Source organism: Centroberyx affinis, unplaced genomic scaffold (assembly GCF_046629955.1).
Source record: "Centroberyx affinis isolate AG114_WGS23_722 - 3 ecotype Tasmania unplaced genomic scaffold, CSIRO-AGI_Caff_v1 ptg000579l_1, whole genome shotgun sequence".
NCBI classification, from domain to species: Eukaryota; Metazoa; Chordata; class Actinopteri; order Beryciformes; family Berycidae; genus Centroberyx; species Centroberyx affinis.
The window spans coordinates 264,979-337,067 of NW_027279219.1; the positions used below are offsets into that span (position 1 = coordinate 264,979).

Here is a 72,089-nt window from a genome sequence, read left to right on the forward strand (position 1 = left end):
CCTACAAAATTGGTAATAGATGTGACTTAAAATGTAGCAAAGTACAATATACTGAAGTCAAACATACCGAGGTCAAATTAAGTTCACAAAAGGCTACTCAATTACAGTAATGACAGTAAATGTTGTTACTTCCACCTTTGGAACTGTAAGTATGGCTATACTGTATCAAAAACGATAACGCATGATGGATGGGTTTATTTTTACTGTAGCATGACTGCATACATTTTTGGCATGGGAGGCCCCACTGGGAAACAAACTGCTAACCCTGGGCTGATAATGCTAAGAACACACAATTATGAACCAACTGTGAATTGACTGGACATACAAAAGAACTAGTCTTTACACAAGCTGAGATCTTTCAACTGTACATTTATTTCCAAAAGGCTGCATATACATTTGCAAATTCTACTGTACAGAAAACATCCAAAATGTCCATAATTATAGATACAATATACCACAAAGCTGCCCTGGCATTACCAAACATAGATGTTCAGCACTAGAAAAGCTCTGCAGCCTATTCAATATTATAATCTTTAATACTTTTTCAACTAATACCTTTAAATGTATGTCAATATGATTAAGTTTTTCTTTTTTTTCTTTTTTTCAGCCCCATCTGTACTTTACAACATTCACCATTTACAGTAGTTAAACAAGGCACAAGAATAGTGATATGAAGCCAAAGGCCATGCGTGAAGCAAAGAAGAGCATGGGACCAACTCAGGTGACAAGAAGATCGATGGATGCAACAGGGGAACTTCTTAGCTCATGAGACAGGGTTAGTCTTACACCAAAGCATTATACATAGTGTGTATATGTTCGTGTGTGTGTGCGCGCGCGTGTGTGTGTGTGAGTTCACATTTAGAAACAAAAACTTCAACACGTTTTTTTGACTATGGCAAACCGACATCGCTGAAATATATCCAAAAAAACAAAAAAGGTGACTCTTGAGTGTGAGAAGAGTGCATTGCACAGACAGGATGCTCCCGATGCAACATAAGCCACCGCTAAGCGTTACAAAAGCACACATTTTTCCATTTTTGACACTCTTTGCTTGCAGGGATGAAAACGAGAATCCAATTAGTTCACAATTAAGGAAACAATCATATTGGGAAAAAAAAAAAAAAAATTACCTTTTTCGCATTCTTCACTTACCAGCTGAAATTACACAGGAGATGAGGATGATTCGATTAGAAAGTGCATAGAGATGATGCACAGAAATCAAAAGGGCTCTTCATCATTGGCAGGATGGAAACGTTCCCCCGGCGTATCGGGTGTTAAATGCCACCGCGTCGTTCGTGATAAACCTTTGAGGGGGGTGTTCGGGAAAACCGTTTTAAATCTCTTATCCTAAAATTAGCCTAGAGAATTGAAATCAATATAGGGACTGAACCGATCCGGAACATTTTTCATTTGTAGGTGAGGAATGAGAATCATGGGGGAAAAACTAGGAAGTACGTAGTGGAGGGTAAACCCACTTACCTCTGTTTACCTGTGGTTTTATTTGCAGGATACCTTTCTTTCAGATTAGACACTTAATGGTGTAAATCCATAGTATCAGTCATGGTAAGTAGTGCCAAAAGTTATATTAGGATTCCATCTTTTAAGGTAAAAAAAAAAAAAAGCATAAATGAACACTTTTCTGAAACTATAATTCGTTTTTGCGGTTGTTTGCCTTATGATGATCACAGACTGGAGGTCATAGGTTACCCACCTTATTATTTACCACTATATCCCAGGCTGACATATATATATCTTGATATGTTTTCAAGCCAGAACATCATCCCCTTATTATTATTTTTTCAATACAGTGTGAGTTCAGTGTCTCGTTTCGACCCGAAATGTCACTGCTTATTTTATTTATAACACAGCTAAACCTCGATATCCATCCGCAAACTTCCATTCCATGTACAGACGTCCTAAAATGCTGTGCCTCCGTGTGTGTGTGTGTGTGTGTGTGCGGACGAGGGGGGGGGGGGGTGGGGGTCGGGTGTGTGTCGGGGCCAGATATGAAGCTGTGTGACGGGGCGTTGACGGTGGGCATTGGGCGATAAGACTGCTCTCCCCGCGGTGCCAGGAAATGATGTTTTACAGCTTCCTCTCCCTAGAAATCTCACCCCGCCACATTACACCCAAGCCACAGCTTTCCCTACAGCATGCAAGTGAGTCAGGGTCGGACTGATATACGGGGCAGATATTGGGCCTTTTATTAAATCTTCCACCTTTGATATGATGTTTTTTTTTTCCTATTTATTGTATAACTGATCAGTACTGGTTTCCACACAAGTATGCATCGACATGTTTTTCCACACTGTCAAGAATAGAAATCAGGGGGGAAACACTGAATTCTTCTAATTTTTTTGATTTTTTAAAGGATGAAAATGGTCCAAAAAAAAATAAAAAATAAGCTCAAAATTTCAGCTTCAATCCAAAAATATCATCGGTGTCAATCTTCACAAAACTAGGTTAAAGCACGCCGTCTTCGCTCGCCTATGCCTGCTCTCCAGATACCTATCGCGGAAAAACAAGGGTGTCATTTAGAAACAAGCCAAAAAAAAAAAAAAGGAGATGAAATATTTGTCTCATTTGTACTTTCCGAAACGGTGCCGCCGCCGTATCGCTCGATTTGCATATCGGAACGAATATGCAAACGTGTCCAGATGCCACGCGGGCCGCCGGGGGGGGAGAGAGAGAGGGACGACCCCATGGGGGGGGGGGGGGGGCCGGGAGAGGGCTTCCCGTCTCTTGAAACAGCACATTGTTTCAGAAACGAACGGACGACAACGAAGAAGACGACCCCCCCCCCCGCCTCGCCCATGGAGCCGGAGGGGGGGGGAGGAGCGAATACACAGTGCACCACTCGGATGAAGGGCAGCCTGACTTTAAAAGAAAAGAAAACCAAAAAGAAAACCCCCGAAAAAGGACGGACGAAGGAACAGAGCGGAAAAAGGCAGAAAAGAGAGATTTACAGTCCAATCCTCAGATTCCGATTCTTGAAAGACGGGGGAGGGGAGGGGGTCGATCCGTACGAGGCGGCAGGCTCATCTCTTTTTTTTTTTTGTTAACGGTTGCGATCGGGCCCCCCGGTGGGCCCCCCCCCCCTCCGTCGACCGCGCTCCCGTCCTCTTCGACCTCGCGACCTTTCAATGTTTTTTGTCCGTCGCCCCGGGGGGGCCGTGTGTGTGTGTGTGTGTGCCCGGGGGGGGGGGGCCCCACGCCTCGCGCTTTAGTCCGTCCACCGAGCGGCGTCCCCCCCTTTCAGGTTTCAGCCCGTGTACTCGGGGGGGGCGGCCGGGTCCTCCGCGAGCTCGCCCGTCCCGCACAGGCCGCCCGCTTGTATGTGGCGGAAGTCGGACTCGTCGGCCCCGTCCTGGCCCTTGGGGGAGCTTCTGGAGTGGATCTTGCCGATCTCCTCCAGGGCGCTGGCCAGAGAGTCCAGGTCGCCGCTGTCCTGGTGGCGAGCCTCCCACAGGCTCAGGATGACCGCTGATGGACTCCGCTGCTTGGCGAAATAGCACAGGTTTCTGTGGGGGGGGAGGGGGGGGGGGAGACGAAAGCCGCGTTAATGCACGATGCGGCAAGAAGAGCTCACACACACAGCCATGGAAAAACAATTTAATGTGGGTTTTAGAGATAATGAAATCATCTAAGAGTATCTGGTACTACTTTTACACAGCAAAAAAACATCCATCTTAACAAGTCATTTAGTCTCATATTCAGCCTTCAAATCTTATTTTTCTTAAAACAAGAGAACAATGCTGCCAGTGAGGTGAGATAACTCTAGAAATGAGTGTCAGTATCTTGAAACAAGTCAGAATAAGGCAGATCACTGCACTACTATCAAGAAAATGTCCCTTGGTTCTACAAACTCTTGAAACAAGTTGATTTGTATTGGTAACAAGTGAAATTATCTAACCCCATTGGCAGATTTTTTCACTTATTTTATGAAAATTAGGATTTTAGGGCTCAATAATAGACTAAACGACTTGTTAATGTAGATTTTTTGCAGTGTAAGCATTGGTTTTAACCTGTTTTGAGTGCGTTTAGTAGTGTTTGCACATGCGAAACAGGATACAATTAGACTAGCGGTTGTCAAAAGTGGAGTCCGGGGACCTCCAGCGGTACTCGACTGGTTTCCAGGTGGTCCCCGGCAAAATAAGGAATCGTTTCATTTCGCTATAATTGAATTTACTCGAGATTACACCAATTACAGAATGTATAAGAATGGCTCTTCTAGTCGTAAGTCTCACTGGCACCACTGTTATCTCCTCATGTACAGTGTAGACAGTTCAATACTAAATCAACAACTAAAATATTCCCATATGGGACAGATTCTTATCAAATGGGACTCGTGGTCTAATGTGTGTCTATTTTGGGGAGTGGCTGAAATTGACTATTTGGAAGTCTACAGTTGTACAGTTCAATTCTAAATCAACAACTAACCCTAATCCTGACAGAAAATTAATTTGACACTAACTGAATTGTAGTTAAAACAACAATTATGACCTTTTAAGACTATAGACAACAGAATTAAGAATAAATTCTCATCACAAATTCTCAATCATTCGGGTTGGATTTAATTCTCAGGTGCTGCCAATGTCCAGGAGAGCTGGCTGCCATGCCAATACACAGTGTACCATGGGGTGCTGGATCCAGTGGGGGGCAGTATTCCACTGCCACTCTATGGCGCTTTATCTGCTCCAAGAGAAATAACCCACCCAACATAAAAGGCTGCAGCCATTGGTCACATCAGGCTCAGTTCAAAGCAACCCAACGCAGAGAGGAAAGCTTATCTGGGTAATTTGGAACCCCGAAGGACTCTTAGATACCAACTTCTCATGAATCATGCACTTAACGGGAGATTATAGTCGCCACGAGCCAATACCAAAGCAAAGAAAACGGCCGCATCGGGCAAACATCAGTATGGCGTCTCATCATAAATGCACGTCCCTTGTTTGTGAGGATAAAAGGATAAACGTTAGCCGCCCCCACACCTCGCATGAATAAGTGATCACATTTACATTAGATTGACTGGAACCCGCTGAAGAATCTGACACAGACGGCCGATGTTAGAGGAGAATACGATATGAGACCGTTTGTTGTCCTGGGGGAGGGGGGGGGAATCGAGTTTTTCTTTGGAGACCAGACATCATACGGAACGGTGGTCAGCAGACAACGCGCCCGCTTGTATACGGTTAAATTATCAATCCTGTCAGTCTCCAGAAAAAACAAGTAGAAAAAAGGTACTCAGCAGTGAGCGGCATATAAAGCGAGGTATAACAACACTCGCGGTTTGTTGTTTATCATTCCGGTCAGCCCCCCCCCCCCCCCCGTGCGCTCACGGGGAGGCCGGGGCGCAGAGAATCCGGTGCACATCACGCACACTTAGCCAGGACGCACATCCACACGAGAGAGAGAGAGAGAGAGAGAGAGAGAGAGAGAGAGGGGAGAGAGAGGCTCACCGATCTAAGTGGAGTTTCTGGGCTAAGAGCTGCCAGTCCTTGCCCTTGGCGTTGGCAGTGTCGAAGGTGGCACAGATCCTCTGGCGGATGGACAGGGGGATTTTGAAGGCCTTGGGCCCCGTCTGGGACGTGACGGTGCAGTCTGTCTGCATAAAAAACGGGACGGACTCCTTCTCGGTCTGGAGGAGCAAAAGCAGAGGGACAGGCTGCGTTAGGACATGGGTCAAAACGCTGTTTGCGAGTGATTCTTAATGCTTGTTTTAGCACCAGATGGTTTACTGCCTCCGAATAATTCAGACAGTGAGGCAGCGCCGGGTTAACTGTGAAACTTCAGTTGATTGGCTTCAGAATTATGAAGGTGCTGCGTTTAACAGTTTAAAACATCAGTATATCATAGTCAAATTAATCATGACACCTTGGTATAATTAACTTGAACCAGTGAGACCATGGCTGGTAGCCTCTATTTCACGCCAATTATGTTGTCGCTGCTAGTGTTTCTCAAAATTAAGACCGCATTTCCCATAATCCCTGTTGCCTCCTGTCCTCCCTCCCTCCCCCCTCCCTGGCGTCTTTGACTTTACTGAAGAGGGTCGACATGTTGGAAGTGATTTTTTTTTTCACTCTTTCCACTGTCTAGCATTAAACTCTGCAAGCGTTAGCTCAGTTCGCACCGGAAGAACAGCGCCCTCTTCCCTCCAAACCCGACCCGATGGCTCACAATGTAAAATGCAGTGTGGAGGCCCTTCGAGGCTGCCAGTCTCCTCAGCAACGGTCTCATTTGTTATGCACATTAATTATACTAATGTCTCAAAATGAATGTGGTCATGATTTATTGATGTTGAAATGCTACACATGGCACCTTTAAATACTTTCATCGCCTTGTCCCATCTGACAAACCCCGACCATGCAACATCTAAACAGGATAAAAACCTAATTCTAAATCCAAATCCTCAAGGTTAGAGAAGCGGGATTGTGACCAGCTGTGGAAAAAGTGAAAATTGAATGAAGTGAACTGCACTAGCGGCCAACAGTAGAAGACTGCGGCTGCACTGGGCAGCTCCCTGGTGTGAATGTGTGTGAAGCTGCTGCTGGAGAAGAGCATATGTTATCCCTGGATAAATAAAAGGTTCAAAAAAAATATATGCACATCCACATATAATACAGCCGGATCTCTATTGTGATCTCTCTCCGGCACAGTTTTTTTTTTTTCCAGAGTGCGTGTCCTCTCCTCTCTATTAATACACAATGCAAGCTCAGGAGACTCGGCCCCTGCTGTCAGTGGACACGCTCCGGGAAGGTTAGCTAAAGGTCGCGCGAAGAAAGCACAACCAGTCCGCCCCCCCCCCCCGCCTGCCAAAAAGCCTCACCTCGGCCACGGCCGTGTAGACCTGCAGAATCTGCTCGTGGCCTTTGACCTGCCGCACGCTGATTTTGCAGGAGAGCTGGGTGGTGGCAGGGCTGTATCTCTCCAGGGAGAAGGCACAGTGCAGGGGCTGCTGGTTGCTGCACCACACTTGGGGGAAGGAGAATTCCTGCGGAGAGAGAGAGAGAGAGAGAGAGAGGGGAGGAAGATGAGTTACACGGGGCGGTACGACTGAGCGAGATAAAAAAGGTACGAGGCGGCTTTTTTGAAGTCCCCGGGCCGATGCCGCGGCGCGATAGCTTTATGCATGGAAATCGCTATTTGTCGAAGAGAGGGAGAAAGAGGGAGAAAGAGAGAGAAAGGGAGCCTTGAAATCATTTACAAATATAGCCCCGAATCCCGCTTAATTCTGATAATAGAAGGCGCTCGCGGGCTAAAGTATTGTAAGCAATATATCCGGGGGAATGCGGGCGAACAGGGGGGGGGGGGGGGAGAGATGATCGCCTTTGATGTATAATTAATTTCCGGAGAAAGCGGGCACATCTGCGGGGAGGCGTCCTTGACCTCCGGTAGACTCCCTCTCTGCCGTATCTGCATATTCAAAAGTGACCTGTAAACGATTCTTAGGAAAGACACCGCGGCATTAAAAAAAAAAAAAAAAAAAAGAAGCGGCGGCTGGTGCGCCTACCGACGACTTAACCCATTTGTGGCTTTGATCTTCCCTCTGCCCGATGCGGCAACACGGCAGATAATGGAGTTGGGGGGGGGGATGGGTGGTGGTGGTGGTGGGGGTGGGGGTGGGGGGGGGTTGATGGACACGGGAGAGCCTGGATGCTCTTTAGCACTAAAAGCTGACTTGATGTATGGCGAGGCACGCGGCCATTATTCTACACCTGCTCCACCAAAGAAGGAGGTTCACAGTGCCTGTCTCCTTCCTAAGACCCTCATAAATAAGGCCTGGGAAGAGAGGGGGGGGGGGGGGACGGGTGGAGGGGCGGGGCAGGGTGTCTCCGAAGCGTGGAGCCTTCACCCGGCGTTCAGATGTTTAAGCAGTAATATCCTACAGTGGGGGGGGGGGGGGACACACAGCAAATGGCAGCGAGTACAAAAACAACATTCATTTGAGTGTCGGGGTGTATTGGATTTATTGCTGCTTGCGTCCATATGCTCCCGCAAACAAAAAAAAAAAACACCAAACAAACTATTAATCTCAAGTCAAGTCCATCTTTATTAGTCCCTCTTATGCTCGGAAAAACTGTTTTACAACACAAAGCGTTGCACATGAAGAGAAAAAAAGGATAAGATACTAAAAACCCTACAAATGCCATGAACCAAAGAGAAATGATTTTCCTTATTTCCCTCATATGGATCATAAAGATGGATTTGACATGTCTTGAAATGTGTTTTTTTGCAGGGGCATATGGGTGCAAACAGCAATAAATAGAACACACCACCAACACTTTTCTGTTTTCTATGCACTAATCTACAACTGGAGTGCATATCTGCATGATTGGTAGGTTGATGCTGTGAGCAATCCACTGGCAAATAAGGCGGTGCTGCTCTTGGGCCGGGCTGCCAATTTTGCTCTTGAGGTTTGATATCAAAACAAATTCAAATATTTCTGTGGTGGACAAGAAGGTTAAAGTAGAAATCTGTGTCATTTTCATAATAAATGTCCCTTTTGCTGCTCTCCATCGCCGACTGATATAACGGTGATTCAACCGGTTCGTGAAAGCTTTTATGTTTGCTGTTCTAAACACCTGGTGTCTGGTGGATCTTTCCTGGGAAAAATCTGGTACACGGGACGTGATGCGTTTTATGTTTCTGGTTTGTTTGGAATAAATAGAAGAAGAACTGGGTAGTTAGCATGAGCAGTGATAGCCACCGTGGCTGAACAGACAGAGAAAAGAGCAGAAACTACAGAAACTCAAACTGCATCGACAGAAAATCCAAGGAAAAGTACTTAGCACAAAATAAAAGAAAACACAGATCTTGCAGGTAACCACTTTAAGGTCTGATCTGCATCATGGAACAGTATGAATCATGGGCATCATTACCTGACATGTGGTAAAGGGTTTGATGCTCCACAGGAACTGGGGAACATCCTGGATGGACACCTGGAGGCTGAAGGTGTTCGCTCGGAAAGGCAACATCTTTGGCTCCTCGAGGAGCTGACCCCCTCTGCTCTTCTCCGCGGCCACCACTCCCTGGAGAGAGGAGAGGGAAAGGGAAAGGAAAAGGGGGGGGGGGATAGAGGAGACGAGAGGAAAGGGAAAAGCAAAGGAAATCAAAGGAAAGGAAAGGGGGAGAAGAGGGAAGCAAAAAGTAGGGAGAGGACGGGTGAGAGGAGATCAGACGGGATGAGGAGATGAGAGAGAGGGGATGATGTGGAGGAGAGCGGCCGAGGAGAAAAGAGACGAACGCGAGGGGGAGAAACAAGCGTCCCGTCCTTTGAACGCACGCTACCTCCGCATATCAACGGGAACACCTGTCTTCCCTCTGTCACATCCGCTAATTGACTCATCACAAATATTAACACGGAAACAGGTCGTCCGCCGAGTCGGCCGCCGAACAAAACATACGATTCCGGCTCTCCATTAGCATCGCATTTGCAGCCCCTCGACGTGACAGATTGAAGTTTCAATTTAATGCGTTGGGAAAGCATGCATCGGGGGCTAACGTCCATCTCCCAAATTGAATTTGTGATGATGAAAGAGCCCTTTGATTGTCGCTCGCAGGTATTCATCTGTCATCATTGTTCTCTGTCCCAGTGGGATGGTTCAGTGTCTGGGCTGTCTATCCTTAGCCATCTCAATCACAAAGGGGAAAGACAGGGAACAGAGCTGTGACTAATGCCAGGCCACGCTGATTGATTCTGACTAAGTGTCTCTGTGCGTGTGCGTGTGCCTGCGTGTGTGTGTGTGTGTGTGTGTGTGGAAACGCGTGCGCGTGTGTGTGTGTGTTGCATTATCTGTCATCGCTGTAGGTGTGGAAACAATCAACTGTTGGCAAAATGCAGATGAGAGACGCTGGTAGAAAAAACAAATATGACAGCAGGGAACCTGTTGGATGAAATATGACGTGTCTCCTTTGCCATCTGCCTTTGTCTTTCAAAACAGTTAGCCACTGAATAGCTGGACAACACTGGAGCTGGGCAGCTTTCCTTGGTTTTCCCCATGAATCAGCTAGCTTGGGTCTATGATAGGTCTATGGACAATTTAGAGTCTCCAATCACCATGTCTTTGGAAAGTCAATCCCAAACCAAAAATCCAGAGTTCCCAAGTAGTATTTACCATCTGAAAGCTGAGTGAACAGTATTTTCTAGTAGTATTTAAAACGCTGAGTGAACAGTATTTTCTAGTAGTATTTACCATCTGAAAGCTGAGTGAACAGTATTTTCTAGTAGTATTCAAAAAGCTGAGTGAACAGTATTTTCTAGTAGTATTCAAAAAGCTGAGTGAACAGTATTTTCTAGTAGTATTTACATCTGAAAGCTGAGTGAACAGTATTTTCTAGTAGTATTTACGATCTGAAAGCTGAGTGAACAGTATTTTCTAGTAGTATTTACATCTGAAAACTGAATGAACAGTATTTTCTAGCAGTATTTACGATCTGAAAGCTGAGTGACAGTATTTTCTAGCAGTATTTACCATCTGAAAGCTGAGTGAACAGTATTTTCTAGTAGTATTTAAAAAGCTGAGTGAACAGTATTTTCTAGTAGTATTTACATCTGAAAGCTGAGTGAACAGTATTTTCTAGTAGTATTTACATCTGAAAGCTGAGTGAACAGTATTTTCTAGTAGTATTTAACATCTAAAAGCTGAGTGAACAGTATTTTCTAGTAGTATTTATCAGTTAAAAGCTGAGTGAACAGTATTTTCTAGTAGTATTTATCAGTTAAAAGCTGAGTGAACAGTATTTTCTAGTAGTATCTACTAGCTGAAGTGAACAGTATTTTCTAGTAGTATTTACCGTCTGAAAGCTGAGTGAACAGTATTTTCTAGTAGTATTTACCATCTGAAAGCTGAGTGAACAGTATTTTCTAGTAGTATTTACCATCTGAAAGCTGAGTGAACAGTATTTTCTAGTAGTATTTACCATCTGAAAGCTGAGTGAACAGTATTTTCTAGTAGTATTTACCATCTGAAAGCTGAGTGAACAGTATTTTCTAGTAGTATTTACCATCTGAAAGCTGAGTGAACAGTATTTTCTAGTAGTATTTACCATCTGAAAGCTGAGTGAACAGTATTTTCTAGTAGTATTTACCATCTGAAAGCTGAGTGAACAGTATTTTCTAGTAGCATTTACCATCTGAAAGCTGAGTGAACAGTATTTTCTAGTAGTATTTACCATCTGAAAGCTGAGTGAACAGTATTTTCTAGTAGTATTTACCATCTGAAAGCTGAGTGAACAGTATTTTCTAGTAGTATTTACCATCTGAAAGCTGAGTGAACAGTATTTTCTAGTAGTATTTACCATCTGAAAGCTGAGTGAACAGTATTTTCTAGTAGTATTTACCATCTGAAAGCTGAGTGAACAGTATTTTCTAGTAGCATTTAACAGCTTACAACTGAGGTGAATGGTATTTTCTACTCATGTTTACCACCAGAAAACGGACATGGACGATATTTTCAAGTAGGAAGCTCATATCTCTTGTGTTTCCCATATGACCTGAATGCAGCACACGGCCTGTGACCTTGGAAAAGCACTTGCTGCAGAAGCAACATTTCCCATCCAATCCGATCTGAGAGCAGAGAGCTTTCCCCTGTATTTCTTATCACGGCTGCCACGGACAATCCTCTTAACTCCAATTTTGGCCGATTTTAATCTCTTCGCTTAAACCGAACATGGTCCGTTAATGCTGGGGAAAGTTTCGGAAACATGGGACCGGCGAAACCTATTCGAAGCCCACGATCGCATTTCAAAAACACGTGCTCATCAATCTGGAAATAATGTTCTCTTTTCTCTAAAAGCCAGGAAAGTGGATGTTTTGAGGACACCAGGTTTTGATCGGACAACAGTGCCATCGAGAAATGCCAATCCAAACACTGTGTCACAGTAATGAATGGCCGCATTTGGAGGAAACGTCTCCCTCATACGAGTGTTTGCGTTTGCTACGGGCCTCCTGTTGATCCCGAATTTGGCCTGTGATTGACTTCGTGCCGGAGCTCGGGAAAAACACACAGCAGAGATGCGGCGCTAGCAGACCGGAGCCCAGGGGACGCGCAAAAGTCTGGCATCTGCTTGGCAGGCTGGGAATTCATAAAGCAAATCCAGAATGCATTTTAAAGCCAGCTGCCGCTGACGGCTGCTACATGACAGAAAGGCGGTCGGGAGGCTGAGTCAGTCCCGGGGCTCGCTGTGCTCTGTTCAGCTCGGCTCGGCTCTGTTCTGTTCTGTTAGTCTTGTCTCTCCGGGGAAGACAGGAAGCTTGATTTCCCTGATGTTCGCTGATGAGATCTCAATGCCTAAATACCCTATAGGTCATTGAAGGATAATCAAGTCAAGCGCAATAAAAAAGAATGATTGGTTAACATTTGAATGGCAGTGATTACAGTACGATGGGCTTTGTCTCCGTCTATAAAAACCAGCCGGATGGGAATCTGTCAGGATGTTACAGAGTCCCCACTATCAACACCGCAGTATTGTTTCACAAGGGCAATGAATCTGCAATCGCTCACGTGGTTTAGCTGGTGGGGAGCACGTGTCGGGGAACGGCCCCAGGCAAATGCCGTACACACACAAGGTGCTGCGGGTTTAAATCTGGGCCATGACCTATGTTGCCTGTCCACTGTGTACTATCTAATGAAGTAGAGATGGCTAAAAACAATCTAAAAAAAACCCTCTAAACTATCCATTCTTGTATGATTTTCTGAAGGTAAAACATAACAGGGATCGTAATGGGCAGTGGCAGAGAAGTGGGCTAGTGGCTTAGGAAGGTGAATGAAAATGCATTTGCTCCATTGGAGCTGCTCAGTGGCCAACAGAAGAAGAAGACAAGCTCATGTCACCCCCGTTTTAGCATCTTTACAATGGTTATCTGTTAGTTTAACTGTTGATTTTATAAGATTTTACTGATCACTTTTCAGGCACCAAGCTGTATCACAGACCTTTTAACCTTTAAAACAAGAGGTTCCTATTGGCTGATCCACAATCCAGATTAAAAACAAGAGGTTCCTATTGGCTGTTCCACAATCCAGATTAAAAACAAGAGGTTCCTATTGGCTGTTCCACAGTCCAGATTAAAAATACAAGGTTCTTATTGGTTGTTCCACAGTCCAGATTAAAACACAAGGTTCCTATTGGCTGTTCCACAATCCAGATTAAAAACAAGAGGTTCCTATTGGCTGTTCCACAATCCAGATTAAAAACAAGAGGTTCCTATTGGCTGTTCCACAATCCAGATTAAAAACACAAGGTTCTTATTGGCTGTTCCACAATCCAGATTAAAAACACAAGGTTCTTATTGGCTGTTCCACAATCCAGATTAAAAACACAAGGTTCTTATTGGCTGTTCCACAGTCCAGATTAAAAACAAGAGGTTCTTATTGGCTGTTCCAAAGTCTAGATTAAAAACACAAGGTTCTTATTGGCTGTTTCACGGTCCAGATTAATAACAAGAGGTTCCTATTGGCTGTTCCACAATCCAGATTAAAAACAAGAGGTTCCTATTGGCTGTTCCACAGCCCAGGTAAAAAACAAGAGGTTCCTATTGGCTGTTCCACAGTCCAGATTAAAAACACAAGGTTCTTATTGGCTGTTCCACAGTCCAGATTAAAAACAAGAAGTTCTTATTGGCTGGTCCAAAATCCAGATTAAAAACAAGAGGTTCCTTTTGGCTGTTCCAAAATCTGTATTAAAAACACAAGGTTCTTATTGGCTGTTCCACAGCCCAGGTAAAAAACAAGAGGTTCCTATTGGCTGTTCCACAGTCCAGATTAAAAACAAGAAGTTCTTATTGGCTGTTCCAAAGTCTAGAATAAAAACACAGGGTTCTTATTTGCTGTTTCACAGTCCAGATTAATAACAAGAGGTTCCTTTTGGCTGTTTCACAGTCCTGATTAAAAACAAGAGGTTCCTATTGGCTGTTCCAAAATCTATAATAAACACAAGAGGTTCTTATTGGCTGTTTCACAGTCCAGATTAAAAACAAGAGGTTCCTTTTGGCTGTTCCAAAATCTATATTAAAAAAAGAGGTTCCTTTTAGCTGTTCCAAAATCTAGATTAAAAACAAGAGGTTCCTTTTGGCTGTTCCAAAATCTATATTAAAAACCCAAGGTTCTTATTGGTTGTTTCACAGTCCAGATTAAAAACAAGAGGTTCCTATTGCCTGTTCCACAGCCCAGGTCAAAAACAAGAGGTTCCTATTGGCTGTTCCACAGTCCAGATTAAAAACACAAGGTTCGTATTGGCTGGTTCACAGTCCAGATTAAAAACAAGAGGTTCCTATTGGCTGTTCCAAAATCTATATTAAAAACAAGAGGTTCCTTTTGGCTGTTCCAAAATCTAGATTAAAAACACAAGGGTCTTATTGGCTGTTCCACAGTCCAGATTAAAAACAAGAAGTTCTTCTTGGCTGTTCCAAAGTCTAGATTAAAAACACAAGGTTCTAATTGGCTGTTCCACAGTCCAGATTAAAAACAAGAGGTTCCTATTGGCTGTTCCAAACTGCATTCAAAACAAGAGGTCCCTATTGCATTATAAACAAGAGGCGATTGGATCTTTAGCATCAGCAGTCCCTGCCTGAGGAGCTTAGGCTGCTAAATCTCTATCATCTTTTAAATCACCTCTTAAAACTCATTTTTACTGACTTGCCTCTATGTAATAATCTTTTAATTGTTTTGACCTCCCTTTTATGCTTTACGTCTGTCTTTCTGGCCTTGCTTTTATATTCCTTATCTTGCTTTCATTACTGTTGATTGTTTTTATTGTTCCATTTTTTCTTGTTTTTTTAATACTCCTTGTAAATCCCCTTTCTTACTGTGTTTTGAGAAGTTCTCTATGGATAAAGATTATATTACTATTACCGGGCGCTTCCAGATCACGCATGCTCAGGCAACCTTATCCTGGATAAAGGGGGAAAAAATACAACCACAGCTCCTTCCCTGTACCTGAAAGGCGTGCGGCGTGTCGTCCACACAGTAGACCCGCAGGCTGTAGTCCATGGAACTGGCCTCCATGCTCCCGAACACGGCCAGCTTCAGCCTCTTGACGGCAGCCTGAGTCAGGGGCTCGCCCACCAGAGCGTACGAGCCCGGCTGGTCCAGCAGCAAGTGGCAGCTGGTCGAGTCCATTAGGCAGTAACAGGAGCTGGACTCCTCTTCCACTGACATCACCTCCTGCAATGAAGAGTAGAGACGGTCCCCATGAAGACGCGTTAGGTGTCCTTCTTACATAAAGCGGCCATTTCATAATGCCATCTTTTTTTCATAGTTGTCCATAGTCAGCTAGGCAGATTTTAATTCACAACAACAAATATCACAATGTGAGTTATTTATTGTATATTTGATAAATACGACTGAGAGTTTTAAGTGTCCCATGGTGTAAAATGCTGTTTCAGTGGCTTTTCCACCCTGGGGGAAAAACTGAATACCAGAAACTTTTTGGGAATTTTTCAGGCGTGAAAATTGTCAAATTTCAAGATATTGAATACTGGCACAAAATGCTGGCTTCAATCCAAAAATATCGCATACAAAAAAGTTATCTGTTTTTCTATTCTCACTTAGTTGATTACTCTCAAGATGTCTACCGAACAAAAATGTATGGTCTAAAAAGAACCACAAGTAGAAGAAATATTTGTATAATAATCTAAGACATTTGTGGCACGAAAATAGGAAAATTTAAAGATATTGTATATCTTGAAACAAAATATCATCTATCAACTGCAACAGTTACATAAAAGGTGTAGGCATATGTGAATATGTGAATCATTTTTCCAAACTTTCCCATGCTTAACGGTGTGATTCCCAAATATATAAGTCCTGGAAATCAACACATTTATTTTCCATACTTTTCCAGACTTCCCAGACTTGCATAAAACCACTTTCAGCTGCTCTTGTATCTGTGATGCTGAAATAATATTTAGCTTGTTTTGTGTTCATTACATTACGCTTCGCTTTAAATACTCCTGCCTAATTACTTTGCGATTTATTAGTAAAACAGGTGAGAGGTTGCAGGAATAGTAATCACATCTCCCGTTCTGGTTCAAGCTGTGTAAATAAATATTCATGCCTACAACTGCCTGGAAATCATTCCTGGAAACAAATTCTGCAAATGAACCCCTGTATAGAATGTATTATGTATCGAGTGTGTAAGTTGTGTGCTGCTGTTGAATAATGATGTAGCCAACATTACAGAAGTTTAAATCACAAAGTAAAAACTACACAGTTTGTGACGAGTCTCCCGAGAACGTGAAAAACCATTTCCTACATGAGTTATGGTGTTAGTACATAGCAGAACACAAAATAGTCATTACGAACAATACACAGTGTTTTATTTATGAAACGGCATCCGCAGCTGGAAAGCACTTCATTATTTCCAACTGAAATGAAGGAATGTATCTTTTATATCTTCCCTTCCCTTCCCTTCCCTTCCCTTCCCTTCCCTTTCCTCTCATCTCCTTTCCTTTCTTTTCCTTTCCTTTCCTTGCCTTTTATTCAACAGAAAGGAAAAAGCAAACATTACAAGAAAGCCAACTGGAAATGGGAGCTTTATCATACAAATGGGAGGTAATGACATGCCAAGTGAAACGTCTGAAAGTGCTAACTTCAATATGGGTTTGAATTGAATGAGTCAACTGAATAAGTCAGTCCTTGCACGGTGCTAATGCTGCTTTCAAGTCCTCTAGGTGAGCTCCTTGTTCCGACTTCGGAAGTCGTAAATACAACGTGTTGCGCATTCAAGTGCTTTTGGAAGGATGGTGTCACATTTGGCAACATTAGCAAAGTGCAGACTGGGAGTCTCTTGTGAACGCTAAGCGAAACACGCTCGTACAACAACTGCTAAACAACTGAGGGCTGAGAAAAGATCAAACATAGGCCTATTAACAAGCTACAAATAATTGTAAGCGTTTGTTGGAACCTGCTGGAAGGTTGGGGTGGGGTTTACCGCATGAGGACAGTTCAGAGAGTGTAGCAGTCAAACACAGAGAAATACACTAAGAGAAATACACTAAGATGACTTTCAAATACCTGGCTGTGATTATCTAAACCTTCTGGCACTCACTGTACTGTCATATGCTATAAACCCCACCGTAGTAAGCTAAAAAAAAATCCATGAAATGTATATGAAAATACTATTTGATGAAGGTCTGCAGGTAACAATATTCAAATATTCACTCAGAAACAGCAAAAAAAGGACTACGACACGATTTGGTACAGATTACCGTGTCCATCCTGATACACTTTTATTTCTCTCTAGTGGTTAGACAGACTGTCCAATACCCCAGAGGATGCAGGTTTAATTCCCACAACTGCCAATATGTCCATTAACAGCCATCTGACCTGTTCAAGTGTCAACAAGACAACAAGACAACAAGACAGCAAGCCCCTACCTGCTCACTCATTGCTAAGTCGCTCTGGATAAGAACATCAGCTAAATACCTCATTTGTAATCAATGGCCTTATTTTGCTACATTAACCTGGGTTTTAACCTATGAGGGAGTATTATAACATATAAATGGATATAACAACACAATGCAAGTCCAAAGCGCACAAACACAATGTACTACAATAAATACTTTCAGAAAGATGTTCCAGCATTCTTGGATAATGAATTATCTTGGCCAGCTTGTAGGCTACTGCCCAAAATTGTATCACAGCTTGTCAGGATAAAAAAAAAAAAATGCATATACAATATTATGGAACAAAAAGGTACGGGTACATTTGGCCCAATTTATTTTCTGCTGGCAAATAGTATAATTTATCAGCTCATATATTAACATCTAGCATCTTATTGCTCAATGAGATGCAACATATTTTCACTTAAGAAAAAAGTGGGAAACATTGCCACATATTTACTTATGTTGTGCATAAGGTTGTGTTTGTTCTTATATTTCCTGCATGTACAGGATATGGTATTATTGCATACTAACAATTCTTTTCCATAGGTTAATACACAGGTAAATACACTGGAATAAGGCCCGGAATAAGATTGCAATGTTAAGGACTAAGAGTGCTTAAGAGTCTTTTATGGGTAGAGTGTATCTTAACGACACCTTGAAATAGGGGCATTTTAATGAAAGCATACACTTGCAGGTATTACGCAACTTCAAAATCCTCTGCTCGGTCCTTTGGTTAGACCTCAGTGATAACTCATTATTTCCAACCAGGAACCTCCGAGGATCTCCGAGCCTTTTTAATATTACAGTGAAATCTCAAAGACATGAATCTTATATTCATTCGTATCCCCTCCGGTCTCCTTCCCCCCCCGTCTCTTTTCGCGCCACTCGCACACGTCTCGAGAAATTGCCTAGTAACGGCGGACAGGAATCTTTGTGACGCACGACAGCAAAAAACCTAGGGCCCTTCAGCGAGTCAAGGTTAGGTAAGCACGTAGTCGAACTCAAACAAAGGAGGAGAAACACGGAGCGATGGGAGGCCGGTGACACACTCTCCATCTGATGTTGTCTGAGCAAACAAGGTGTCGGTGGGAGAGCTCTTCAAAGCGGCACTAATCTCTGGCTGAATGACCTCAAGAGAGTCTACAAGGTTTCTAATCTGTGGCAGCGCCCCGTAGCATCTCGCAGAGAGATTATCAAGACCGGTATATGGGAGAAGAGGGCGCAAAGGGGTCAAGAGAGGGAGAATGCTTGAAGCGGCAATCTGCAAGATCCGTGTTGCCTTTCTTTTGTCTCCGTCTCTGGTGCTCAGCGCTCATTGCTGCGGTGTTTTCTGCACTGCGCTTCCCAGAGATCACCTGTCAATCAAACGGTGTGTCTGGTACTGTGACATCTTTGTCTGTTCAGGCATGGTAGCTGTCACTGCTCATTCTAACTACCCAGTTCTTCTTCTAAACATGAGACAAAGGATTTCCCCCCAAAGTAAGAGCTCCTAGACACTCGGAGTTGTTGAACAGCAAATGTAAAAGCATTTATGAATCCGTTAGCGCTTTTAAAAAACTGCTTTTGGCAATGTACCTTGGATTTCTGGGTTCATTTTGTAGTTTGGTGGTGTATTTTTCTCAATCCCCTGGATAACTGTCCAAACGGTTAACGTCAGTCCCTCAGAATCAAAGAGCAAGAGCTTCTTTCTAGACTCAACATTTTGCACCGACGTTCCAACAATCATACAGGGAGAAATACATCGTAGAAGAGGCAGAGAGACCAATTTCTCCTCAATAGACCAGAATGCAATACAACCACAGGACATGGCGTGTTTTGATGACATGGTGCGTGGCCGCGATCATCGACACAACCCAATGTTCACAGGCTAGTAGGCTAGCCCACCTCTGATTGAAAGCAACAAGTTCACGCCCCTTCTTTGGGGGTTGTCAAACGGCATTCTGGGAAACGTAGGAAACCAACAACTGAAGCAGAAATACATGCGGCAGGTTAGCAGGTACATCAATAAAGTGTACATCGTACAGAGTCTCCAAGGGTGGATTCTTCATGTAATTGAAGATGAAGGTCCATGATGTTGCATCTCATCGGGCCCCTTGCTTGGGGGCAAGACAGTAATGCATGCTGGGACAGCTACACGACTTATATAATCACCGCACCAGAGGCCCACCTCCCAGCCATCTCCATCGCTTAGAACAACATTATTTAGGACAAAGACGGGATTCTAGGGCGCCGGCAAATCCGACCGGTCTTCCTCCTGCATAACAAGCTCTTTTAAGCACTGACAAGCGCCACAACAGCCAGGGGCAAACCGGCGGTATTCATTATTCTGACCCGTGCTCGGCTTGCCAAAACTTTACATCAGATTTACATTTACATTACCGCCTGCCTGGAAATCCTCTTCATTATTCGCCCCCTTCTCTTATTATGATCTCCGCTCCTGCTACTATTCAAAAACAGAAGCAAATAATGCAAAGTGACGACAGCGATGGGGCTTTGTTATGCCTTTGGGTTCAGGATTAAGCTCTCGGGACCACGTCCAGGCCGGTGGAAAAAAAAAACAAAACAACAAACGTGGAAAAAAACAAACAAATAAACACATACACTACAATACAATGCGTCCGTTTCATTCCGCTGCGGCTCTTAACGCCCCGGCCCTTCAGAAGCTACCGGAGCGAAGCTAACAAGGAACGCAAAAGGCATCGGGGGTTGAGAGTTGCGCCGCTCGCTCGTGCCGCTGACGTTGAATGTTCGACGGAGTGTTGGGTGGTGAGGGGGGTGGATGGGTGGTTGGGAACGGAGGGGTGGGGGGTAGGGGGGATGGGGGGTAAATGGAGAGTCGCGGTCAGCAGAGAAAGCATTTCCATGACTCCCTTCCTGATTGCCTCATGTCCACATTCACTGTGCCGTGTCCGTCCTGATCCGCTAATCGATACTTCCCTTGTCTAATGGGCCCTTATACCCCCTGTCGTTACCCCCCCCCCCCCAACCCCCCAACCCTTCCACCACCACCACCACTCCCCACCTCTCCCACTGACTGACAGCAGCCATGCCTCTTCCTCGCTATTACACGGCGTAATTGTTTTTTTATTTTCCTCCCCGGTGGACCCGCGGTGTTACCTTTAGCTGGCCTTATGTCATCTCCTGGACCCACGGAGGCCATCAGGCTGGATCAATCAGCTCCCCCCGACCCCCCACCCCCCCACGCCGCCTCCAATACTCCCTTTACCGCTCGCACACAATTCAAGCGGTCACGTCTCGCGGTGACTAACTGGACCTCTTACCACATAAAGCAAATATATAGAGGTCAGCGAGCGAGGGGGGGGGGGGGGAGAAAAAAAACAGAGTCAACAACCCATGGCGGCTCATGTCGAGGAACATGGCTTTTCCCTCCATTTACAAAACCCGCCGTCCCGTAGTGAGCGTGACGTTCGGTGATGTAGCGGTAAATAAAAAGGTGGGTAAACTATGACCTCCAGTCGGGGGATCATCATGTGGTAAACAACCAAGTAAACAACCACCCATCTTGTACTGGCGTCTCTCTTAAAGAATGAATCCAATGCTGCTGATCTTGATCGTTGGAGGAACCTGAGAATTCCAAGTTCTTCTTCTTACTCAAATGTAGACATACAATACTTATATACCATGTGTGCATATATATATACAGTATATATATGCTCTTTCTATATGTACTGGGTGATGGATGTGCTGGTGATACTAAACTATACACTTATTTGCTTCCTATGCCTTTGTGAAAATGATTCTTTCCTGGTGTTCAGCAGTGTGCAGATTCTTCAGAACCGACTCATTTCACTTCATTGCCTTTGAAATCAACGCACCCGCAGTTTAATATTATTTACGGACTCATCTTTAGGCGCGACGCCCTCCGTTCTGCAAACAGAAAAGGTGTCTAAACCGAGGTTAGGTGGGTTTACCCTCCACTACATCCCCGCTGACATTTACCCACTAAAAAAAAAATTAAAAAAAATAGAGCCGTTGAAGAAAAAGACAAGCGAGCAGAAGCAAACGCCATGTCCCGTCCCGGGGGCCGAGACGCTGATGGGCTGCGCTGCACTTGACAGGTGCCCGGGGTGTGGAGGGGGGGGTGGGGGGTGGGGGGGGTGGCTGCGGCTCTCACCTCCCATTTGCTGTCCTGGGTTTTCCTCTTGAGCTGGATGTTCCAGTTCTCGGCGTCCATCTCGGCGCAGTGCGCTATGGTCATGGCCACTGGGCTGAAGAGGTCCAGGCCCGGAGGACCGTACGTCACCTCGGGGCCCAGCAGGATTTCACAGCCTTCCTCTGTTTGAACGCTGAACACACACACACACACACACACAGGCACACAGGCACACACACACAGAGAGAGAGAGAGAGAGAGAGAAATGGGTACATTGTAAACGATAGGATCAAAGACATTTTTAGCCCGGCAGTGAAAAGATACAGCCCGCGCTTTCATGTTTGTGAGGCATGTCAGCAGAACCACGTCTTTCTCACGTCTCTTTTGATGCATGCTTCTAATTCAAAGCGTCGCGAATGCATTCATTTTTACATTTTCAGTATGTGTGGCAGGGATTGTGTTTGCGCCGTGTCCTCGGTACAAATCTCTTCATTGTATTTAAATCTGTGTATATTAAATCAGAATACTGTGCAAGACTGAAAAACAACACTTCATTGTTTGTTTTGAGGTGGGCTGCTTTAATAAGTCCTGTATTATTATTTTTTTTATCTCGCCGGCACGATCTATAACCCGCCAAACAACACAAACTCTAAACTCTAACTCAGAAACAAGTGAAAACATATCAAATCAGGACACGTTGTATATGGCAGCCTCCTACTCGCTTTCAAGAGAAGATTGCGGGTAGTGATCTCTCCATGACTTTGCATATTTATCATTTTCCCAGTTTACTGTCTCGGAGCCATTATATGTACTTAACATCTCTCTTTGTGCGTGGAATTAATGAGAAGGGAAGAAATGCGCGAGCGGAGGTGGACCGGCCGCGCAAACAAAGCAGACGCCCCGCAGGAGTCCGACTCCCTGGGAGCTCTGCCGTGGCGATGCGGATCCTCTCAAGGGGCCTCGAGAGTTCAAGTTACTGCCGCAGCCTGACCGGTGGAATCTGAGCGCAGGTGAACAAACCGGTGTGATTTTCCCTTTGAATTTGGAGTGTGCTCATTAAAAAGGGCTTAGAACAAACGGCTCTTGCCAGTGGATGGCGGCGGCGGTTGCGGTTTTAGAAAAAGGGCAGGCGGGATCAAGGCGGTGCGGTAGCGACGCCTCGGCAAAGCTCTCTAAGCTCATATCAGTCATCGCAGATCAGAGATCTGAGAACGCTGATTTGTCAAGATTTCCTCCCCGGAACGAGGAGTGATTTATCGTCCTCGCGGGAGCCGGGGGCGTTAAGTTCACAGCTTTGGCGCGGCGTACAGTACACAGTGACTTTAAACAAACAGGTAGAGATAGTCAAGAGCACTCCCTAATGATACCCCTGCCGTATTAGCGCGGCAGCTGTTTTTCACCGGCTTCATCCTGTTAATGTATGATTCAACACAAGCTGCTGTTAAACAGAGCCCCCCGCATGTTAATGTACATTTCATATTTGGCGATTACCGGTCTCTAGGGCTCATGCAAGCTTCTCCTTCTCTCCAGAGTTTGGGAGTTTGCTTTTGGAGTTTTCTGGGAAGTACAGTGCTAAAAAAATAAAAAAAATAAAATAAAAATTGACTTTTTTTTTTTTTTTTTTTACCCACTCAGCGGACTCAGCATGGCACCGACACTGTCAGGGGCTCAGGGGGTTTGTTTCCCACTGGGGCCACCCATGCTACAAATGTACGCTCTCACGGCGCCACATTTGGATAAAAGCATCCGCCAAATGGCATATGATTTGCCGCATACGGATCGATTGTTTACTCGGGAGAGTAAAGTGCAATGATTCATGCCGCTCTTAATTGTCTATGCGAGCGGCCTTGCAAATGACACTCCTACTTTGTTGGCTTTTCTTTCTTTCTTTCTTTTTTTTTCCCACTTCCGCCCCCAAACTCTTAGAAAGTTCTCCGTCTGTCTTTCTCTTGAGAGGCGCGTTATGTAAGTGTCGGAGCCATTAGAGTTGCTTATCTGTTAATACAGATGAGGGTGCTTCTGTCTCTTGGAAGACCTTAATGGTTAATGCGCTCTCCAGGTGCTGACACGCGCTTCAGACTCGTCCAATTACTGTCTCCACACCTGACCTGGGGGGACGATACACTCATTTACTCTGACTGCCGGGCCTTGCAGGTACCGTCTCATCGCACAGTGGCCTTGCCCTCTTCCCTATTTAGATGAAGCCTCCTGGCTCGCAGTCGCTTTTTCTCCGTTATGTCAACAGCGGCCCCGCACTGGAGCGGTCCAGAGAGAGAGAGAGAGAGAGAGAGAGAGAGAGAGAGAGAGAGAGAGAGAGAGAAAGAGAGAGAGAGCGCTCTCGATCCCTCAGCCAACAACGCTGAGCCTGATCACACATTTAATGCGAAGTGTAGGCCGGGAGCAGATTACCTGGGCCTTAAGTAGCCGGCGCCTCGGCTCGAGAGTCCGGCGGCGACCCGAGAAGAAGTGCCCGAGGCTCCCGCTCTCTTTTCTCAATTCCACTTGTCATCAGGATGAAGGGCTCTATACGGCGGCTTCCCGGGCCCCTAGATGAGGCGCATTATTTAAAGTGAGCGATGACTCACTCCCTCGGGGACCCGGGAGCCGTGCAAAAGTGGCAGATCGGGCCGGGGGAAGGAGACGGCAGGGCTTAATAAATGCACACATTAACACGCTCCATTAGCCTCACCTTTATTTGCTTGTAGTCTCCCACCTGTTTGTCCCACCGCGTTTTTTGTCCATTTTTTAAGGCGCCGCAGACGCCCCGCGCCCCGCATGGGTGCATTAATCAGACAGGCAGATAGAGCTGAAGCTTCATGCGTCGCTCCGGTATCCAGCAGAACGCGTCCGCAATTTTTCCTGCTCCTCTTTTGATCGTGCTTTTGTAACATCTCTCTCCTCTCTCTCTCTCTCTCTCTCTCGACATGAGGAAATGTAAATAGGTGAATAAATCCTGTCTCTATCTCCCTCTCTTCTTCTTCTCTCTCTCTCTCTCTCTCTCTCTCTCTCTCTCTCTCTAACTGCAATCTCCAAAGCATTCATCAAAAGAGCTGATCAAGGACTGTCAAATGAAACTGCTTGATTAGCTCAAAGAACAGCTCGGTTAAGCGTTGGCAATAAACTAAAACAAGTCACTGATCAGTTTGAAAACATTTCAAATGCGATTAAGTGCCTTGATTTATAATGCCTGCATAACGACAACTAACTTCCACACCACTTCATCTCTAAGCCCGGGCGTTGCAATCTACTTGACTTGGAAATGAGTGTAAGCAACAAAGCTAATCACTTGAAACAACTCAAAAGGTTATTTGTTCACTTAACGTTGAGAGTCCCACGCAAAGAACTAAACGCAACGTCTACTCCACTCTTGAAATCACTGACCAAGTCAATAAATAAATTGCTAGGAGTACTTGATTTGGCATAAATAAATACAGTGGTATCCATTGTCAAGTCCCCCTTTCATGCCTTTATCTTGCGTTATTAGTGCAGACATATATTTCTTAAATGATATACAGAACTTGATATACAAACATCAAAAAATTAGATAGTAACTATCACGTTGAGTCATATCTGATGTCAGTTTACCAATATATCAAGCTATTATTGGGCATTTAATAAACACTGGGTATCAGCCAGTCAATGTTGTCATCTCCCATATGATGCATATGATGCATGATGTTTGTTTTCAGAACAGCAAATGTGAAAGCTTTCATGAATGGCAAAAGATTGAATCACGGTTGTATGGTATCCATCAGCGATAGAGAGTAGCAGAATGGAGATTTATTTATATGAATAAATTGCAGATTATTACTTTAACTCAATGTATATAGATGTATTTGTCAGTTTCAAGTCACAAGATAGACTTCTGTATGTATGTGAGGTGAATCACAAATGATGACAACCACAGTGAAAATGACTATCCAGTTCAATGCCTACCACCAATACTGTAGTTTGATTTTGTAGTTTAGGATGATTTTGCCTTCAAAATAAAAGCATAAAAACTTTAAAACATGTCATTAATAAGGGTTTTAATTGTTTTTTGTATTTGACTATCTGATGAGGTAAGGACATGAATGTGATAGCAATGTAGTCTGTGTTTTCTCTTTCTTCAATACATAAGTATAGTCACTGGTCAAAAGCAGCTGTGTGGTTAAATTTGCAAGGCAGTGATATATAACATATTTCTACTCCCTTTGTTGTCTCAATACATGTATTATTATTATAATACTTGCCAAGACACTCACAGCTGACATATGTAACTATATCATTAAGCTAGTTTTCAGTTAAGTTGAACTGCTTCATATTTTGTACATCTTTGATAATATCACTGAAGTCAGGCTAGTGCATTACAACTCTGAAATTACCTTGATATTAAGTAGCCTGTGTATTTTATTTGCATCTGATTGAGTGGTTTCTCAAAAGCCTGTTTTATTGAACTGATGGAAAAACTCAGTGCTAATGGGCGAGTGTGAAAATAGCAAGCATTAATTTATAGCCGCTGCAGTAAAATCATTAATGTGATTGCTCTTGAGCTAGTTTGACTGAGGCGCCACTCGTCCGCTATGTTTTATTCATTCACCTGAAACGACAAGTCTGAAATATAATGCTGATATAATGAGAGGGTGATCCGGAACAATGCTACATCCCATCACATAACGTACATGCCAGGTGTAAGCAGGGGGAATGTCACTTTCATGTAGATGGATACATCCACTATAGAGCAACAGAGCAATCGAACACCTTAGATCAAGATGAAGCCGAGTTTGACAGCTTTTATTTCAGGAGTGTAATGTCACCTTCCCAGGGAGTTGCGCGCTCTGGACCGAAACCGTGAACAATGTGTCCGGCCAGAGAGAGAGAGAGAGAGAGAGAGAGAGAGAGAGAGAGGGGGGCGTTCTGCTGTGAGATCTACGAACCATGAGAGCCGGGGGGCTTAAGAGTGGGGAGCTGCCATCGCTCTCCGTGCAGAAAAACAGAGCGGGACCTAGGCCAGGCACTGTGGGCAGCTTTGACTCTGACCAGAGGGCGAGGCTTCGTGTCACACCTACGCACCGTTTCACCTCTGCCGACAAACCGCGCATACGAGATTATCACATTAGCCCTCAAACTCCAAAACTGATTCCTCGATTTGCTTTGCGAGAAGCGTGAAGCGTCGGCTTTGTGCCGACTTTTGAAATAAAACCAGGGCCGGGAGGCATCAAGACAACAACAAATAACCTATTATGTCTGAAATGTTCGTCCGCGCCTCTTTCATAAAGTACACATATTGAAACTCCGGTTTCATCCTTAAAAGCTCATTCCCTTACTAGGACAGAGCTGTTTCTGCCTCAATAGGTTGAGGGATTTATCTTACAACACAAAGCGCTCATAAAACCTTGGAGGCAAAGTAAAATATGTCTGACCTAAGCAAAATCGAGCCTTCAGAAGATTTAGATGAGCCTTTGAAAAAAAAAAACTTCAAGAACACATCTTAAAAATAAGCTTTAATGGGATTCTATCAGGGTGTGGAGAAGTGGGTTGGATAGGGATTGGCTGGATGCAGTGGAAGAAAGGATACAATTCTCTGCAGGTCCTCTGGCCTGCCAGGATAGAGACAGTGATTGACAGCCCGCGAGATGACAAGCACAACAGACCACAGGGAGAAATGGGTGTCTACAGCAAACATATTTTCGCTCACACAGAGCCGCGGCAAAAAAAAAAAAAAAAAAAATATAAGCACTTGAAAAAGCACTGCTGTGGCCAAAACCAAACACTGTCAGGTTTAGGCCTGAAATATTTTTGAAGTATTTCAAAGGTGAGTATGGTAGATAAACCAGAGGGAGAAACCAGACCCCCATATGCTGGCAGGTAAGAATCTATAAAAGGAGATGAAGGAAGCTGGCGTGATACATATAAACTCTAGGCCTGCTTGTGAAAGATTTACAAAGGTAAATCGCGGCTTACACATGCACAACACATTTCAACAACACTGCCTAAAGACGATTTCGCTGCCCACAAATGCAAAGTGTGTGAGTCATGGATCCCCCACTGTACTGTATGTAGATGTACATCGTAAATCCGGTGAGTTTAAAGTAGAGCTGATCTGCGTGAACACTTCTTTCAGGTCAGAGAGTCGTAATCCAATTAAAAGACAAACAGAATAGCCGTTTTTTGAAATCCCCCCCCCCCCCCCCCCCCCTGTTTCCGGGGGTAAAATAGTTCGGCGGCGTGTCACAGACTCTCCGCAGCCCTGTCATTTTCCACCGCTAATGGGTGCATTTTCGGTGGGGGGGGGGGGGGGGGGTCTCTTTCTTCTGTGACTTTGTTCACGCCGAGCGGCCGTGAATAAACAGTGACACTTCAGAAGAAACCGGGAAAAACCCTCGTGGCTCTCCACAGGGAAGGGCGTGCAAACTCAACCCCCCCCCCCCCCACACACACCCCACCCCCAAGAGAGGAGCTCGGTCCATGGAAGGGTCATTACCTAGCTGTGATCGGAATGCGTAATGCGCGTACTGCCGAGATGAAAGGCCTCGGGAGACGTTCTGCCGCCTTCCACTCCGTAGCCGTGTCCATCAGTGCACCATGCTCCATTCATCACCGCATTCATCACCGCTTAAACAAGCACCCCGGGTCGTGACTCTCTCCCCCGAGCGGCTCGCTGTTGACAACACGCGGAGTATATAACTACATATTGACTCTCGGCAGAGTTGCGAGGACGAGCGAGAGATTGGAGGTTTGACTTTGCCTCCTCCGACTCTGTTGGCTAAATGAAGGGCTATATTGCAGCGCCCCCCCCCCCCCGGGGTCGCTCTGCATGAACTTGACTTTCTCCGCAGCGGCTGGGAGATCAAAGCCCGGACTACCACCCGCGAGGGGCTTCTGGAAATGAACACCCATATCGTGACACCTAGAGGACTCCCATAGAGAGCGGGAGATAGGCCGCGGCGCTCGCTGGGCCCCATCTGTCACACAGCCCAGAGGTAAACAGACAGAGGTGGAGGATTGGCCATGGGGAGGGTCACAGATATCTGCCCTCTCTATGTTTGTTTCTACAGCTCTTTGCTTGTATACATACTAGGCTTTTTTTTTAAAGGCGTTTTGCATTGAAGCAGCTGATAGCCAATGTTCTCTGCTGATATTCAGTATTTTTAAATTTGACCATTTTTATGCCATTTCTAAAAACATTAGCATTCAGTGTTTCCCCCAGATTTTTCTTTTTGGAGCGAATTTAACCCTACTACTACTGCTACTGCTACTACTTTCACTACTACTACTACTGCTACTACTACTGCTACTGCTACTACTTTCACTACTACTACTCTCACTACTACTACTACTGCTACTGCTACTACTTTCACTACTACTACTACTGCTACTACTACTGCTGCTACTACTTTCACTACTACTACTATCACTACCACTACTACTGGTACTACTACTATTATTACTACTACTACAATCACTACTACTGCTGCTACTACTTTCACTACTACTCCTATCACTACTACTACTACTGCTGCTACTGCTACTACTTTCACTACTACTACTATCACTACTACTACTACTACTGCTACTACTATCACTACTACTCCTATCACTACCACTGGTACTGCTACTACTATCACTACTACTACTACCACTACTACTGGTACTGCTACTACTATCACTACTACTACTACTACTGCTACTACTTTCACTACTACTACTACTGCTACTGCTTTCACTACTACTACTACTACTACTACTGCTACTGCTACTACTTTCACTACTACTACTATCAATACTACTACTACTGGTACTACTACTACTATCACTACTACTACTATCACTACCACTACTACTGGTACTGCTACTACTATCACTACTACTACTACTACTGCTACTGCTACTACTTTCACTACTACTACTATCACTACCACTACTACTGGTACTGCTACTACTTTCACTACTACTACTACTGCTACTGCTTTCACTACTACTACTATCACTACTACTACTACTGCTACTGCTACTACTTTCACTACTACTACTATCACTACTACTACTACTACTGGTACTACTACTACTATCACTACTACTACAATCACTACTACTGCTGCTACTACTACTGCTTTCACTACTACTACTACTACTACTACTACTACTACTACTACTACTGCTACTACTACTGCTACTACTACTGCTTTCACTACTACTACTACTACTACTACTACTACTACTACTACTGCTACTACTACTGCTACTAATACTACTGCTACCACCACTACTACCACGCTACTACTACACTACTAATAATAATACATACTCATACACACACAGGCCATCCAGTAGTCTCCTCTAAAGTTAAACTTTGTTGAGTTCATCTATATTTTTCAAGTGTAGCTTTATGGGTTCTGTGACAACTGGATAGATACACATGAGCCATGCATACCTGCTGCAGTATAGCTAATAGTAGTGCTACCAGCTTTTCTTTACGTCTGTTGGCATTACAATCACATAGCATTTTGCAGCCGACAGCAGAGACAGCCAAATGTGCATGTGTATAGGCCATATGGATAATGTCAGGATGGGGCAAAATCCTTAAGGATCTAAAAACACATGGTTTGGATGGGAATCTATGAGTGAGGGATGACTGTACAACAACAACATGTTTTCCTGCTCAGCTTGCCTCCCAATGCCTTTCTATACCAGTTTTAAAGACAACAACGCTTAAAGAGTACTCTAACATATATCGTTTATGCTTTATTATTATGTCATAACACATTCATCTTAACACTTGGAAAAAAAAGAGAACTATGTATGTATAATAAAACAAGCATGGGCTCATTAAAGCTGACCTCAGACCATAAACAGGCAAAACCATATTTCTTTGACATCAATTTGCTTGAATCTAATTCTGTGGTAATGAAGATGTCAAAAATAGAGCGTTAAACTTGTAACTTTCTAATCTGCTTCAGTCGTGCTAACAAGAAAATTGAAAGTGAAAGTGAAAGTGAAAGTCCTATTGAGTTCGTGGAGAACCTATACTGGGCTTGCACGACTAAATACTGCCGCTCTAATGAAATGTAATGGAGGATAATGAATAATTAAGGGAGAAAACAACAGGAAGCGGGACAGTAAGGACAATGGATAGAAAGTCAGAGGAGATAGATGATAAGATAGGGGAAGACTGACAGACAGATAGATGGTTCAGATGATATTTGGGTAAACTCTGGCCTCACCTTGCCTCTCCCTGATTGATCACCATGTACATCTCCCAGGACATATCTTCAGCCACCGCACCATGAGGCACCAGCAGGCTGACCCCTAGAAAACACACACAAATATGTCAACAGCAACAACTCACAACAACAGCCTGACAGCATAGGGCAAAAACCAAGGTCTTATTTATTATACAGTATATAGAAGTCCTATTTATAATAATTTACCTTTCCTTGTTTCCATTGTGTGATCATATCAAAGAATACCATAAAAATAATGATAGAAATTAGTTTTAGTCTTTGATGAACAAAATTGGATAAAATCTATCTAATCCACTGATTTTGACATTGAGATATATATTTAATAAGTCACATATTCGGTTTGGATTTAGCTGTAAACACAGTTTTCTGTCTTTAATCCATTAGAATTGAAACAATCTTTTTCATTTTGATCTCCCAAAAGGCAACGTTCACTAAACTTTTGCTTATGTAACATCTCGCAAGAAGCGAGCGGAGATTTCTGCAGTGTGTCACCAGAACAATGCTGCCCCAACACTGCTGCCTGACACTATTTATCTGCTACTATGTGAATGGGAAGGCATTCACACTGAAGAGCAGAGAGCATATAAAAGCGCTGCTTTAGAAAAAAAAAGAAAGGTGTACAAGAGCAGAGTGGGAGATGACAGATAAACAAGGTTTTTGGCAGGTCTATGGAAAGTGAATATTTTGTAATACCTCTGCCACCTCCAAACTGCGTATTCCAACCGGTTAGCTTTCATTAAATAAACATGACATCCCGCCTCGCATGTTAGCGATGACTGCTCTTGTTGGTACCATGTCGGGAAAAAAAAAAGATGCAATGTGATAGTGTGGAAACGCCGCAAAATACAAAGCCCCTAAAATTTGAAAGAACAAATCTAAAAGCGGGTCTGAACTGTAAAATTGCGCGAGGTCTTTTTCCCAGAGAATTTCTACTTCGCTACTTTGGTTAAATATCACTCAGGTGAAAAGAGAGCCTCAGTCATCGGCGGTGAAGTGCTACGTATGGCCGGCCATTCACGGCTAATGAATAGCGGCCGCCGCAGACAGCGCCGCGGTGAGTGCTGCACTTGACAGCGGGTGACTCTCCCACTCAGACCCCTCCACCTGAAAGGAGGGCTGGAGGAGGCTGATTTCAGCTCGGGCCTCTCCACGCAGGGCCCGAGGACCGCGGGAGTGGAGCGCGAGTGCGGCCCCCCCCCGTTGACCCCGCGGCAACGGCGGCGGTCGTCCACGTGAAAAAAAAAACTCCTCCAATTGCTCCGTTTTGTGTCGGCGGAGGAATAACAAACAGCCACCGACGGATCCTAGCAACAGCATTCCACGATGTCGCACGGATTACGAAGACTGGCTCGACTTAATGAAGTTTAAGAGGCGGGCGATATCGTAAGAACGTGACTTTCTGCCGAATCCAAAGCACATGCCGCTACTTTAGTCGAGTTCTATTCTAATGAGGTGGCCTTTAAGCTAAGCACCATACATTTGTTCTAAACCTACCTTTCCATACCACTTCTATCTCCTTCCACTTTTTTCACACTGAAGGCAAGGCAGCGTGGAAAGCAATTGATTTGGATCTCTTCTGTTTTTGGAGCGGCGACAACGAGCGGAATGAACACGGAGGAATTACCGGGAGAAAAATTGGTGGTAATTGTTACACGCTGGCTGTGTTGCGGGGAGTTTTCTGCTTAAGTGTCAGTGAGTTGTACCGAACACTTAGTGCAGCCTGCAGATAGTGGCAGCTACTGCAGCCTCTTGTTACGGGAGCTCAGTGCGACGCAAAGCGAGAGCCGAGGCGGTGGCTTTTCCACCAAAAAAAAAACAAAAAAACACCCACCCGTGTTCGGCACCACCAGGCGCCCGCCGGGGTGTCCGAACGCGCCCGCGGTCCTCGGCTGCTCCCTCGCGGGGGCGAAGGGCCCGTTGGAGGGGGGCTGCGGCGGCGGGGGCGGCGGCGGCGGGCCCTTCTTGCGCCTCTCGCCGGTGCCGCAGCAGTCGCGGCCCAGGCCCCGGGGGAAGGTCTCCGGCGGGGCTTTGGCGTGGAACTCGGCCCGCTCGGCCACGCCCAGCGAGACCATGAAGGAGCTCTGGACCTTGACCTTGATGTCGGGCAGCGGGTCGAAGAGCTCTTTGTCGGCGGCGTCCTGGAAGCAGAGGGGCGTGCTGTACGTCCGGCCCACCGTCAAGTCCGGCTGCATCGAGGAGTTGAGGAGCAGCGGGTTGCCTAGGGAGACACAACCGCACAGTCATCTAAAAGCCCTGTTCACACGGGACTAGTATAGCATGGGGACTTCATGTGATTAATGAATTACTCCCTAACCTCGACATTTTATGAACCACAATCGCACATTCACACATCGTTTAATAAAATGCGCTGAAATCACTGGTGTATAAGGTCAAGATTTTACAATTTATCACCCACTGATTTAGCAAAGCAAGAGATAAAAACGCATTCAGAACCTTCCTCTATAGATTCCGCTACTGCATTTTTCATGACAGGGAGGGAGATAGAAACTGCATGAAAAAAAGAAAATAATTAGAGCTGAAATTATCCCTCTGTCTTCACCAAAATACAGTAGGAATTTTGACTTTACAAATTACATGCATGGCAGGTTCGGGATTAAAATCACCAACCAATCTCCCGAATTATTACAAATTCCTGGACGCCCCCAGGTAATATTAGTCCCCGTGCTTGAGAACCCCCATCACTGGGTCCCCCCCTCACACTGAAAGTCCAGCACCAATTAAAGCGGCAGCATGTCCGGGCAGGCGACCAGTGCATAAGAGGTAAGGGAGCGCAACCTGGACAGAAGGTTCCGGGGCTCAGAGCCATGGTCAGAGTGTTGGATTTAATTACCAAGCACACACAGCTTGATCTCCATAATCCATCTGCTGGAGTCAGCTCCTCTGGACGCGGAGTTTGTGTCCTCCTGAAGGACGGTGGGGGGGGGAGAGGGAGGGAGGGAGGGAGAGGGAGGGCCGGACGGGGTCTAGGTGACTGCTCCGTAAGCGAGGGGGGGAGTCCTTCGGCTCCCGGTGGCGGACCCGGCAGACCGTGGAGGGTGGAGAGAGGGTGGAGAGGGTGGACTTCATCTGTGGCCCGAACGGACCGAGAGAGGGGGGGGGGGGGGGGGAGCGCCGCATCGATCTGGCAGCCTCCCGGACTTGGCCGCTGCCAAGATAACGGCGAAGTCACGGTGTCCTTGCTGCCCCAGCTGTTGCCTGGCGAGGGGGCGCAAGGCGGGAGGCTAATGTTGTTTTATTTTTAGGGGAGTCGTTAATTACCGGGGGCCGCGATCTGCGATGAGCGGGGTTTTTTTCGGGGGGGCGTGCGTGTGTGTGTGTGTGTGTGTGTGTGTGTGTGTGTGTGTGTTCCTTTTTTCCGACTTGTTCTTCAAAACTCAACTTTTTTTCTCGTCCTGTCTCGCCGGCGGAATTCATATCACATTAAAAGAATAGCAGCAATTTATTTCGATTTTAGCCATTGATTTTGGTTTGTTTGGTGTGTGTTTTGATTATTCCTCGTTCCCATACTGTGTTGGGTTTCTCTGCCTCTGCGATGTATGTAACATTTGTGTCTGATAGTCTTATCTGGATTGTTCTTTGTTTAGTTTCTTTTGCGTGTTTTTTTAATTTATTTTTTATTATTTTTTTTATTTTTTTCCCTTTTCCCTTTACCCCTCGAGAGGTCCTTTTGTCCTCTCGCTAGGCCGTCTTTGTAAATAAGAATTTGTTCTTAATTGACCTGCCTGGTTAAATAAAGGTTAAATAAAAAAAAAAATAAAAAAAAATGCAGCTGCTACTCTTATCCAGACTTGGCATACAGTGGAGTGAGCAGGTAGGGGTTCAGGGTCTTGCTCAAGGACACTTCAACAGGACACACGGTCGTGGGGTCGCGGGGATCAAACCTGTGACTCCATAACGGGACGGGTCCTCTAACCTGCTAGGCCACCATGTTGCCTAATCGCTCCTGCTTTCTAAATAACAGAAAGAGAGTAGAGTAGATATAATAGGGAGTAACATTTTCAGATAATTGCTACCAAGCTAATGTGCCATAGAAAAATGGATTCTATCAACATGCATTTTTCATTCATAAGCAATTTGATACTGACAGCAAAAAAAAAAACCACGGGGGACTCTTACGGATATTCCACCTCGCGCGCTTCTGGCCGAAACTGCAACCCCGGCGGACACCGGGCCCCCCCCTCACCCCCACCCCCTCCGAGCCGACATTCGATCACCGCTGAAATTCCCCCCCCCCCCCCCCCCTCCAGTCAGTCGAGTGGAGAATAATCTGATTATCGCTTGAGTGTGCATCTTTTAAGAATGGGGGCGCCCGCGAAAATGGAGCGGCAGCGGGCGAGATGAGAGAAGTTAATGAAACGGACCTCGGGTTGAATACCTTGAGGGACGGGTTTGGAATTGGGCCTCTGATTAAAAATCACTCAGGAGCAGCAGTAATGCGGAGAGACAGGGTCAGGTCCAAAGGCTCGCTCGCTCGCTCGCCCGCCTTCCACCTGGCTCCTGCAGGCGGGGGGGGGGGGGGAGCTATCCGAAAGCATTTAGGGAACTTCTTTAAGTATCTAAGGGCTTTTTTTTCTGGCAATTATTAGGCGTGGAAAGCTACTGATTTGCAATTAAAGACACCCCCCCATCCTCCCTCAAGAAAATGTGTCACCCCCCTTTGCTATGTGTTTATGAAAAAGACGGTAACAATCAGCTGATATAAAAACGCTCCGACGGACTCTAAAGCAAACTGGGGGCTGGCGCGCGAAAAGAGAGAGAGAGAGAGAGAGAGAGAGAGAGAGAGAGAGAGGGGAGTGCTCTATATTTTGCAGGCGCCTTTTGGCCCCCGCTGATAGAGAGGGAAAATGGGAAAGGGAGTGATTGTGGCCGGCGGAGGGCACAGCAGGCGGGCTGCGGGGAGAGAGCTGGCCTATTTAAATAGGATTGATGACCTGCCGGATGTAGACCCAGGCTCATCTCAACCCCCCAATCCCACCCCTTCCAGATGCATGACGTGGGGCTGGGGGAGGGGGGGGGACTTTTTTTTTTTTTTTTCCCCCGCTGTCACCGCGGCGTTCCACGAGGATGGATCGCCCCCGTTCGCTCCGCGATGGCTATCACTTGCGCTAACCCAGAAGTGTCAGTGACAGCAATATGAATGCCTGTAGCGAAGGCTGGGCCCCGGGACAGCCGCGGCCCTCTCGCACGCCTCAGCCAACAGAAGTTATTGCTGTGCACAACAAAAAAAAAAAAAAAAAAAAATGGAATTGATGTTCACTGTTCCATACACCCCCCCCCCCCACACACACACACACACGCTCACATTTATCCATCAGTGGCTTTAGCCGGCGCAATCTGATGGAGGAGATTGGGTCGCCTGACAGTCAAAATGTGTGGTCCACAGGGGGGGGGGGGGGGGCTGGGGGGGGGGCATAGCCAGTGTCTATCAGAGATTGATTATCTCCAGCTTCACAATAACAGAGGAGCGGGTCTGTCAAAATAGAAGGACAGGTCCTTTCACTGATTATGGGGGTATAAATCCTAAGCAGATAGGGAGGCTACGCTCAATGCAAACAAATGCCATCAATCACGGGGGGGGGGGGGGTGGCCCTGTCTGCGGGGTCCTTGACGCCGCCGCCTTCTGGCCTCGTGGGCATTGGCCCGCGTCCCCATGAAGCTGCCGCCGCCCTCCCTCTCTCTCCCTCTCTCTCTCTCTCTCTCTCTCTCTCTCTCTCTCACTCTCTCGCTCACCTTGTCTGGTGGTCTTGAAGTTGAACGACTGGAAACCCCCGGTGAGCGCCGAGGAGTCGATGACGTCCACGCCGTACTCGCTCTGGTTCTTCCGGTACAGCATGACGGCCACCACCAGGATGGCCACGGCGATGATGCCGGCCCCCAGGCCCGAGTACAGGGCCACGTCGTTGGAGCCGTCCATACCTGAGGCACACGGGGACACACAGGGAGAAAAAAAAAAAAAAGCGAGGGGGTGGGTTTGAAAGTGTTCTCCAGGGTTTTTGGGGTTTTTTTTCCACTTTTAGTGTGATGAAGGCGGCTTTAGCGAAAATGCGGGGCGAGCAAAGGCTTTTTAAGCTCTGCACATAAAAGAGACTTGTCTTCTTTTTTATTAAAAAACACCCAGAGACACTGAGTAGGGATATGGAAGTAAAAGAACCGGAGATGATGCCGTTATTATGGAGACATTCAAGGGCAAACACAGGCAAGAGTTACAATGTGTTACCCTGGCTACTGGCATGAGAATGTTCCAAAAATGAAATAAGAATGATGGAATGGAGGTGGGATGGAGCAGACCAGCTGTCTTATCTCTCTATGCTACATTATGCTCCGTAGATAGGAATGAATGAGCGTGTCCATGTCGTTACTCTAAACTGTTACACATCACACTCAAGCTGCTAACATGGGGGGTTGACTAGCCTAACTGCCTTTAGACCCACCGCTCTATATCCAATAGCCGTGACGGATGTCTCGCGGAGGAAGGCAATCGGGGGCCCATGCTGTGTCGCCAGTGGTCACCGGCCGTCTCAAGGAACGATCAGAGGCAAATTAATTTAGAGTGATCCCGCCAGTGTGATCACTCGGCAGATACCGGTTCCCTTTTAACATGCCCCCCCCCCCCCCCGCTGAATCGTTCACGCTTGCCACGGGTTCCAAAGATACCAGGCACACCTCGCGCCAAAGTGGCTAAATGAAAGCACGCGAGCTTAGCACCTGACAATCACTTAGCCGCGACCGACGCCAGGGAGCGATTGAAAGCCGCCACGGGAACGCGAGGACAGCAGCGCCGCAAATTGGTCCAATTAGCTCGTTTGGCGGCGATTACGACACGTTAATATCCCCCCCTCGCGATATATAGAGCACATGTTCACTTGTCACAACCGATATATATCTCTCCCGGCGCAGAGCGGGAACGCAGCTGTGATGTCACGGCTGTCGCGAACGGGCGGGGGGGGGGGGGGGGGGGCACTGAGTAATGACACGAATGCGTAATGATCCCTCGCTGGGGTTAAGGCGGACTAATCGGTGATAATTCACGGGTGTTCGCTGTTTACAGAAAACTCTAGCTGACTTTTAAAAACCTAGAATGCAGTTGTCATTTCAAATCCGGGGGCGCTAGTTTTAGTGACGGGGGTGGTGGTGGTGGTGGTGGTGGTGGGGGGGAGAGGTGGGGGATGGGGGGTGGGGGAGTTGAAGATGAAAGAAATCCACAGAGGAAGACTCACTTTGAGGTTTTACATCGTGTAGCAGCTTTCGATCTGCAAAGACAGAGAGATAGAATGAGACAAAGAGGAGAGAAAGTGGTGATTAAAGTCCACGGGCCTGTGTGAAGTGACTAAACAAGTCCGGCCTCAGATCCGGGCACCCTGTGGAGAGAGACGCTCCTCTGCTGACTCTCGTCAATAGACGAGACGCCCGGTAATAACACCAGGCAGGCGTCCACACTGTCCCCACATCACCATAAATAAAAGGCGGGCGAGGTGCACACTGCTCAATGAGTCGCAAATGCTTCTGAGTGGGCTTATCTTCTCTTTCGGCCAGATGGAAAGGCAATGGGAAAATGACTTTTTCTACCACGCTGCCTTCAAAAGATTCCATTCTATCTACATGGATAGCTTACCTATAGAACTTCAGGCATCATTCAGGAGGGAATGTCCTACAAAGGTGTTCTTACTCTGTGATAGATTTAATGTGACATCCAATATGTCGTGTGGACAGCAAGAGAGATAAGCATCGGCATGATCATGCACTGGGCACCCGTGTCCATCCGGAGTTTGTCCCAATACCTGCTGTTCAAGCATGCTTGCGATGGCTTGCCGTGTTATCGTGAGCTCCTGAATATGATTGTGATAGGGAAATGATTATGATGACCGATGACGATGATGATGGCGATGACGCCAAGCAGAGGGGGGTGGGGGGGGGGAGGAAGGCCTTACTCTGAGTGCACAGTCCGTCGGTGCAGTTCTCGGTGGCCTCGCCGCTGCCTTCGCACATCTTGCCCCGGTGCCTGGGCGCCGGGGAGTTGCACCCCCGACTCCGCTGCCGCTCGCACTGGCTGCTGCACACCGTCCAGTCGCTCCACTCGTCCCAGCCGCCGTCGACTGTGGACGGACACACGGAGGTATATATATACACACGTGTGGACAGAAAGATTGTGTATGCAGGAAGTGGACAGATGGAGACGTGCAGCAGGTAGCCAAGTTCAACAGCGACCCAAATAAAACACATTATTATATTTTAGCTCAGGAAAAATTCATATTAAAACAGTTGCACACTTGTACTTTAACTGTCTCATCACTGATCATATAATGAAAATGTACTTAACATTGCACATTGCTCATTGCACATATCTGTGCATAACAATATATATATATATTTTTTACTTTTATTTGTTTTACTTGTTTTATATACTTTTTACATTTTACATTATTTTGTACATTTTTCAGTTTTTTACATTTCTCTATTTTTTAAAATTTTCGGTAACACTTTACAATAAGAGTCACTAAGTTAAGGGTTAGTTAATGCTTAATAAGGGTTAGTTAATGCTTAATAAGCATTAACTAACCCTTAATTAACAGTTAACTAATGTGTAATTTACTAATGGTGTTCATGTTAACTAAGGTATTAATTTATACATTATTTAATAGTTTATAAAGATGACTATTAAATAATGTATAAATTAATACCTTAGTTAACTTGAACACCATTAGTAAATGATTACCAGACACATTAGTTAACTCTTAATTAAGGGTTAGTTAATGCTTATTGAGCATTAACTAACCCTTAACTTAGTGACCCTTATTGTAAAGTGTTACCATATACAAAAATACGCCTGAATGCATAAAATGTTCCTGTTTCATTTTGTAAATCCACCAACTATAATGTAAACTGTAATAAAATAAAATAACGCTTTTAAATGCATCAAAATAACCAAAAGAACCCATTTAATGTGAGCTAGCATGCACATTACAAGGCTCAGAAGATTAGCATTCTCCCTTCATGTACAAAACTCGACGCAAACCAAACAAAAACACTCAACATCTACTCTGTTATGATCTCAACATGTTCACAAGAAGTCTACTATTCCGTTTTGACTGTACTAAAAATAAAATCATACCTGAAAAGGGGAGAGGCACCGCGTGACGAGACGCAGTGTCTCCTCACCAATGTCTCTATCATGAAAGAAAGTTCCAGTAGCTCCCCCTACAGCACAGATGCAGGCATGAGCAATCGATAACAGAACAGTGGAAAAGGCTTTTTAGCAGTTTACTGTTTTGTTGTTCTAATTCTCGTTTTTAAAGATATCTTTTTACCACGTAATAAAGGTAGTCTTTTAACTTGTACTCTTATGAACTGGCAGTTTTCTTACTTTTACCATCACTTAATAAGTTTAAATTCTTTGTGCTCTTGACCTATGTAACATTCCTAGCAAAAAACATGTTGCAATGTTGTTTATATGAATGTCTGCATCCCTTCAGGTCATATGTTTCAGTCCTTAAGGGTTCAGGTCTTGAATTGTTTGGTGACCTTTTGATACAGACAGCCTATTGGCAGTAGCACAGTAGCATCATTTTGAGACATTAGTATAATTAACTTATAATATAGCTGTAAACACATGAGGCCTACCTCTACCTCTCCACTGTATTTTACATTGTGCGTCACCAGGGCGGATTCAGTTTAGGGTTTTGGAACCCAAGTTGACTGGCAAACTGGAATGGCAAAGAAGGAACTCAAAATATACAATAAATATAAATGGCTTTTTTTTTTGTTTATTCATAACCATGGCATTCATGATGTTGGAAGGTCAGCAGCTAGCTAACTAGCTAATCTAGATAGCTTTAGGCTAGTATGGCTAGTTTGAACTTGGAAGGTCAGCTAGGCTAACTAGCTAACCTAGATAACTTAGTATGGCCAGACTGCATTTTTTCAGTTAGCAGCAGAGCGATAGGCTGCATAATATTAGCTTCCTCCTCTCTTACCTCATGTCTTTTTTACTCAAAAGGGTCCAGCTGCAGACCTCCCTCCTGAGGCAAGGAAGGCTAATGGTTCCAAACAACTTTATTCTACCATTACATAACAGGTTAATCTTTCTTCCATCTTCGTAACATTTCCAAAATCAGGCATATTAACAATGTCTGATGCTAAAACCGAAGTACACGCATTTGTATCGTCTATCATTGAGGTTTAGCTCAACCAGTGAGGATATTTCTGATCCAGAGTTGGAGATATCAGCATTTGTATTGCTCCTTCAGAAGAAGCCATTTGTTGCCATTCATTCCTGTACAGTCTGAAAACCAACTTCAACAGACTTGGGCCAAGATAGATAATCCATCACAGATAAACACGGCGTCTCAATTTGGTTTTGTCAAAGTTTCTGTTTTATTGTTATTTCATTGTGACAGAGTTGAGTGTTTTCACATCAGTGTGCACATTATATTACACTCTATTTACTATCAATCAGCTGACAGCCACAGGAAGAAATTGAAGTCTTTTGAGAGATATAAAAAAAAAACATGTTGCCCTGCAAACTTTATTGCCACAACCATGTCTCTTTATTTAGGCCATCCTTGTTAGCCAGCTCCACTTTAAAGTAGCTTCTCCATTGAAGCCATTCAACAGCTCACTGTATCTGGGTTCACTCTTCACACTCGGTTCCCAGTGGATGAAGGTCTGAATCTGACCGACTTTATGAATGGGGTGAGGTGTGTGTGTGTGTGTGTGTGTGTGTGTGTGTGTGTGTGTGTGGTGGATCTCTGCCATCACTCTGGAGTTGAACAGATGGGAAGCCTGCAGTAGGTTTTTCCTGCTCACATCAGGGGTGACTGTGAGTGTTGTTCAACCGCTGTTAGGGAATCCCATACACACACAGTGTCTTTCTGTGCAGTGTGTGTGTGTGTATATATATGTGTGGACAGACAGAATTTTCAGTCAAAAACTTTGATTCTTCCAGACTGCTTTGACTGGACTAGAGCATTTGATTTCCAGCTCGTTTTAAAGAGTATGGAGAATGATTTTGATCACACAGGTTTTAAAAAATGATTAAAAAAAACATAAAGTGTCCCCCAACCCCCCAAAAAAGGTTTGTAAAAAAAGTTGGACTTAAAATTCACTGTACCACCAGCACTCCTCTCCATTGTAAAGTATATTCTTTCACCAAAACCAGCTGTCAAGCCAATGATCAGCCTCAATTTTTGCCATTTTTGGTCTAAAGACCTCACTGAAGGCATATAACGCTATTATTTTTCAGCAGAAAGGGCACCATGAGAAGCGCATATGGCAAGAACTTCATAGGCAAAATGTTAACTGTCAGTTGTTATCAAGAGTGCTAGTGGCAACACCTTGTCCCAGTCACCAGAAATTAATTTAAATGAGCTGAAAGCAATGTTGTCTTTCAGTCTTGCTCAGGATTGCACAACAAAATGTTTGTAATATTAATACCAGGGTAAGACCGATATATCAGGCCCATATTGGTCTTATTAAAAATCTGATCTGGTCCAGTTAGTGTCATCCACCTCTGACATGATGGATATGATGCAGTTTGATTGATTACATATTTATTGTAGAATTGATCAATACTACACTGGTTGTCTATAGGAATCCCTTAAGCCCCTGAATTGACTCTAATGTGACATTATGATTGCATTTCTCACAAGTAACACATTTTATCATACTATTATTATTATTATGAATATGTTGTATTATCACACGAGTCAAACAATGACTCCACTTTTCCAGGAACCCTAGTCATATGCTGCATATGTTTGCATATTCTGTTTAATGTTTAAGTGTTTGTGAATTTCTGCACAAGGAATTAGTATCAGAATTATCCCTAATGTGAAGAGGATCAGCTTTGCCTCACTGACATGCTGAAAAATTGCATAACTGTAACTCCATATGCTCCAAACATTTCCCAATAGCTTCCAGGTCATTCCCATCTCCCCTTATTGCTGCCATGCAGCTATAATCCTCTTGCACTGTCTTTTTATCTATGTCTTTATCTTTATTTTATTTATGTTTATTTATTTTTTTTATTATTCTGTAAAGCACTTTGAATTGCCTCAGTGTATGAAATGTGCTATACAAATAAAGCTGCATTGCTTATATTTATTGTTATTATAACTATTATTGTTGTTGTTGTCGTTGTTATTATCCAGGGTTTCAGTGGAGAATTTTAAGAATAATGATCTAAATGCTGTTTCAAAGGCTTTTCCACCTTGACAAGAATACAATTCTGGGGGAAACACTGAATAGCTTTCATTTTTTAGCATGAAAACGGTCAAATTTAAAGTGGAATACTACAGTATTATTGCAATGATGGTAATTCTCTCTTCTTATTTCATTTTTATTGGCTTTTTTTATAGGCTTTTCCACCCTGACAAGAATACAATTGTGGGGAAAACAGTGAGTACTTGTATTTTTTTTTTTATGTACTGGAATGGAAATTGTCAAATTTAAAGGTATCAGTACAAAATATTGCTATCGGCAGCTTTAATCCAAAAATATCTGTACCTGTATTGACCTTTAAAAATCCAGACTGGTTGAACCCTAATTAATACCTTGAATTAACCCAAAAGTTTAAAATGATGAGCAAGTCTCCAATGTATAACACATAGGTCTGGAAAATTGTAAGAGGAATTGTAAGAGGGGAAATGCATAGGAATCCTGTACGCCTCCTTGCTGACTGACAACAAAACAATCAGTGAATGTTGCAGCAACTCTAACAGCAATGTGTTGTTGTATCCCACCTGATTAAGCCATACCAATTCTGAGAAATCGGTAAAAAAAAAAATGCTTAAAGCAGTTGCAATAGCAGAAACCTGCAAGAGCAAAGAGACTTACTGGAGCAACTCCCAAATGATATTTTTCTCCCTAAAATATAAACACAGTGTTGTTGTTTTTTTTATTCTTTGGCAGGTGGCCATGTATGCAGCATAATACCCTCCAACTTGTTCTGCTCTCAAAAAATAATACAATCCATGGAGGTACTCGTTCATCACTTTTTTGTCATCAAGCATTATTTTTTTTAACAACAAAACACCAAACTGGGTATTATCGCTTACGTAACCCGCACACAAACACAGTCCAAGACCAGATCTCTGCTCCAGGAAGCAAACCGAAGGACACAAAAGGAGGAAGGAGAAGTCAGGATTGGGAAAACTTCATTTCAAGCACACCGAAGGCCTCGTGTCAATAATGGTGCTCTATAAGATGCCTTTTATCTAATATGCATTAGTCTGGCTGAAAACAGGAGGCAGGAAAAAATGCATTAAAAAAACCCATAAAGCACCACCTCAGCAGATAGACAGTATCTGCTGGTTCCTGGAGAAGGGCAAGAAGCGTGATAACAACATCAGAGAAAACAGTCATGCATTTTAAAAGTCTTGGACCTGGACCTCATTTGTCTCAGTCTTGGCCCACGCACATAATGTTATCTGAGATAGTGTCATTATGGGAAAATCACAAGATGCACTCCTGTTTTCTCCCGTCTGCATAATGTAATATATTCTGCTAGTAATCACTACCAGGTAGCATGTAAAGGTTTGCCCAGTATTTTGGTATTGTTCCTGAATAATCCCCTAATAGACTCAGACTTGACCCGTCTTGACTCGGCGTCAACCAGCCGCCAACAGATCTCTGATTTAGGGTTTTGATTAAACACAACGCAACATGTAGCATTGTAACATCAATAAATCATTACCTAATTAATTTTGGAGACATTAGTACAATTAATGTACACAGAAGATTGGCAGCCTCTACCCGCCTCTACACTGCATACACCGGGTCGGATTTGGAGGGAAATCTGCTTGATTGGTTTACAGCACAAAACAGGAAGAGGGCGCTGTTCTTCCAGAGCAAACAGAGCTAAAGCTTTCAGAGTTTCTGGCAATGGCAGAGGGTGGAAGGATTGAAAGGCTGATGAAAAATAATTTCCAACATGTTTATCCTCTTCAGTAAAATTGAAGACATGGGGGAGGGGGAAGGAGGACAGGAAGCAATGGAGTTTATGGAAAATGTGGTCTTAATTTTGGGAATCACTAGCACTAACAATACTACTGCTGGCTACCAACTGTCTGGACCATAGTCTCATCTGTTAATGATAATTATACCAGAGACATTCACCAAATGACATATGATGAAGATTTGCGTCTTGGTTACATCTGGCAGCTTTGGCTTTTTGTACAATTCTGGCTGCTGAAAAGCAGTTTTTGTGACACCTGCCCTATGTGCTGCCACAAATCCAATGACCCCAAACTCCTTTTCATTCTCGCTGTCAGCCTCAGATGTTTGTTCCACGTCTACGGCTATTTTTAGCAACACCTTCTGAAATTGAATCTTGAGGATTTTATATTTTTATCAAAAGATTCTCAAAGTTGCACTGTTGCATTGCTCTCACTGATGGACCAAGGAAACAGGGAGCCTGTCTCCCGAAATCTTGCAAAATTAACTAATGCGAATATATGCTCCGTGTATGAAAAGTGAGAGAAAAACTAAAAATAACCCTGACCAAAACGGGAGTGTATCTATGTTCCCAGGGTCCTATGTTCCCCAGTTCTACATATGTGCTCTCCCAGGGTCCTATGTTCCCAGGGTCCTATGTTTAACTCTAACCCTAACCCTAAACCCAAACCCTAACCCTAATTAACCATATTAAGCGAATACAGAGCTGGGGAACATCTTTTTCAGGTTCCCATTATGTGCTATATAGAGCTGGGGAACATAGGACCCTGGTAACATAGGACCTTGAGAACATAGGACCCTGGGAGAGAACATATGTAGAACTGGGGAACATAGGATCTTGGTAACATAGGACCCTGGGAACATAGGACCCTGGGAACATAGGAATGACTCCACCAAAACCTTACCCTGACCTTAACCAAAGTTGTTTACTTGCCTTTCCTTAACCGTTAGCTAACTTTTTCACATCACAAACAGGACACAATGTGACCAATTTCTGCTATGATCATATAATCCAATTTGTGGTGAAGGAACATAATGTTCACATAATCTGTGTCCGCAACACATAATCTGCATTTCCGGGTTTTTTTGTCATTTCACCTATTTTTATGAGACTTTGTTGCATTTTTTGTGTCATGAAGGAAAGAGAGGTAAAGGCAACAACACTGGAGTGATTTTTTTCAGGGCTAATGTAAGTCAGCCTCTGTGTCTCTGCTCCATGTAAAAGTCGGCATCACAGACCCGACCAGGCACAATCTGACACCATCATAACCCCGGCTGCGTCATCCGGATTACAAAATGCCAGTGACTTAATCTCAACGAACACGGACCCCCGTTAACTGCGTGAGGCCCCCGTCTAAATTGCCAAGTGCCCGACTTTGCATAGGGAGCGCGATTCATGCGACTAGTCATGCAAGATATTAGTCACGCGACCTGAAATGGGGGGGGGGATCTAGACCACAGCTCCGGCAATGACTTGGCAGCGTCTCCAATCGCTATAAATGGGGTCCTGTGGGCATTACTACATGGTGTATCAAGGCGGCTTACATAAGCGCACTTTCCACTGTGGAGACGGCTCTACCTCCGGAGCAAAGAGGGGGGACAAAGACCGGAGAAGGGGGGAGAGAGAGAGAGAGAGAATGAGAGAGGATTCATTTGTATCGTCTCCACATAAATAACCCACGACTGGATCAAATGTCAAATTAAGCGGCCGAGGTGCGGAGACGCCGCTTTATTATTGATTTCTAAAGCGAGAACGCGAGGCAGCAAAAGGGGGGGGGGGGGGCGGGTGGATGGTGCAGGTTGGATTTTGCGAGCCTGAGACGATAAGTAGTCCCAGCGCCAGAGGAGGAGAAGGGACAGAAAGGGGGGGGGGGGGAAGCAGAGGGGAAAGAGGAAGAAATAGACAAAGAAAGGAGATGCGAGGCCCTGCAGCGAGCCCTATATGAGAAGCCCGCGGGGGGGGGGGGGGGGGGGGGGGTGCGGTGTGACTCATCGGATGTTTCACGGGGGGGGTAACGGCGAGTTCTACTTCCGTTTCGGAGCCAGGCGGACGGTCACCTCCGATTGGCTTTTCCCTCATCCGTTCAGCCACAATCTGCTCATCGCGGCTTCGCAAGTCAGAGCCTGTGTCACGCATGTCTACAGCAGCAGATAGATTACATGCAGCCGGTGTGGAACTCCAACTCTGGAGACTGTGGTTGAAGAAATACCGCTAGAAAGTACTGTTCACCTCAGCTTTCGGATGGTAAACACTACTAGAAAACGTACTACTACTGTTTGGGGTTTGAGGGATAGGTGCCACATTCTGAAAGGGAAAAACTGGAGTCATTCCTATGTTCCCAGGGCCCTATGTTCCCCAGATTTATATGGCACATGATGGGAACATGACAAAGGGTCCTATCTTCCAAGGGTCCTATGTTCCCAGGGTCCTATGTTCCCCAGTTCTAGGGTTAGGGTTAGCAGGGTTAGGGTTAGGGTTAGAGACCTTCAAAATCAAATAAAATGATATCCATTGGTTTTGTTGTGTTTATATAGCTGTTTTGAAGCCTTGTTCCAATAAAAAAAAAACTGGATAATATTTATGAAATAATTTAACTTGAAACGGGTCAAATTTGACCCGAACACAATAGGAGGGTTAATCTGTATTAATAGAATATTGAACCGGGGGACCCTGGGAACATAGATACGCTCCCGAAAATACTGTTCACCTCAGCTTTCGGATGGTAAATGCTACCCCGTGGTTAATGCCCCATGGTTTCACAATCTATGTAGTTTTAACAGCAGTTACTAAATATTTGAACAAAAAAAATATTTCTCCCTCGAATAGCTTGGTTACAACAAGACAGAGATAGCAAATCAGCACAAAGCTTATAGATGCCACTTTTATTGGCTTTGGGAATGCCTTATATAAAGTATTGCTATAAAGCATTAACGCAGCAGTTGGCTGGCTGCAGCGGCAGGTGTGCTCTGGTTGTAAAGCGGTAACGGAAAGTTGCGAAGGGACTATTTCCCTTCAAGTAAGCAATGAAAAAAAGCCCAAACAACATTAAGCTCTTAGAAAAGATGAATGAGCGCTCCCTATTTTTTCATCTTTGGCAGGTGGCCATGGTTTAAGCAGGATAATGCCCTCCGAGGTGTGCATTAAACGATTTTAATGGAGACAGCAGAGGCATCCAACTATGTGCCGGGTGGTTCTTTACTTCCCTCGGCATCCATTTAAATCATCTAACATCCGCCTCTTTGGGTATCGTCCCTCACTACTTCTATAAACTCTTTGGCTGATACTAAGTACTGTCAGTGCGAGGGGGAGAAGGCAGGGCTGAGTTCAGGTTGAGTTCAGATGCAATCTCGGAACCCATCGTCTATCGGTCTGACGACTATTAGACTCTTGGGGCGACGGCCAATATTTCGGGGTTTCCGGTGTAGCCAGCGGACATCCGGGCCAAGACTTCCTCTTCCGTGTGCCGGTCATTGTTTATAGTCCGATTAGCAACTTGAGACGCGAGAATGGAGTTGGAGATGCAGATATCTGTTTATAGAGATTAGCCGAAATGTCGTCTGGACCTAAAAAACTTGTGAAACAATCCGGTCGTAGACATCGTCTCTCAACTCCAACTCCATTCTCGCTTCTCAAGTTGCTGATCGGACTGTAAACAATGACCGGCGCACGGAAGAGGAAGTCTTGGCCCGGATGTCCGCTGGCTACACCGGAAACCCCGAAATATTGGCCGTCGCCCCCAGAGTCTAATCGTCATCAGACTGATAGACGATGGGTTCAGAGATTGAGTTCAGAGGGTCTCGCAGGAGCGTTCAACGGTCTATGTGTGATTTCTGGTCCAATGCTGGCCTCTATCGTTCAGCTTTGTCATTGCAACAACACTCTGCCCTCCGTAGAGCGAGACCATCATCAGCATGGTGGGCAAGTTGGACTGTTGCACAATCAACAACAATGAACGTTCTATCGTGTTTTACCCAGTTAAAGCATTTTTTTGTTCGATGGACGCTCGCTGTGATTAGGATTCTGACATTAGCACGATTCCTGTTAGGAGTCGCTATTTTGTGTGAAGTAGCTCCACTTCCCCGGCACATAAATGGGCCGGTCTGTTAAAATTCGAGCCATTTGGAGGATTATATACATGCCGAATTTACCAGAACAGGGTGTTCTGGTAAATTCAGCGATTAGTAATAAAGTCTCAAATGACATTTTCTGATGTGTGTTTTTTGCCAATAATAAAGAAAACAAATTGCCAGATTTTTTAACAGACCTTAGTGTGGTAGGAGGGGCCTCAGCCTCAGCCCCAGCTCCTGTGTTTCTGAATGCAGAAGTCTCCACAGCGTGCACCGTGAGCTGTTCACTTTTTTTCCACTCAATACCACTCAACAACCTCTGCTGATATTTACCAGTCATGCTATGCTTCAGTAAAGCACAAATATTACACATGTAACCTTTAACACTAAACCTTTAACACTAATCCTCATTAAAAAAAAAAAAAAAAAAACCCCTGTAGAGAATAATTCTCTTATTGATCCGCACCTTCCCACTGGAGCCGCATGCACGTCCGACTCAGCGCGAAAGACCTGTTTACCTGTTGTTTAGAGCCTGTTTACCCCTGCAGGGCACTCGGTATAAGGAAGAAATCAATTAGCGCCCTGGACGGGATTTATTTTACCGTTCCACCGCAGTAGGAGTAGTGCGGCTATATCAACCGGCTGTGTTGTTTTCTTCTGCGTCGGGCTACAGTTCCCTCTCGCCGCCGGCCATCTCGTCCTATCCAGGCCAAGTGGAACCCAGTGCAACAACACCCTCCTTCATACCCCCAGGATGCTGTTGCGTACATGCTTTATTTGTGGATATAAACCAGTGTATATGTGTGTTCTGCCTGCACGATGTGTCTGTGTTTTTATAATCTCGGTGGCCGCTCCGGGCTGGATTGCTCTCTCCGTGTGTGTAAGGAGGAAACAGTCCTAGTGTTTTATGATAAATACCCTTTCCTTACGCCCCCCACCCCCCCACCCCCACCCCCACCCAACACATTGTTAGCTCAGTCAACCAGGTTGGCCCCACTGATCCTGCACACATGACATTTGCCGCGGCGAAATCATTTGTTTCCGCAGCACTGCAGCCTGAGTCGCCAGCAACCCCCAACAAACCCTCCAGTAAATACTACCAGAAACTACTGTTCACTCAGCTTTCAGATGGCGAATACTACCAGAAAATACTGTTCACCTCAGCTTTAGATGGCGAATACTACCAGAAAATACTGTTCACTCAGCTTTCAGATGGCGAATACTACCAGAAAATACTGTTCACCTCAGCTTTCAGATGGCGAATACTACCAGAAATACTGTTCACTCAGCTTTCAGATGGCGAATACTACCAGAAAATACTGTTCACCTCAGCTTTCAGATGGCGAATACTACCAGAAAATACTGTTCACTCAGCTTTCAGATGGCGAATACTACCAGAATACTGTTCACCTCAGCTTTCAGATGGCGAATACTACCAGAAAATACTGTTCACCTCAGCTTTCAGATGGCGAATACTACCAGAAAATACTGTTCACCTCAGCTTTCAGATGGCGAATACTACCAGAAAATACTGTTCACCTCAGCTTTCAGATGGCGAATACTACCAGAAAATACTGTTCACTCAGCTTTCAGATGCGAATACTACCAGAAAATACTGTTCACTCAGCTTTCAGATGGCGAATACTACCAGAAAATACTGTTCACTCAGCTTCAGATGGCAAATACTACCAGAAAATACTGTTCACCTCAGCTTTCAGATGGCAAATACTACCAGAAATACTGTTCACTCAGCTTTCAGATGGCGAAATACTACCAGAAAATACTGTTCACTCAGCTTTCAGATACTGTTCACTCAGCTTTCAGATGTAAATACTACTAGAAAATACTGTTCACCTCAGCTTTCAGATGGTAAATACTACCAGAAAATACTGTTCACCTCAGCTTTCAGATGTAAATACTACTAGAAAATACTGTTCACCTCAGCCTTTCAGATGGCAAATACTACCAGAAAATACTGTTCACTCAGCTTTCAGATACTGTTCACTCAGCTTTCAGATGTAAATACTACTGGAAAATACTGAATTCTGGCGTCACCAAGGAAATATCTGTAGTCAAGTTGTAGGGAATAATATATGCATTTCATATACACAAACCAAATCACCATGAAAAGTCATTTTGCGATCCCAACTTTTAAAATGCCACGACGGGGACAGAACGACTTGCTGGATTTTCCATCTGTGCTTGACATTTCAGTGTTTGCACTGCTGTAAAACATGAACTCAAAAGTGTCATCACTAAGTGTGTGTGTGTGTGTAGTGCGAGTGGAAAAGCTCATCCGGGGCAACCAAAGTCTTCAGAAATCTTCAATCCGACGGGGTTCGAACACATGAACACTTCGTTCCAAGTCGTCAATTTATTGCTCCGGTAATTCCCATATGATGTGAATGCGGAATTAGTTGAGGGATTTATTGATTGCTGCAATTGGAAACCCGGCAATTGGCGCCACCAAAGCCTCACCCTCTCCCTTCCACTTCCCTTGAGTCTAGAGCGCTTCATTGATCCATTGGTCCATTGATCCCCACCCCCCGCCCAAGATGATTTGCTCCACTTTCCATAGCAACTGGAGACTCTTTTGAAACATGAATAGGATGATGATTAGTCCTTCCCTCCCCCTTCTCTCTCTCTCTCTCTCTCTCCTCCTCTTTCTCTCTCTCCTCCCTCTCGCTCATCTCATGAATATGGAATATGGAGTCCCTGCAATGCGCCTGGCTGCCGCTTTTTTTTTTTTTTTTTTTTTACCATCGGTGCGAATAATCCACAGTTCAAACCTCTGCTCCTCTGCTCTCTATGGCGGGAAGGTGGGCTGGATAGAGCGAGAGCCACCATATCAGCCTCATAGGCCTCATCATGATTCATAGGGCATGAGTCATGATGCGCCGTTGAGGATGTGGCCTATAAAAAACGAGTGACTTTAGTAAATAGGTTGACCTATTTGTACGCGACCACCCTCCCAGGTCCGCGAGTCATACGTGCGTTGCCACAACACAACCAGTCGCCCACAGTGCGGAAGCTTACAAGTAGGGTTCGACGGATACGGGTTTTTGAAGGCCGATATCGTACCAATGTTTTTGGATTGAAGCTGCTGAGAACCGACATTTTATGCTTTAAATTTGACAAAAAATACAAATATTCAGTATTTTTTCCCTGAATTTTATTCTTGTCAGGGTGGAAAAGCCTCTGAAACAGCATTTAGACCACAGGACAGTAAAACTCCATTGGAATCCACAGTAATAATAATAATGATAATTGTAATAATGATAATACTCATGCATAATTGTATGGAATCCAAGCAAAATACAATTGGAGCCAATGACTTCTGGGTTGACGGGTAAAAACGTTACGTGGGAAGTCAGAAAGTAACGGGAGTAGAGCAAACGCATTGTTGATTTTGTTATTTTCATAGGATTTGTTGACGGTAAGCAATGCATTAAAAAACACCGGCCTTATCGTTAAGGGCTTCCCATAGACAACCGGTGTAGCACTGATCATATATCATATATACACAGAAATAGAATAAAATGTACATTTTTAAAAGCCTATGTTACAGGTCCCACAATACAAGACAAACAAGACAAGACAATGAGGGTGGCTTTTCGTTCTAGTCATCCAGCATTGTTTTCTATGTGATTATCATTAAAAGGCCAATATCAGCCCCGTACTGTATATCAGCAAACAGATATATCGCTCTAACCTTACACTTAAAAGACTAACCTTCCACCAGCGGCTAGCTGAATCAAAGCCAGCGACACTGTGATTTAAAGCTCCTGAGAGATGGTATATATATAACTAGATAAGACAACGCTCCACTGTACCTACAGGCTTTTCTCTCTCTCTCTCTCTCTCTCTCTTTTTATTTCTCTGTGTGAGAGCCAGGGAGCCGAGGAGGTCGAGCCGCATCCGTCGGCATCTTTGCCCTCAGGTGTGAACGAACGCCACCGACCCCAACGCCAAAAGAATAAATAAAGTCGCTGGAGGAGGAGGAGGAGGAGGAGAACGATAGGGGAGGACGAGTGGGGGCGGTGGTGGTGGAGGGGAAGGAGGGAACGGGACTCCCCCTGCGTTCACGTCGCCGTACCGTTCAAAAGTGTGTGTGTGTGTGTGAATGGGAAAAAAATGGGTGCAGACAAATCCTCTTCTCCAAGTGTGTGTGTGTGTGTGGGGGGGGGGGGGGGGGGGGGAGTTGGTTAGGGGATTGGCATTCCTGCGGTGTTTCTCACCTTAACACACACTCATACACACACACACACACAGCTCAGGCAGGCCGCTCATATCAGCCTTTGTTCCAATGCAATTTTCCCCCTACGACCGTCTCTTTTCTGCTGACAGAACAAATGCCTGTGCACTTGTGATTAGAGCCACTGTCACTGGGTTCTCATCAGAGGCCTTTCTCTACGTCTCTCTCTCTCGCTCTCTCTCTCTCTCTCTGTGTCTCTCTGTCCCCCCCCCCCCCCCCTTTTCCTCATTTCCGTATTCCCGCCGTATCACACGGCTACATCACTGGCAGCTTGATAGCGCTCCCAGGAGAACACGGAGGACCTAAGAGGGGTGGGGGGGGGGGAAGGTAACGGCGAATGATGTGAAGTGGAGGGCAGAGCAAAAAAAGGTTATGAGAGGTGTATATCAGCCTTGTTGAGGGAGGGGGGGGGGGGGGGGGGGGCAGGGAACAAAAGCCTGCAGCACAATAGTAAAAAAAAAAAGTGAACATAGCTTCCACAGCAATTAAAAAACACTGAATCACAGTGACGGTGAAATATGCGGTGGCATTTCATTGGGAAAGCTGCTGTTGCAGAGGAGGGGACTGGTGGGCTTAAAGGGGCATGAAGTAATCTGTGAGTTCTAGCGACCTCTATGGGCGGCCAGCAGGAACTGCAGCAACCCTGATAGAACTTTGGCTGTGGTCGGAATGGATCACTGTCTGCGTTTTAGGGCACTAATACGTACGTCAGGCATTTTTTGTTAGTGTCCAAATCGCAAAATGATGTTGTGGAATGATTTTGAGGGCACTACATATTTCCCCACAATGCACTGTAATATCTAGTAGGGCTGAACAATGAATCGCAATTTTATCAAAATCGCAATATGGCCAAGTGCAATTTTCAAATCGCAGAAGGCGCAATATTTGTTAAAGGTGAAATGTGTGTCAAAATAGCATTTTAAATGAAATATTGTCGTGCTGCAGAGATGTCCTGGCCTACACATCATATTCTACAGACTTAAGAAAACATCTTTGTTTGGTACAGATCCCTGCAAAACATCTTTATATCTTTAATAATTTTAATATGTTTTTCAATGAAAATGAGAATAATGATGTAAAAATTACCATTCCCTGTAATATCGCAAATCATATCGCAAATGCAATATCAGTTAAAATAATTGCAATTAGATATTTTTTCAAAATCGTTCAGCCCTAATATCTAGTGAACAAGCCTGGTCACTAAAACGGTCGTCACCTGGCCGTTACCAAGCAACGAAGTTGTAATCCTTCTGTGGTTTTATAATGATGCATCCTCTTCTTCACCAAACCTTGTTTACTAATGCAAGTAAATAAACTTTTTTTTGGTACCAAAAAGATGTCAAGCTATTCTAAAGTTGTTTTCTTTTAACTGAATATTTTTTTTCTGTTTAATGTCAGCTAGTGACACATATATGGCTGGCTTTGAAAGAATATTGGTAACTTGTCAGATGTTAGTTGAAACATTTGTTTATGCGTTTATGGTGAATGCAGACGCAGGTTGATGAACGATGATGAATTAAGTGTCCGAATTCACTCATTAATCGTGTGTGATTTACCGCTAATTAGTGCACTAATAGAGCAGCACTATATAGGGAAATGCACATGAGGGAATAGTGATCCATTCTGGCCACAGCCCTTGTCTCTAGTACAGATGTGCTCAGGCTCATCTCCAGTCCACCAGCATGCATCAGTCTGTTGAAGATATTCCACTGACATTAAATCAATTTATAGATAAAGTTATACTTAATGCTGTGTGGGTATTATGGTATTGCTGCTCTGGAGGCAGAACTAATCTCACTGGTTGAGTTAAACTGCAATGGGTGGAGCCAAAGAGCTACAGTTTTTCTGGCTAAATAAACATTAAACTGAAGCCCAGTGAAAATGACAAGATGTAAAAGAGGAAGAAGCTAATATTATGAAGCCTAACACTAATGCTCTGCTACTTACTGAAAAAAATGCAGTCTAGATACTAAGTTATCTAGGTTAGCTAGTTAGCCTAGCTGATCTTCCAAGTTCAAACCAGCCATACTAGCCTATAGCTATCCAGGTAAGCTAGTTAGCTAGCTGCTGACCTTTCAACATCGTGAATGCCATGCTCATGAATGAATGAAAACAAGAGGTCATTGCTATTTATAGTTTTATTCATATTTTGACCAGAATTCCTTCTTTGCCATTCAAGTTTGCCAGTTAGCTAACTTGCACTAACTACATTACTAGCATACCGTATTTCCTCTAATATTGGCCCAGGCCTTTATTTACCTCAACTGCAGAGGGTACCAGGCCTTTATTAGAAGCAGGCTTATATTAGAGACAGGCCTTTATTTCTAATTCCCTCTGTTTGATAAGTATATTTGCTCATATTTTAGTACGAAGCCTCCTTGTTTTCTGATCTGCTTCTGTTGGGGTTCGTTAGGTAGCCGTTTTTTTGTTACTGCGATGCATTACCGATTATTACGGTAATCGACGACGGCATGCTCCAGAGACTTCCGCCGGCCGAGCCGTCTTGTGGCATACTGCCATCTTGTGGCACTTGTACGTTACTACAAACTACAGTTGCATTATATAACAGGCACCAGGAGTTTACCGTTATCCACCGTTGTTTTTTCCTTTGTTTTTTTCCCCGGCCTGTATTTGGGGCCGGCCTTTATTTGTTCGTATCGACCACGGCCCTGGCCATTATCAGAGACCCGGCTTTTAATTGACTACTGGCCACTATTAGAGGAAATACGGTAACTGTGGTTCTTTGGCTCCGCCCACTGAGGTTTAACTCAACCAATAAGATTATTTTGCCTCCACATGAGCTCAGCCTCTAAGAAATGTTTGTATTTAAACTCCAATCTGTAATCAGCAATAAGTCGTTTTGTAATTGACCTCTGTGAGCAAATTCATGTTGACTTCAGGCCAGAATCTGGAATCCGAGTGTATTAGTTTGTTCTTCATGTCCTGTCTCTGCCACTGAATGTCTCATAAAAGGTCTAATTAACACTGGACTTGGGTAATAACTGGCTGTTAGAGAATAGGTGATTCTATAAAATCATCATTATGAGAGAAAAGCAATTGCTTTTAGAAAAAGCCTTTATTCCTAGATCATGGTCTAAATTCTTTTTCAGAGGCTTTTCCACTCTGCCAAGAACAAAATTAGGAATTCTTTTAATTAATTTTTTTTGGCATGAAAATGGTCAGACTTAAACATATTGAATATTGACTCAAAATATCACTCGTTGGCAGCTTCAGTCCCAAAATATTGACGTCGGCCTGGTGTCGGATTTGATGAACATATCCATATCCAATGCACAGCGATTTCTTGCCAGCTCTGTATGTGACACAGCGCTCTTCAAATAGATTATTTCGGACACGGAATACGCTGCTGAAGTGGATACAAGTGGTGAACCGGGGGGTTGAGTAAACGCGGGACGCCCTCTCCGGGGGAGTTCAGACAGGAGAACACTGGATCCCTGCCTTCTCTGGGACGGCGAGCACTTCATCTTAAACACAGCGGCTGCCACGGAACCCTGCATGTGTTCCACGTCAGATGTAATACGACTGGATGGTAGGGATTTCTGCCATCTATCACCACTCCGTTCTATGAATGTAACTGGTTTCTCCAAACACAAACAGTCATTCATCAGGGTTCCTATCCAGTTTCAAGTTTTTTTCATTTGATTAGAAGATACTGGTCTTGCCCCCTACTAATAGATGAAGATTATTCTACATATTGACGAATATCAGCATATGTAAGATGACAGAAAAACCACAGAAAATGTATTGTCAGATGTATATCGGGAAAATACAATACTATTTTTTTTCCATTATTTTCCAAATATTTTGTACAATTTTCAAACATATCAAGACCTGGAAATGACCAAAATCTTTTTCCATCCATTGCAGATTTTCCAGACTTGTGTAGAAACCCTGTTCATGTATAGAAAAGCTGTCACTACACCCATAAAAAGGTTGATCTCCAGTTGGCGATCATATATAAGCCACCAATATAAAAAATAATCAGAAAAGCATTCATTTATGCCCCCCTTAAAAGATCCTATAACTTCCAACAGTTTGATACTAGTCAGTTTGTATGATGTACACCAGTGATTCTTAACCTTTTTCATATCAAGGACCCCTAATTTAGTCCACATTAGGGCCACAGACCCCCATTTGATTATATTTTTTCTAGCTGACCCAAATCTGAGAATATTTTTATTGTTAGATATGATTTTGTCCAGAATTCCATGGCTATCTGTATTGCAGGTAGAGAGATAACAGAGAAACTATGATCACAACAGTCATTCTACTACATTCTCTATTGGTGTTAACTTCTTGTAAATGAAATAATGCTGACGTTTAACCATTCATCAATTTGCTGGGGACCCCCTGGAACCCCCTCAAGGACCACTGGTGGTCCCCGGACCCCGCGTTGAGAACCACTGATGTACACTATGAATTTATCTCATAAAGATTTATATCAGGCTAAAAAACTTGTGCAAATAAAAAGGTGGGTAGACTGAGTTTTGGTGGGCTTCCTCACCACATCCCTGATTACACCTATTTCACAACAACATAGCATGAATCATATCTGCCTGTTCCACAAAGCAACAGAGAAGCAGGTATCATTATTCTTACAGGGAAAGCTATGTTTCCTAAAAAAAAAAAAGAAATCAGATACAACATCGCTGCGGTCAATAGATTACATTGTGTGACAGGCCAGCTGTATTCTGTGATGAATTGTTTCTCATTACATTTTCAGTTTGGGTTTATCGGAGTTGTTAGTCCCATTACACAAAGCTGAGCTCCACGCTGCCGAGCGCCAAACAACAACACACAGGAACCGCATTCCAAATGCAGAGGGAAAAAAAAAATGTTGCTTTATTTAATTATTCAAATGCAGCTTTAACTGTGTTTGTGCGTTGGCCTATTTGCAACATTGACTAACAGCTCTTTTCAGCATGCAAGAGGGGGAAAATGCTGTGTTCAAGTCCAGCACATATACTGTATGGGTAAAGTAAATCATCTTTATACTGAGGTTTCCCCACACATGTACAGTATATGGTGGGAGTTGGATTCCCCTAAGCCAGTGATTCTCAACCTTTTTCAGATCAAGGACCCCTAAGTTAGTACACATTAGGGCCATGGACCCCCATTTGTCTCTTGGACCCAAATCTGAGAATATTTTTATTGTTAGATATGATTTTGTCCAGAATTCTATGACTATCTGTATTGTAGGCAAAGAGCTAACAGAGAAACTATGATCAAAACAGTCATTCTTCTACATTCTATAACTTAACTTTAACTTCTTGTAAATGATATAATGGTGAAGTTTAACAATTCATCAATTTGCTGGGGACCCCCTGGAACCTCCTTAAGGACCCCCTGGTGGTCCCCGGACCCCACGTTGAAAACCACTGCCCTTTCTCAAAATTGGGTCCGGGGACCTTCAGGGGTCCTTGAAGATATTCCCCAGCAAACAAACTCAATTTGTTTAATTGACTAGAAAGGATCCCAATTAGAGGAATGTATAAGAACGGCTACTCTAATAATAGGGTTCACTCTCACCGTTACTATCTCCCCATGTACAGTGCAGACAGTTCAATACTAAATCAAGACTGAAACCCTGCAATGATTACAATACTGCAATGAGCCATAAAGCTGTGCTCCATCTCCTCACTGCCACTGCTATCCTCTAGCTCAGAGACAAATGTTTGCTCAGCCTACCTTTTATTTTCTAAAGTAGTACTGTGCCAGTCAAGTGTAGGACACTTAAGTCCCTCTGAATCCGTCACAGCCGCCTGTGATAGCAATATGATAGCTGAAGGTTGAAGATGCCCTTCAGACCCGATCAGTTTGCCCTATACCTCCCCTTGATTTTCAACGGAGCCATATATCAGTCTGACATCGCAGATGAAGCGATGGGACGGACACTTTGGTTTCTGGCGTGACAGAGTCTTGGCGACAGTTGCCCTCGAGACGCAGCAACCCGGTGGTTCCTCTGCCTTTTTTACCTGCCAGACTTGGGGTGTGTTGTAGGAGATTGGATGGGATTTAAAGGTATAGTTCATCCAAAAATGAAAATTCTGTCATTATCTACTCACCCTCATGCCAGTTGAAACACAGGTGAAATTTGTTAGTCCATATAACACACAGGGAGGCTGCCAGCACACCTTGGTAGCAGCCTTCTCCAAAACAACTGAAGTCAATGGGGACCTGTTCTTTAGAGCTCCAAAACAAAAACAGCCAAACAATCACACTGTGAATAGAAAGACCTATACACCATTATTTGTTGCAAATCAATCAGCTGTAGTTAAGATTTGCACTAAATGATGGTGTAAATATACTGTAGGTCTTTTTGGAACTCTAAAGAACTGGTCCACACTGACTTCAGTTGTTTTGGAGAAGGCTGCTACCAAGGTGTGCTGGCAACCTCCCTGTGTGTTATATGGACTAACAAATTTCACCTGTGATTCATTTGGTATGAGGCTGAGTAGATGATGACAGAATTTTCATTTTTGGGTGAACTATTCCTTTAAGGATGACAGTTGCTCTTGTTTAGTTACACACAAACTTTAGTTAACTCTCAAGAAGAATAGAGTTTACCCAGTTTTTTTTTTGGGCTGAAATCTTCACCAAATAAATTCGTTCAAAGCCAAAGCACAGTATGAAATAAATCATTAAAGTTTATCTCCTGTCCCATTAAGTATTGTTGGACTATATATCATTTGGTAGAATTTATGGATTTAAGTTTTGCTGCTATGAAATCTAAACCCTAATATTAGACATTTAAAAACACTAAAAAAAATAGTTACTGCCGTTTGCCTTTGTAGGAGAGCATAGCTTTCCTCGTATCAAAATGATTGAAGTGTTATGAGGACTTTCAAGGGGGGAAAAGCATAAATTAATTTCTTGCTTAGCTGCATTCCTGAAAGTATAATTGATTTTAGTTTCCATCGGCCTTATGATGATCACCAACTGCAGATCAGTTTTCTCATCACTGCGCACGGTGATGTCTTTGCCTTTCCTTTCAATATACACAGGATTGCATTGCATGGGATGAACATATTTGATATATACAGTATATTTGATGAATACCAAATGAGGCTTGCGGACTGAAGGATAACAGCTCTTGAACATGTGTTGCTATTCAAGAGGACAGTTGATTGTTTCTTTGAATATTGATGTGCAGTCACTTGTCAATATCACAGTTACCCCATGTTACTTTTATTAGGCTATTTACCACTGTGCATTTGGCTAGTTCCACCATGTTTCATAGTTTTAATAATACAATATACATTGATTAAATAGATTTACTGAAGCCAAATAGGCCAAAAACAGTTTACCTCTCTTATTCAAGTGGATCAATGCAAGGTCATGACACTTTTCTCTCATAACTACATAACTACAGCTATTACATTTTTTTTTTTTTTAAAGTTATCTTTTTTAATTCAGTTTGCATCTGGAAGAAAAGCAGAATCTAACCCTGAACAGACTGAAAACAAATCCCCAAAACGTAATGAAAACTGTCCAGCCAATCACAGCCAAGCTTTTGGCCTGCCCACATATCACACAGCTGAAATTCAGCAGTTTTTGTTCCCCTTTAACAACCCCCATCTGCCTAGTAGAGCTTCTGAGACAGTAGTCTGCATTGTATTAAGCAGCTTCTCACACACACACACACATACAAGTGGAAGTGACAAATTACTTTATTTTCCTTGCTATAATTAAGTTGCTTTTTATTGTGTATTTTAGTGTATTTTTTAAGGGAGTAACTTTTCTTTTACTTAAGCACATTTTCACTGAAGTATTGTACTTTGCTACATTTTAAATAACATCCTACATGGAGCCTTGGTATAATGACCATAAATTAAATAATTGCCAGAAACTGCTGGCAATGGCAGAGTTCTGGAAGAACAACACTCTCTTCCTGCTTTTGTGCCATAAAGCAGTATCCCTCTGTGCTGTAAAGCAATACAGATCTGGTGGAACACAATATAGGCTGCCAATGTAGGCTGCCAATCTCAATCAATAATAAGAATCATTAATAAGAAAATCTAGTTTGAACCCACTGTCCTCTCATCCTTGTTACATTGCCTTGGCAAGATCACAATCTTTTTGTTAAGTAACTCCGTGAGTTTTACTCTGAGTACATTTTAAGGTGCTACCTGTATCACTTTAACATCAATAAATCATTACCACATTAATTTTTGAAACATCAGTATAATTACATTATTATTGATTGAGATTGGCAGCCTACATTGTGTGCCACCAGATCAGATTTGGCAGGAAATCTGCTGTATTCCTTTACAGCAGTGGTTCTCAACGTGGGGTCCGGGGACCACCAGGGGTCCTTGAGGGCATTCCAGGGGGTCCCCAGCAAATTGATGAATTGTTAAACTTTGACTATTTTGATCATAGTTTGACTGTTATCTCTCTACCTACAATACAGATAGTCATGGAATTCTGGACAAAATAATATCTGACAATAAAAATATTCTCAGATTTGGGTCCGAGAGACAAAATCTCATCAAATGGGGGGTCCGTGGCCCTAATGTGGACTAAATTAGGGGTCCTTGATATGAAAAAGGTTGAGAACCACTGCTTTACAGCACAGAGGGAGACTGCTGTATGGCACAAACGCAGGAAGAGAGTGTTGCTCTTCCAGCACTCGCTGCCATTGCCAGCAGTTTGTGGCAATGGCAGATGGAGTGGAGAAAAAAAATAACTTCCAACATGTTTATCCTCTTCAGTAAAGACAAAGACACCAGGGAGGGGGAGGAGGGAAAGGAGGCAACTGGGATTATGGGAAATGTAGTCTTAATATTGAGAACCAGCTAACAATACCACTGATGTGAGATAGAGGCTACCAGTCGTCTCAACCATGGTCTCACTAATTTATGGTCATTAAACCAAGGCATCACATTAATTTGACAATGATATATATATGGGATATTTTGGTACTTTTTACACCACTGCACACACACACACACACACACACACCTGCCATAGTCTTCTGTGAATTTTTGCCGCCCACATCCACCACTACACCTTACCTAGTCCCTGTTGGATACACAGGTGCACACATACACAACTTCATAAAACACACATAACATCTGTCCAGATAAACATACTGTATGTATCTTTTGAGTATATGGTCATTTTCTCTTTCCCTGAGTTGCTGGTGTTTTGTATAGGAGCAATAAGCCAGCAGAGGCATGGAGAAAAGCCTCACTTCTTCTGCTTTTTCAGATGTTTCTCTGCCCCCCCCCCCCCTTCAGGAATGAGTAAACCTATATACCCCTAGCTAATCTCATTGCCAAAGACAAATCCACCGCATTTTCCGCCAGTCGAGTTTCCGGGACTCATGTGGGCCGCCGTATTCTGCCAGTCGATTAACCCTTGCCCCACCGTAGGAATTAAGATTAATTAGCCTAATTAATGGCTTCATAGCCAATGCAATTAAGCTTATTTACTGTTGCATTACAGAAGGGATAAGTGCGTTTAAAGACGAATGTGTCGGAAATCGTCAGTGGAAATTGGCATGGCAAGAAATGGAAATTATCGATGCTTTGATTTTGTTTCATGACTGTACTGCTGTTTTTCTTCTCTTTTCTCTCTCTCCCCTGTCTCCTTTTTTTTTTTTCTTATATCGTCTATTAATTATTATTAAAAAAAAAAAAGTGTTTGTTGTGCTTCTGTCTGCCTTGCCTTGTAAAATAGATTCTTGATTTCAACAGGGCTAAACCAGGATAAATAAAGGTGAAATTAATAAGATACACAGATAAAAACATATCTCCGACTCTGAATCAACACGCTTGTTTATAAACAAAATCAATGGGGGAAAAAAAAAGCCTAACAGACTCATTACGGTTTTTAATAATGCACAATGAGACAATGAAATATTAATTGGTGTTTTATTAAGTGCTTATTTATTAAGTGGAGGAGAGGCAACTGCATGCATTTTTAACTAGGGGCTTAGACAAGCTCTTATAGTAATGCATGGCGGCAGTGTTCTTTTCAGGGCATATTCCTATTTAATATGAGCAGGGTCAATTTCTTTGCTGGCTAAAGTAGCTGCCACACACACACACACACACACACACTCGCTTTAACAGAGGTTCAATGACCTTTCTGACGGAACAATGACAGTATAATAAATCAAACATAACACAGTGTTTGCTTTTCCTGCAGCTCCTCTCTGAATGACACCCAGACAGGAACGCCTTCCTCCGGTTTTTCCCGCTCAGCAGAGAAACACCAATACGATTTCTGCGAGGCCAAAGCCGGCCATTTGCACCCCCCCCCCCCCCTCTCTTCCAGATGTAACATGCAACCCACTTGAATTCAAATGACACGGCTGTGCGGCCCTCTGAAAAGGGAAACAAGCATCAATGTGTAATCTGCAGTTCAATTATTCACCCCACCGTCATTGTAGGCTCCAGAATGATTACCCTCCACCGAGATATACTCACTTAAGATGTAAGAAGATCCACTTATTATTCACCGAGATCGCTGTGATCTCATTCACAGTCTGTAATCATAAACAACGGGGCCATTCAGCGGGGGAGATGGCTTCTATCACACTTTGACAGTACGGCCCAGAGGACAGTGCTGCTTAGAAATATAGACACGCAAATATCTTGTATACGGAAGAGGATTAGGTACGTGAAAACTGTATTTGAGTTATGAGACTAAAGTCAGAATTCGGAGATTAAAGTCAGAATTTTGTGGAAAAAAGTCAGAATTCGGAGATTAAAGTCAGAATTCTGTGGAAAAAAAAGTCAGAATTCTGACATTAAAGTCAGAGTTCTGTGAAAAAAAAAAGTCACAATTCTGAGATTAAAGTCAGAATTTTGTGGAAAAAAGTCAGAATTCGGAGATTAAAGTCAGAATTCTGTGGAAAAAAAAGTCAGAATTCTGAGATTAAAGTCAGAACTCAGTCAGAAATAATTCTGACTTTATTCTCAAAATTCTGACTTTAATTTTAACATAACTCAAATAATTTTTCTTAATAATTCTCTTCCGTACATGTGCCTACATCCATTGAGCGGTGGACTGTCAAACCATGAATTTATATATGCAACTTTTTTGACACAAAATCTTTCTGACATTAAAATAACATTAAATAAATGCAATATGCATTATCAGTCTGTCTGTCTGTGACTCCGCATGTTCATGCCTAAATCAACCCATTTGCCTGAAATTAGCTTTTCAGTGACGTTGTAGACGTTTTGGGGCGTAAACCATTTGTTGTGGGCGTGGCCAGCAGTGAGCTGGTTGTGACTATCAAGGTGAGGCTAGTGGCCACAGAGCAGGGAAGTCATAGCAACAACAACAAAGGAGGAAAACAGGAAGAAAAGAAAGAGCAATAAAGTGAAATATTCAAAAACACAATGAACATCAGCTTTTTTTAATTACAGATTGGCCGCGTTCACTGTCTGCTTCTTCAACTTTTACAGATGCCGGTTACCTGGATGACAGCCCATCAAGATGAGTGACAAGTGTTGGTGAGTGGGAACTTCACCAATGAGGGGGAGGAGGGCGGGACTAATAGGGATGGGAGGATCTGCTTATCTCACGATACGATTCAATACGCAATATGGGCTTCACGATTCAATACAATCACAATACGATGTGATAAATAAAAGTTCACTGACAACAAAGTCTGACTGTGCAGAATTATGTTTATTTCTGAGAGACAAATCTTTCTAGCGATGGCATTGGCTCGCTAGAATGTAAACAACAATGTCATTACAAAGTCCAAATAATATAATTAGAATGGAGAGCTTGTGAAATTGTGATATTGTGATTCATTTTTCTGCCCCGTGATACGCATCGTCACATTTTTGTATTGCGATATATTGAATTTCCATATATCATCTCATCCCTAGGGACTAACAATAGACTTCCTGCCTCAAGGAGGAACGGCTGCATATTGTCGTTTTTTTTTGTTTTAGAGTATTTTATTTTGGTTTTTCAAAAAGTATACAAAACATACAGCCACACAATGACAATACAAAAACGTTCACAGTACAGTTAGTTGAGTTTAGTTTAGTTTTATTTTGCATAATTTAAAATAATACACAAATGACAAAGATAACGAATAATATAGTGCAGGGAGAGGCAGAAAACCCAATGGGCTTATTTGAAGCCTCCACCTAAAAAAATTTAAAATTTCACAATATTATAGAGAACACAAAAATAACATACAGAAACAATTATGACTACATAAAAGTTTGAGACATTACAGATGTCTCAAAAATAAATTAACAGACAAATGAGAGATAGGTTAGCCTTAACCACAGTAGAATGTTCTTTTACAACACTAGTGTGGTGAGAACAGAGAGACCATGCAGATGATCATTCAATCATGTGAGATGGGAGATTCTCCATGTAGTTGATAAAAGGTTTGCCATATTTTATAGAAAAGATGCATCTTATTCCTTAGTGAGTATGTTATCTTTTCCAGAGGGGTGCAGCTGTTCACTTCTGAGAGCCACAATCCAACTGGCAATGGGAGATCTGACTTCCATTTCATTGCAATACATTTTTTGCCAATGGCCGCTTTAAAGGAATAGTTCACCCAAAAATGAAAATTCTGTCATCATCTACTCACCCTCATGCCAAATGAAACACAGGTGAAATTTGTTAGTCCATATAACACACAGGGAGGCTGCCAGCACAACTTGGTAGCAGCCTTCTCCAAAACAACTGAAGTCAATGGGGACCTGTTCTTTAGAGTTCCACAACAAAAACAGCCAAACAATCACACTGTGAATAGAAAGACCTATACACCATTATTTGTTGCAAATCAATCAGCTGTAGTTAAGATTTGCACTAAATGATGGTGTAAATATACTGTAGGTCTTTTTGGAACTCTGAAGAACTGGTCCCCACTGACTTCAGTTGTTTTGGAGAAGGCTGCTATGGAGTTGTGCTGGCAACCTCCCTGTGTGTTATATGGACAAACTTCACCTGTGTTTCAACTGGCATGAGGGTGATGACAGAATTTTAATTTTTGGCTGAACTATTCCTTTAACAGTTGAAACGATTTGGGGGTCTAAGAGAAGGCCAACAAGCTGCCACTTGAAGGGAAGAAATGTAATGATCGAGACTATTTCTTTGCATGATTTAGAAAATCTAACAACTCTGGTTTGTACAGAAAGCGGGTCAAGGAAAAGTCACGGAGGGACATTTTGAAAGCTGAGATATTTCAATGCTAAAATTCATAACAGCCATCAGCTGCCCGCGGCTTGGCCTTTCAAGTGTTAAAGTCATAGAATTGGTAAATAAATCATGTGTCAGAGTAATGCCTCACTTGTAATTCAGGGCGATACGGTCGATTTTTTTGAAACGGCTGCGGATGGATGAATTAGGATCAAATATTCAACTGGCTAATTAGAATGGCAGGCACCGCTTCCTTCCAGCTGGAGCTGCAGCGCTGTACCTGGCCTTCACTCTCCATCAGATCAGAGACAGTGCACCTGAGGTGGCGGCTCTGCTGTTTGTTTAAACAAATTTTGAAGCGGAAAAATAAACCTCTTTAAATTTGAGAATTTCCTGAGTTGCATCTGTGAGATGACAAGGGAAATCTCAGGCTGTTTGTGGAGCGTTATTTACATTCTGCTAAGACAAACTACCAATACTACAGAAAAGAGTGCAAATACTTGGGTTAGACTTGATATAACAATTTGTTGATATATGTATATGGGATCTGAAAAAAATGGGATCTGGTTCAGTCAGTGTCACACTGGTTGTCTATGGCAGTGATTCTCAACCTTTTTCATATCAAGGACCCCTAATTTAGTCCAATTAGAGCCAAGGACCCCCATTTGGACAGTCCACCATTGATATTTTGTCTCTCTGACCCAAATCTGAGAATATATTTATTGTTAGATATGATTTTGTCCAGAATTCCATGACTATCTGTATTGTAGGTAGAGAGATAACAGAGAAATTAGAATCAAAACAGTCATTCTTCTACATTCTCTAATTGTGTTAACTTCTTGTAAATGAAGTTTAATGATTCATCAGTTTGCTGGGGACCCCCTGGGACCCCCTCAAGGACCCCTGGTGGTCCCCGGACCCCACGTTGAGAACCACTGGTCTATGGGAAGCCCTTAATTGATTCTAATGAGACATTTTCATCAGATTTCACACAAGTATACATGAACAGTAGTAGTAGTAGTATCGTTATCCTCTGTTTCAATGGAGTTTTATTGTCCAAATTCTGTTTCAGAGGCTTTTCCACTGACAATTACAGATTTTTTTGGCATGAATATGATCAAATTGAAATATATTGAATACCAGCACGAAATATCTGCTATTAGCAGGGCTTCCAAAGAAGAAAGGAAAAAGGCACCAGCAATGCAGCAATGCAGTTTTCTATTGCGGTGCAGTTGTCTATGCCAGTGGTTCTCAACGTGGGGTCCGGGGACCACCAGGGGTCCTTGAGGGGGTTCCAGGGGGTCCCCAACAAATTGATGAATCGTTAAACTTCAGCATTATTTCATTTACAAGAAGTTAACACAATTAGAGAATGTAGATGAATGACTGTTTTGATCATAGTTTCTCTGTTATCTCTCTACCTACAGTACAGATAGTCATGGAATTCTGGACAAAATCATATCTATCAATGAAAATGTGCTCAGCTTTGGGTCGGAGAGGCAAAATCTCATCAAATGGGGGTCCGTGGCTCTAATGTGGACTAAATTAGGGGTCCTTGATATGAAAAAGACTGAGAATCACTGATCTATGCTAAGTGAGGAGCTGACAACAAATGGGGAACCGACTGCGAGGGAGATCTAGCACCTGAAACAGCCGTTATTCACCAGACTACACTGGACTAATAAAAGAAAAATGGATGACACGCTATTCCCTGACAAACTTGCTCTGTTCAGAAACCCTGTCCCTCTCTCTCTCTCTCTCGCTCTGTGCCTCTCCCTGTCATCTGCTATCTCTTTTACCCCCCCCGCCCCCCCCGCCTCCCTCCCTGCGTGCGCGGCTGGTGTGTAATTGGTTCATCTGTCCTTAGCGCCGGTGCGATTGGTGGAGCTGGCGCCAGGCCCCGGGGCCCCCACGATGATCTCGGTGACACCCGCGTTTCGCACAAGGAGGACGGCCAAAGACACAAGCACAGCACGCTCCACATTAATTAGAAAGGGGCTCGGCATCGGATAACACGTGTGTGTGGAAAATAAACCTTTGCATGTCGAATACGCTCCTAAAAATAGTTAGGGGGGCAATCTGGCAGGAAGGAATATACAGTATTGTACGCTGGTTATGCATATAGGCCTGCTGACTAGATTGAGAACACCACTAGTCTCCATATGCTGAACGAATGAAACGGCGGCATGTGTGGAAGTCAAACAGCCCGTTCTTGCAGAGATCCATAATTGTGCCGCAGTACGTTCCTCTCTCTCAAAAAAAGAGCGGCCAAGACTCCAGCGAATGCCTGCAAGACACCGAGCTTGAGTTTATGCAGCACATACCATAAATAGAAACAAGCACACCCCCTGTAGGCAAAAATTCAACCAACCCCCCCCCTTTAAATTCAAGGCTGGGCCTAATCCCTTAGCTGAGCCGTTGAGTTGCACGGCGCTGAAATCTCACTGGAAAGGGAGCGCAGCGGCGAACGCTTTGATCTTCCACGACAACAGCTAAATAGACCCTATGAAGCGTGGCTTATGGCCCTTGCTTTCTCCTTTCTACCCGCTATCTGCCTCTTTGCTGGATTTTTTTTTTTTTTTTTTTTATATTTGTCCCTGTATGTGCGTCTGTGAACGGTCAGGACAGCAGTGTTTTGCATGTATTGCAGTAGGCGTCGTGCATTACGGCTGTCTGTCAGTGTGCGTTTGTGCGTTTGCGGGAGAGATAATGTGCATTTGTCTGTGGGTATATAAGCGTTTAGATCTACTGCTTAACACTGGAAAGGCCAAGCTGTGGTCAATCTGCTGTGTTCACACAGGGCATATTTGATTAATGTCACTGTGCGCAAGACAGCAAAGCAGATGCAAACAATGTCTTTGGACAAAAACATTCAAATACCCTGGAGGTTAAATTAAGGTCCAAATCAAAGATGACAGCTACTGAATTTCAGGGAACATCCATGATTTTGAAGATAAATCCTGTTTACCAAGCCATAATGTTAACAGTCAGCTACTTCATGTTGTTAACATTTATCTCCAAGCCAGCTAGGTCGAATTCATATTAACTGACAGCATTTAAAGCCTTTATTACACAGCTTTCCTGAATACTCAATTCTGATTGGCCAATGAAGGCATTCAGAGGTCTGTTATTTCTGAATTACAGACTGCTGTTTCACATCTAATCATATCACTGCACAAAAAAGACATTACTCCTTGGTTATTGCGGAGAGTCCTGTTGGACTACTGTTTTGGTAGAAGCTTGCAGGCTAAATTACTTTAGCTTGTAATAAAATCTTTTTAAGTCAATATCTTGTGTCAAACATTTATGTCTTTGGTAAGTAGCCGTGTAATAAGAAGGATAGCGTACAGTACATAATCAGCCTCTACATACGGTGAACCAAGACACCAATGCAAAGCTGTACATTAGTCTTAGCCTACACATTATGCTTCACATAGTGGCGCTTCTTTTACAGCCAAATTATTAGCTGTGTCTGCTAGCTAACGCTAACGTTTAGCTGGTAAAAACTGCTACTGTTAAAACTAGTTGTCGGAAACAACTTACACAGTTTGGAGATATGTTAACAACAGAATGTAGGCCTAGCTGACTGCTAATGTTAGCAATCTTTATCAAGAGGTGAAGCACTAGCATGAGCAAGGTTTATTTTCAATATAACTTTCCAGCTGCTGTAGCCTTTCATTTGGGACTTCTCCATCTCTGCCCATCACTTGATAAAGGATAATTGGATGTATACCATATTTCCTCTAATATTGGCCCGGGCCTTTATTTACCTCAACTATAGAGGATACCAGGCCTTTATTGGAAGCAGGCTTATATTAGAGACAGGCCTTTATTTCTAATTCCCTCTGTTTGATAAGTATATTTGCTCATATTTTAGTACGAAGCCTCCTTGTTTTCTGATCTGCTTCTGTTGGGGTTCGTTAGGTAGCCATTTTTTTTGTTACTGCAGTGCATTACCGATAACTATGGTAATCGCCGATGGCATGCTCCAGAGACTTCCGCCAGCCGAGCCGTCTTGTGGCATACTGCCATCTTGTGGCACTTGTACATTACTACAAACTACAGTTACATTATATAACAGGCACCAGGAGTTTACCGGTATCCACCGTTGTTTTTTCCTTTGTTTTTTTGCCCGGCCTGTATTTGGGGCCGGCCTTTATTTGTTCGTGTCGACCACGGCCCCGGCCATTATCAGAGACCCAGCTTTTAATTGACTACCGGCCACTATTAGAGGAAATATTATATATTTTATATTAAATATTTTAATTTGATTGTTCAAAGACATTGTTTAGCCTACATGTGCTTTGCAGTCTTCCATGTACTGTTTTCCACCGTGAATATGATGTAGCCTAAATCAAATATGCTGAATTGCAGCTTCCGAATTTAAATATCTTGGCTTTTAAAATGTCCCTCCGTGACTTTTCCTAGACCCAGCTTCTGTACAAACCATAGTTAGATTTCCATTCATGATTTTCAAATCATGCAGGGAAAGCAGTATTCATACATATTTACACCTTACCCATTTGTTGGCCTTCTCTTAGACCCCCCAAAACAACGCTGGCCTTTCAAGTGTTCAGCCTGTGTGCTCAGGCTGTGTGACTGTGCAACTATTCAGAGGAATGGAGATTTATAAAAGCACCCTGGCTCTGCGGCTCCAGTAACAAAACTGCCCACTGATACAGAGAGGCTGACACAGGCTCAAGCATGAATGCTTTCTCATCTCTCTACTGTCACACACTCTCATATTCAGACTCCATCTCATCCACAGACCCTCCAGTCGCCTCTACGTTCACCCACCTTCAACCCAATTTAAAGGGAAGGGAAGCAGAAAGAAAGATATGGAGTCTTGGTGTCTAGTCGTCTACCTCTCCAGCGACTTAACCAACTGAACCTCCTCTGCTTGACTGATAGTGCAGCGCCACAGAATCCACTCTGTTCCTCGCTGCGTGTTTGCTCATATATATTACAGTTTGTGTTCACGGACCGCTAGGCTGTGTTACATATTAAATATTAAGCATTCAGCTATCATGCTAGATGTGTTCGACCCAGGCAGAAATTCTTTGAGCCTTCAAACTTCATTTGAATCAACATACACTTAGCGAGGGCACCGTATTCAGCTTAATGATACATTGCGGCAAACATGAATACTTTAGATTGTATTGAATGTCTTGGCAAACAGGGCTATAAAGATATTAAAGGCAGTCCATGTAAGATTTCCACTTTAATCTAGCCTCCAGTCTTCTCAGTAAGTCAAAATATGGTGATGGAATGAACTTCTAATCTATTCATTCCTCATTTGGTGTGTTGTTATCCCCCGTATTCAAGTCAATGTCATTTTTATTGGCTGTATTAAAGCTCCTCCCCTATAGCTGGAGCTCCTCCCACCTCTTTTAGCTGTCCAGGCTCAAGCTCCGCCTCCTCCGACAGGTGCATTCTGCAAAATATGGTGGAGGACCAGCCAGTCCTAAGACTGAAAAACTCTGGTATGCCTCCCAAACTGAGTTTGATAGAGCAAAGTCAAAAAGCAGAATAAACTTTGGTATTCCTACTGAAAGGAGGAGGAACCTGAGATACACCAAAGGAATTAAAACTGACGCAGAGTTCCTCCTAGACAGGTAAGCGCTATGTGCATTGTCTAATGTTTGCTATCTGGACTATTGCTATCGGGGAGACTAGTCCAACCCTACTAGCTACACCTAATATTTAATTTCCATCACACAGAACCAGGCCGTGCCGAGCTGTGGAGGGCTGAGCCTGATAAAGGCAAAGCCCAGTTGGTTCGTCTCCAGAGCTAACCTGGTTAGCGTTATGTTTAGCTAGCCAGGATACTGCTAACGTTATAAGCTGTTTGTCTGTTATGCTAACTGCAGCTAACTTTAGTCAAAGAGAAATTATGAATGGAGGACTTATATTTATATAAGA

General features: G+C 43.7%; 1 protein-coding gene across 1 annotated transcript; it reads right to left on the minus strand.

The window, feature by feature from the left end:
• Nucleotides 1–3,262: 3,262 nt before the first annotated feature.
• LOC139643211 (netrin receptor UNC5D-like) lies at nt 3,263–38,962 on the minus strand. Its single transcript, XM_071518394.1, has 11 exons — nt 38,671–38,962; nt 37,960–37,992; nt 36,473–36,658; nt 32,553–32,939; nt 30,701–30,785; nt 21,519–21,690; nt 14,934–15,161; nt 8,880–9,029; nt 6,827–6,991; nt 5,460–5,638; nt 3,263–3,521 (listed from the first exon to the last, which is right to left on the minus strand). The coding sequence occupies exons 1-11, from the start codon at nt 38,960–38,962 to the stop codon at nt 3,263–3,265; spliced, it is 2,136 nt and encodes a 711-aa protein (XP_071374495.1).
• Between the last annotated feature and the right edge of the window lie 33,127 nt (nt 38,963–72,089).

What these genes read in the sequence shown, in the direction of transcription:
- LOC139643211 (XM_071518394.1), bottom strand. Translation starts at nt 38,962, where the DNA reads ATGTGTTTTATTTGGGTCGCTGTTGAACTTGGCTACCTGCTGCACGTC. An exon ending in ACACGATGTAAAACCTCAAA is followed by an intron (nt 36,659 to 37,959) that starts GTGAGTCTTCCT and finishes CGTGTGCCTCAG; the next exon opens with GTATGGACGGCTCCAACGAC. An exon ending in CTTCAAGACCACCAGACAAG is followed by an intron (nt 32,940 to 36,472) that starts GTGAGCGAGAGA and finishes GTGTCTCCCTAG; the next exon opens with GCAACCCGCTGCTCCTCAAC.